Raw genomic sequence first — 72,089 nt, 5'->3', positions numbered from 1 at the left:
GGCTCCACGTGAGTCAGCTGAGCTCATCTCCACGGTGAAGGTCGGACAAATGTGAGACACCATGTATCTAGTCTAAGGTAAACAACTAAGACAGGCTATTCATTCATTCTGGTGGGCACTTGGACAACACAGGAAAGGGGCGCCATGGTGAGGGGAGGGTAAAATACATTTGTACTGACCCCCACATTCAGGGCGTCAATAATACTGCAGTTCCCACACCCAACGTCTCCCCCAGGGGTTTGATCTATGATTTACCTTCCCGGTGCCTCATTATACGAAAAGACATGTGCTACCCTTGCAGAGATATATGGTCATGCAGCTTTGGATCTGTGTTGGGCATCTTAGAGAGGTCAGGGTCAGAGGGTCGGATGCTTATCGAAAAAAGGGTGTTCCATGTCATTTCATCACTAGGCATTTTAACGCCCGCATTTTAAACGTGTATATAAAAACGAAAAAGTTCATCAAATTATTTTCTCTTTTGGGGGGTGGTCCCCCACCAAACCACCTCTCCCCCACCTATTTTTAACTATACCCCACCTCCCACCCCCTTATCTGCCCTTTTCCACCCCCAAAAAATTCAATGAACTTTCTCGTAATAATATACACGTTTAAAATACAGGCGTAGAAATGTCTGTCGATGAAAGGACGTTGTACCAAAAAGGGGACAGGTAGGGGGTCGGGATGCTGATGTGTGGCCGGCTCCAGCCTGACTGGGTGGGGGTAGGTGCACAGTGGCAGTTTACTGGAGATGGATGGATGCCGTGCAGGTGCCTGGTACAGTGTCATGCTCCTGGAAGAGATACTAGATATTTGCAACACTGAAAGGAGAGAAGGAAGATGGACTCCCGTGGGAACAGGGCTCAAGCGGAGCAGGCTTGGTGTGTCGATGTTGGCCTGGGAATGAACTGGGAACACGCACATTTGCTGGCCATCAACAAGTCTGGTCTTGGCCTAACACAAAATGGAGTTGCGGAGCAGGGGCATGGCTAGTGCTATTCGCCTACTTCTATGCGCTTCGGGGCTTTTACATGTGCCCTGCAGGTGGGGGCTACTCCTCCCTTGTAAGTTATATCGCCTTGTGTGGGGTACGCCTAACTTGAAAGCTCCTAGGGGGTTTGGATAGGCTCATTTGCATCCTAACACCACTGACAATTGATATGGGCAGACCTCCATTCCATCAATTTTCAGCCTGCTGCGCCATTAAAGAAAAAGAAACATGCAAATCAGATTTGGTCCCACCCGAAAATGGGCAGTCCATTCTGAACTGCCAACTGTGACAGGATCAGAGGCATGAACCTGATATGAGGAGGTATGGACCCTCTTGACCAGCGACTGGAGGCCTACCACTGTTTTCACCAGAGCCAGCACTGCAACAGAGGTAGGGTGAGTGAGCCCGCGTCCCTGCTCCCTTTACATGCGGCATGCTTGTTGAGAATGGTACCACTGTCTGTCACCAATGCCTACCGAACCATATTCTGGCCACAAATTCTTTGTGGTTTGTTGCAGGACCGCCGGTCTCATAAGGCAAAGAAGCAGCTGCTAGTCACTGCGTGCAGCAGTCCAAAGCCTCCGTCCTTGCAAGAGATTCTAGAAAGTCAGTTTGAATCAAACAGCCTGACCAAGCAACAAACAAAGACACACCGTACCTCAGCGATTGCAGCAAGACAACCAAGCACAACAATGGAGAGACTGATTGTAACTCTATGCCAAGAAAAGGGACCAGGATAAAGGGAGAATTTAACACTAGCTGGTGTTGTGGCTCAACCCCAAGTGGACAAGCAAGACCAGCTTGGCCCAACACATCAGTTGAGCAAGACAACTATGGAGGGGGTGGGGGGTAGAAAGGGAAGTCAGGGGTATGAAAACCCTGCCAACAACAAAATGGGTAATGGCAGTTCAGGTGTGGTCAGGTGGAGTGGAGGTGGGCCGAGAGTCTCGGCAGAGGAAGGCAGTGGAGCAGAGAGTTCCAAAGAATGGGTTGGAGCTTGTTGCACGTGAGGTGTTTGTAGTAAGAGAGGGTGGTACCTGACTAAGAGAAACGCTATGAGTGTTAGGTGGACTGTGAGAAAGGGATAGGAAGAGAGCATTGGGAGTGATTCAGTGAGAGTAAGAAGAGTGATTGAGAGAGTCAAAGAGGTATATGCGAATAGATGGGAGATCAGAGGAGTAGAGAGTACAGTGGAGAGTAGAGAGGGGGGTATAGTAGAGAGGGGAGATGAGAGAGGATATTGGAGAGGAGAGGAGAGTGGATAGAGCAGAGAAGAGTGGAGAGGGCAGAGGAGAGTAGAGTACAGTACAGAGGATAGAGGACAGTAGAGTGGAGAGGGGAAAGGAGAGTAGAAAGGGAGAGGACAGGTGAGTGGAGAGGTGTAGAGAAGAGAAGGGTGCGAGTGTGTAAACATCAGATGCACAAAAGAGAGAGCTGGCAGACTCCAAGCAATACCAGACATGTTTTGGCTGCTTTGGGCATCATCAGTGAGGTGTAGCTTGGTGCTCTAGGCACAAGCTCAGAACCAACATCTGGAAATACTTTCTGCAGTGATTTATGATCTCATACACAAGAGACCAGAATCCAGTATCAGTAGCAAAGTCCACACAATAAGCGTATCTGCTCATTATGATGAGGTCCAGTGTAGCCATCATCAGTGTAATACATCCCTTAGTAAGCTGGTGTGAGGTGCTCTGCTCCACGATTTCTGTGGTAATTTTAAATTTGGGTGCATTGTTGGACTGGGATAGCCCATTATCCTTCCCCCAAGGCAACCCTACTATCCTTTGCAAGTGAAGGAGCCTGGGATAGGCCCAACTCATTATGTAGCCCTCCTCTTCGTCCCTAAGAATAATCAAACAAGGCAATGGGGACCTGTGTGGCAGAGGCATCCAGAGTCCACTAAGAGGATCTAGGCTTCACAATTTTGTATACTGGTGAATGTGTTGAACCTTGTTAGCTGGCCTTCATCACTTAAAGCAATCCCATTATCAGAGGTGTTGCTAGGGGGCGCTAAGGGGGCTATATCCCCATGTCTTTTGGTTGTAGCCCCGGATAACAGCTCAGGTGCTACAACCAAAATGCTAGCTAGCCCCGAGTCCCGCCAGTCCCAACATTAGCTTAGCCCCTGACCTTTTCCAGACCTAGCAACACCCCTGCCCATTATCCTTTGCAACTCCAGCAGCCTGGGATATTCAGGCCTGATCATGGGACCCTCTTCGTCATCTCTGAAGTTAAGCTATCTGGGAAACCTGAACCTGCCCACTTGAGACACATACAGAGCAGAAATAGATGTTCTGCTCCATCAAGTCTTTGGTAATTTTGAATGCACTTGTTGGACTTGGATAGCTGGTCTTCCTTCCCCCAAAACATTTCTGCCATCCATTGCAAGACCAGTGGCATGGGAACAGGTCTGGCCTATCATGACACTCTGCACTCCTTCCCCTAGGAAAATTAACCTGGAAATGTAGGCCCTGCTTACTTGGGGCCTTCCCTCCCCCAAGGTTTTGCCACTAAACTTTGCAAGATCAGCAGCCTGAAAGTCATGTGACCCTCCTCTCATCCTTAACACCAAACTCCCAGGGCAGCCTTGCCCAGGCAGCAGGTTGATGACCAAAGGCAAATGGTGAGTTTCGTTTGCCTGTTCAACTTGGAGGCCAGCCCTGTCCTGCTGCAACTTCTGGCCAAGACCCAGACCTTTCTCCGATCAGGAAAGGGATGATATGCAACTCCAATATGGGACACTCGTTACTGTGCTTATCTTATTGTAATTTAGCTCCCACATGCCCCATTACTTTTGCATTTGTAAAGCGCTCACACAGCCCGGGGGCATTCAGGTGCTGTTACAGGAATATGTCTTAGTTGAGTATTTATAATGGCTTACTACCCAGAGTTATCTAAGCGCGGACCCGGGATTGAACCTGTGTTGCTTCGTGTCGTCTTGTTTCCAAGGCGAGCACGTTGCCGCTGAGCTAATTTGTGCCCACTGTGATTTTGCTCTCGGATACCTCCTTGCAATGTTGATCCTACATGCCCAACTTCTATTTGTGCCCCACTGGGACTGTAATCCATTGCACACTACTGTAATTCTGCTTCCAGGTGCTATGGTGTAGTTCATGCCTACTGTAGGTACTTTCCCTGGTGTCCTTCTACCTTCATTTTGCTTGCAGGTGTCCCATTGTGACTGTGTCCCCAGGTGCCCTGCTGTTATTCATGCCCCTTTGCTATTTATTTTATTCTGCTCCCAGGTGCCCCCACTATAACTTGTGCTGTGCTGTAGCTCTGCTCCCTGAAATCCTGAGTTCTGCTTCCAGGTATTCCCCCCACTGTATTTGACATGAAGAGGTAATTCCGCTACTAGGTGATTCCCTACTGTACTTGGCATCTAGGTGTATTCTGTTTCTGAGCAACCCCCACTATATCACTGCCATCTATTGTGTTTTACTTTCAGCTATTATGCCTCCAGGTAACCCCCACTATATCTGGAATTTTGCTTCTAGGTGATCTCTCAGCAGGCTTGGGCTGGCCTATGGGAAAACAGGGCAATGCCCGAACCAAACACCCAAAATGATAGTGTGGGCCAGTTATTTTGGGTCAAAGGAGGCCACTTTTTTTGCCAATGTTGACCAGTTTGATAAGTTACTTCACCATCGGGCTAGTAGTTTTGACCAGTGTTACTGAATAAATATTCTTTAAAATGCTCAGTTTCCATCACATGTTATCAATAACCGCCCCCTTGGCTATTACTCAAACTGTCTGTCACAAAGGGAATTTATTGCCATTTGCAACTGTGGGCCACTATTTCATTGGTGCCCGAGACAATTGTATGCCCCAGTCCGACCCTGTCCAGCATTGTTATGACCCAACGAGCGATACATGGTTAGAGTGGCCTCCATAGAGAGATTTAACTAAATCACTAGTAGCAGTTGAATGAAACATTGGACCGGATGGTTTAGCAACACAAGACAATATGTGTGGACTGGATTGAGTTAAGAACTTGTCTGAAGTAGGTGATTGGGACTGGTGGCTAAAATCTGCAGTGTAAAGAGCCCAGGAAGGGGAAGCACACATGCAGGTATTGGAGCACAGGCAAAAGACAATGGAACATGGGAAAGACAGAATGATGAAGCGCATGCAGAAAACACCAACATGGAAGAAATAGTGGTGTGTGTTGCATGGCACCCCTCCTGGGAGCATGGTAGCTCCCAGGATCTTGTAATGGGTCACGTGGCAGTAGCCACGTGACCAAGCTAATAAAAGAGGCGAGCCGCTTCCGGCTCGTTAGTCACTCCATCCAGGTCTCCGGTGTGTTTATTGTGCTGCACCAGGCTGGTGCCACACCGCGTGCTGAGGGCCCAAGGACAGGGCCCAGCACGAGGAAGGTGCCCCTGCTGGGCAACACCATCCCTGAAGGTTGCCAACACCATGTGATCATGGCTTCTGGTGCGACCCCGGCCTGGGTGCCCCCAGAGTCGGGGCTTCCGTGTGCTGGGTGCCCCCAACCACGTGAGTCGCTCCGGTGATCCGGAGCGGGTGAGGTGACACCCACCCATGCATCTGCAGCGTGAGCGCCGCACTGAGGGAGGACAAGGTCGGGTGAACCCGACCTGCGTATGGGGCTTGCCCGGTGTCCAGGGCTGGCCCCCAACAATGGCGACAAGGATATCCGGACCCCGAGGGGATGCGAGCTGCTAGAGGCCCATTTTCCAGTGCATTGAGTGCGGCGTTGGCCGCTCTGCAGGTGGCCCAGGGCCCTGTGTCTTTTCGTGGCACGGGCCGCCTAGTGCCGGCAGGTAGTTGTGCGGCAGTGGGGCCACAAGAAGAAGCGGCGGTGGCCGCGAGAAGACCGGGACGGAGGTGAGCTGCGTCTCCTCCACCCACGGCCCGCATACCATGAAGCGGATGGGCCCGCGTGCTGGTCAGTATGGAGTATGGCATCGGAGCGGTGCAGGCCGCGTGGCATTCTGCCCGTCCCCCACTGAGAGGTGAAGAAGCGGGTCGTCGCCCGCGGTGGGGGAGGGGAGGTCCGTGCCCCCCATGAAGAAAATGGAGTGGCATCTGCCGCGTGAGGGTGGAGGTCTGCCCCACGGGGGGGAAGGAACACGCGGGTGGCTATGCTCCAATGAGGAGGCACCCCATTAAGAAGGTGAGCGGCACCTGCCGCAAAAAAAAGGGTGAGCTGCCCCTCCTCCACTTGTGGCAGCCCCGCTGGCCGAGAGGTGTAGGGGCCGCCAAACAGCTGAGGCAGCCCCCACGGCAGGCAAAAAAAAATAAAAAATAAAAATTACCAAGGCAACAGTGCCCTGTGACGGGCCCTGAATCCAGACAAAGGGAAGGGGTGTGGCCCAGGAGACCCGGGCCAAAAGGAAAAATCAGGAAAGCAGCATCAACCGCGTGAGACGATTGTACCCGCCCATGAATAGATGAAGCGGCTGTGGACGCAACAAAGGAGCAAAGGAGGTGGGTGTGGCGCAATCAACCCAGAGCCGCAGTGGTGAGAAAAGCAAAAGGTGGTACACAGTAAACAACAGTGGGAGGCAGCCCCAAGCGATCAAAAAAATAAAAAGGGGCTTGACCAGTACCCTGCCACACAGTAGTACAGCAGTTGCCCGGCCCACATGATCTGGCATCTGTTCCTTCTACCATCATGAGGGAGCGACACCAACATCAAGCACAGGGGGGAGACATCAAAATGAACATGTAGGCAAGAAGGCCCGGAGCACCCTGAAGAGGAATGGCTGATTGCCCTGTGGCCCCCCTAGCAGCAAGGAAGTGAAGGGCCATGTAACAGCAAGGGCCCCAGGCACAACCCGGGCCCGGTGGTGGTGAATTTGGTGCTTCCACAGGGAGGGTTGCAGCTCTCACGAGTGCTTGTGCGCCCTCCTACGCCTGTTGCCCACACGTCCTGCCACCAGTGTCTCCTTGCCAACTGACCGAGGTGGTGGAGGAAGTGTGATGGGTGACCTGTTGGTCAGCACTCTGCCATGTGTGGCGGGTTCCCCCCCCCCCGCCGATATAAGTGTACCTGGCCGATGTGGTCCTGGCCTCTGACACCTGCCAATGAGGGAGAGGGAGTGGAACAGAGGGGTCTGCTGCCAAGGTGCCAGTAACCCATCACAGGTGCCCCTAGACCATGGACTTGGCCGATGTGGCCCCTTGGCCTCCCCAGGTGCGGCTTTGCCAGTTTTGTTGTTGGACTTAGCCGATGTGGGCCCTGGGCCTCCCCAGGTGCGGCTTTGCCGTTTTTTGTTGTGACCTTGCGGTGCCTATCCGAAATGAACATTGGCGAGGGCACAATGGTTTCCAGCAACTCCACGGTGGCGGAAGAGGGACGTCATCATCAACATCCCCATGAAGTCTGGGAGCCTGCAGATACAGACTTGCTTAAAATGGCCCAGCTGGTGGACAATGTGATGTGGTGCACATCCGTACACATGGAATGCCTCATTGGTGCTCGTTTGTGGTAGTAGAAGCATTCACCCAGGTTAATAAAGGGTGCGAAAAACTAGTAGAGTGGTTACAGTAGCATTAGTGTGTGGTTGTGTTGAGGTTTTGGGGTGTTTGTTTTGTTGTTATGAAAAAGGAGGAGTGTTGCATGGCACCCCTCCTGGGAGCATGGTAGCTCCCAGGATGTTGTAATGGGTCACGTGGCAGTAGCCACATGACCAAGCTAATAAAAGAGGCGAACCGCTTCCGGCTCGTTAGTCACTCCATCCAGGGCTCCGGTGTGTTTATTGTGCTGCACCAGGCTGGTGCCACACTGCGTGCTGAGGGCCCAAGGACGGGGCGCAGCACGAGGACGGTGCCCCTGCTGGGCAACACCGTCCCTGAAGGTTGCCAAAGCCATGTGATCATGGCTGCTGGTGCGACCCCGGCCTGAGTGCCCCCAGAGCCGGGGACGCCATGTGCTGGGTGCCCCCAGCCACGTGGGTCGCTCCGGTGATCCGGAGCGGGTGGGGTGACCCCCACCCATGCATCCGCGGCATGAGCGCCGCACTGAGGGAAAATGTCAAGTGAACCCAGCCTGCGTATGGGGCCTGCCCAGTGTCCAGGGCTGGCCCCCAACAGTGTGTTGGCTGTGTGATTGTGACCAACCTTTACGCAGTGACCAAGCATCTCTATGGGGAAAGACAGCTCATGTTGTTTCCATCTACAAAAGGTAATATAAAGCACCAACTCACAGCCTCCATTAGCAAAACATAGGTAGTGCCTTGAAGCAGATACAAATCGCAAGAGCACACTGAATCTACGGATACGTTCAAAAAGATGCTAAAGACTATTGTTTGCTTAGATCTCTTTCATGGATTCTGATCATTGCACCGTTCTTTCCTATAGTCTTCACTGAGTCAGCACTCTTTTTGTGTTTTTGTTGTGAGTTAGTCTGCGCCCTAAAGCCTATGGGTCTATGTCTGCATGTTACAAATTTAATAAAAGAAAAAGAAAAAAAAAGCAAGTGAATACTAATAGAGAATCTAAAAAACGGTACTAAGGAAAAGCTGGACTACATCTTCAAGTCAGTGACTGGGACAATGGGACCTCATTCAGGGGCAGGAAATATAGGACAAAGGGAGGCAACCTCACAACAAGGAAAGAAAATGACAAGCACGTCAGGAAACAAGTTAGCCAGCAGCGCTACCCCTCACTCTGCAACTAACACCAATGAAGCTGGGGCCTTTGGTACTTAAACCGATCCTTGAAATGGCACTAGAAACGGAGAGCAATGTATCATGGAGCAGGGGTATTCATACAAGCAAAAACAGGATGCTGTCCCAATTCCTGGACACTGGAGGTGGGGGTCTTCCTAATAGCATCTGGGATCAGAGAATTCTGCTACACTACCTACAAATTAGAAACATGAAAACGGTGCTGCAAGGAAGACTGGAGAGTACACAGGGATTAGCACCACACAGGTGATTAATCTGGAAGCGAAACAGAGAACCCAGGGTTGGACTGGCCTATAGGGAACTCTGGAGATTTCCCGGCAGGCCTCTGCACCTGGGGCCTCTTTTGTGCGGTAACCTATTTTATTTCCAAATGTTCTCATAGGAAAAGGCTTGGGCTTTCTGGAAATGTGTAATATGGGGCACTTTGAACATTATTTTCAGGGCCTCTTTTGGTTCCCAGTAATTATTTCCAGGGCCGGTTCCCAGCCCACCCCTGATGAGTGTGTAAACAGATTCCATGCTGGAGACTAGAGCTTGAAAGCTACACATCATATTGGAAAACTGGGAGTGACCAATCATACTTCAAGCTGGAAAGAAGTAAAGCGGACACCTATAATCAGGAAACTGGGAAGAATAGGCAAACCAACATCTCGTTCAGAGCAACGCATGTCCAGGAAGAACGGTCGCTGCTGGAACATTGAACTGAGCAATCAGAGGGATTCTGAAGGCATGCTGAAGGAAACTGGCAGCTGACCCAGCTGCATGTATTTAAGACTCCGCCTCCTGATCATGGTCTTTCCAAGGAGTGGAAAGTTAAAGCTGCAAAGGCTGAAGCAGATTATGGACTGCAGTCCTGTAAATCATGCAACTAATTAGGGTCTGTGTACCTGCGCATATTGTGTTAACTCTGCAAGTAATGATTGACAGTGCATGATATTGTATGTTTAGGATGTAAGATGAGATGGTTACCTTCACTTCCATACTGTACCTCAGTCTGTAACCACTCAATCATGAACAAGCTGAATTATATGCCTGTAACGAATCTCGTAAGATTAAGCACCTAGATACTTTTGGGTTTTGTGCGCTATACAAATGTTCAAATAAATAAATAAGTAAGCAAGCTGCTAAGTACCAGGAGACCTGTGTGGCGCCAGAGCACGAAAGAATGAAATGAGAATCAGGCCCTCCCCCAAGTAGATGTTCTAAGATTTTGAAAAGGGGAGGACCACAATGCACCGTTCTGGTTCTGCAGGACACAGAACTAGATTCCGGAATAGAGGGTATTCCAGAATTCATATTGGAAGTTTGTAGATTGGCAGCAGGATACTTGATCACTTAGGTGTATTGAGAGATGATTATTGGACCTCTAAGGCCCATTATGAGCGCCCTCTGCTGGCAAGATGGCAGAATCCTCGCAGAGATCTGCCGAAATGTGCATCGATGTGTTTTTTGCATTTTCTGCTGGTAACATCAACTCTATATAGAACCACTATACCTTTCGTCTAGGTATTTTGCTTCCAAGTCATCATTTAGGACACCTGGCATCCATGTTATATTGCTTCGGAATGATTCCACGCTTTACATGTCACCTATGGCATTTTTCTTCCAGATAGCCACTCCCCCCTGTACCTTGAATTTACAAAATGCACGTGTCTGTGGGTGCATGTGAGGTTGCTTTGGTGTACTACTACACCTTCAAATTGCACGTGTCTGAGGCTGCTTTGGTGTACTACTACACCCGCAAAATGCACATGTGTCTGAGACTCCTTTGGTGTATTACTACACCCGCAAAATGCATATGTGTCTGAGGCTGCATGTGAGGTTGCTTTGGTGTACTACTACACCTTCAAATTGCACGTGTCTGAGGCTGCTTTGGTGTACTACTACACCCGCAAAATGCACATGTGCCTGAGGCTGCTTTGGTGTACTACTACACCCGCAAAATGCACATGTGCCTGAGGCTGCTTTCGTGTACTTCTACACCCGCAAAATGCACGTTTTTCTGAGGTTGCTTTGGTGTACTTCTACACCCGCAAAATGCACGTGTGTCTGAGGCTGCTTTGGTGTACTTCTATGCCTGTAAAATGCACGTGTGTCTGCTTTGGTTTACTTCTACACCCACAAAATGCACGTGTGTCTGAGGCTGCTTTTGTGTACTTCTAAATGCACGTGTGTCTGAGGTTGCTTTGGTGTACTTCTACGCCTGTAAAATGCACGGGTGTTTCTACACCCTCAAAATGCACATGTGCCTGAGGCTGCTTTGATGTACTTCTACACCCTTTGGTGTACTTCTACACCCGCAAAATGAGTATGTGCCTCCAAGACTTCTTGGCCGCGATCCCCACCTACAAAGTTCATCTGAATCTATCGCTGCTTTCAGGCTCTCCGCCCACAGAAATCGTGTGTGGGTCTTCACTGGGTTGGCCTTCTCCTGGTTTGGTGTGCTGCCCCTCCTCCACCTACAAATCCTTCCAACCTAATTCCCAAACGTTTCCTCTGCCCTATTATCAATTTAATAGTAGTGCAGCCTACACTACAACGCATCGTTTCAACCCTGACCCTAGCTACCAAATTCCCTTCCCTCCAAAGGAAGGGCCCCAAAGAGTTGCACCTGCCTCTTCCAATGCCAATCACCGTGTGGCCCGACTGGTTTCACTTTCTATATTTGTTGAAAAAGAGCCAAAAAATGCTGATTTAAAAGAAGCTCAAATCAAGACAACAATGACCTCTCCCTCAGTATCTAGTGCTGGCTGAGTTGCAGGCTTGAATTGCATACGTGCATTTCTTTCAGCTCCTTATTCATGTTTCTCCTAATGTTCATTTTTCAAGTTTGTGTTTTGTAGTTGAATTTTTACATTTTACCATCACACAGTGTTCACTTTCTTTGGTGGCACTTGGGTGCAAGGAGAGGTCCGCTTTTCTAGGTGAATGTTGTGGTTACATTGTGTAAGTGAATGTCCTCTGCTGCCTCCACAGCTTTTTGTAAATGTTTTTCTGCTTGTTCTTTTTTTTAGTTTAGATTTTTTTTAGGTGAATGTGCTCCTCTGTTTTGTTATATTTCTCCTGTTCTTTTGCACTTTTGAACTGTGGAGGTGGATTTTGCAGGTGAATTGTTCAGGCCTCCATTTTTTTAAATAGTGCCCACAGCAAATTGCATGTATCTATTCTCAGTTGACTTTCAAAATGTAAGACCCTCCCTTACAGCTCTTCTCCAACCTGCCCTGAGAGACGATTTTAGCCAACTGGATCCAGTAGCCAAACCTGCAGGACAGAGGATGGCAAATGCCCTCTCTCTGATCAAGACAAAATGTGCGGTCTAAAAAAAACTTCCAATTTTGTTGACCGCCGCCATGGGGAAAATGACCAGGCAGAAGTGCACATGAAGTGATTTCTGGTGGCAGGGTTCAATATCATCAAGATGAGCCACAATCCTCCACAGTAACTTCACCACCAAAAACAGAGAGAACCAATTGTTTTGTGTCCACTATCCGTACACTGGTTCAACCACTTCTTGTTTGCGATGTCTGCCTGTCCTGGCTGGGTTATCCTGCAGATACTCCAGGTCAAGGAGCTCCTCCATGTACTTAATGTTCCTGAGCAATGGCAACGTGGAAGACCCTGAAGACCTTTCAATCTCCAACAAGATATCTCTGTAATCACTCAGGCTCAGGGTGTTCCTCAATTTGACTTCTTAGTGGTGAGATTGTATTCTTGCCTCATACTCAATACTACCCTGAAGCCAAAAGGAATCCATGAGAGACCAACCCTGATGATGATTAGATTAACAAAAACACATATATGGTTGATCGGTGCAAAACTTGGGCCCAATAGGGCAGGCAGTCTTTGGGTTCAAATGAAAGATCTCCTGGTGTAACAAAAAGTCTTTCAATCTCGGGAACCGTCATGGAAATATCTCCGTTACTCACAGTCGGGGTTTCTACCTACTTCTGGAGATTGCTTGCTAAATGGCGGAGAGATTTGTTACGTCGTGCCAGAACGAACTCGGGTAAGGTGATTTGTGGCTTTAGACTTTAGTCTGGGGCTCAGACTGAGGGTGGACAAGCCAAACCTTTTGGCATTGATGCCGTACAGTTCGAAGATGGCAGAGCCGGGGTTGACTTAACGGGTAGCTTATACCACTTGGTAGCTTTTACATCCTTCAGCACTGGGTTTGGTGGCGATAATTGGCCACCCCACATTGGTTCCAATGCTAACACCATCTGCCACAAACCTCAGTGGAATTAATAAGAGACAGAAACAAAAGATAATCAGATTAACAAAAATGCATTAATTGATGATCAATGCAAGGCTCGTGTCACCTAAACAAAGTGCAACATAAACACAGGATGGCTTCTCGTTGACTTCCTGTAGGTTAAACATTCTCTGGGTGAAGGTAAACGTTTTCCTGTTGTAATCATCCCACTCTCTGGTGACTATCCAACTGATATGAACACCCTCAACTTCATCTACTCTATAATTCAATCATGGATGGCAGATAATTGGCTCTGCCTAAATAGTGAGAAAACTGAACTTCTGTTGGTTGGATCCCCCTTTACACTGGGTAAACTTGACAAGAAGTATCACTCATTCACCATTGACAACATTCCTATCACAGTTTCCCAAGTGATCAAGACATTGAGCGTGTACCTTGAACCAAGCCTTACCATGGATAGGTAGGCCAATGCTAACGCCTCCTCTGCAGCATATCATTCAAAATTGATCAATGCTCTTAGGCCATTTTTGTCCCAACAGAACTGTATCACTGTAGCCAGGGCCATCATTGGCTCTAGGTTGGATTATTGCAATGCCCTCTTCACTGGAACTTCCCAAAATAATCTGGCTAAACCCCAGATAGCACAGAATAATGCCTTAAGGGCCGCAACAGGCATCTCACACAGGGAGCACATTTCAGGGGCCAGGAGGCAAGTACACTGGCTACCCATCAAGGAAAGTGTAGTCTTCAAAACAATTGCCCTCACACATAAATGTCTTCATGGTCTGGCACTATGTACCTAGCTAAGAGGATCACCAAACAAACAGCATCCAGACCCTCGAGGTCCGCCTATGCCAACCGTATCACTGTTCCACACACGCGCAGAGTGCGTGCTGGAGGCTCCAGCTTCCCAACCATGGCTGCTACTCTCTGGAACAACCTCCCAGCCCAGATAAGGTCAATCAAATCTCATGCAGCCTTCCGCAAGGCCTTAAAAACTAGGCTGTTTGTCTGAAAGGGGCTTGTCCCAAAGAGCATTGTATTGCATATGCAACATCCCATTACCCATTGACTGTATTATGGATAGGTATGCAACACTATGTTATGCACTCACTGTACTATGTAATGTAATTTATGAGCAACTGTGACCTATCAAACTGTCTTTAAGCACCTATTCATGGGCCGCTTATTGTAACCCTCAAGCAAGCCTTTGTAAATCTCCTTATAGCGCCTCGATGCCTGAGGGCTGTAGAGCGGACTACAAATCCAAAGAATAAAAAATAAAATAATACAAATTCTTTCAATCTGGGACCCCATCCTGGAGGTATCGAGATCAGTCACTTTCTAGAGGTTTTAGTGATTCCACATTTCCCTCTTCTTGTTTCCGGATACCATCAGGAAGGCTCTTAATCTTTCGAAGTCCTGGATTTTCTGGTCCTCAAGAGACCAGTTCTCCAAGCCCGGAAAAGGCTGGCCAGGGTCCAGGCCACTTAGAATGAATTGCGGCCTGTCTCTATTCCCACCACTGCATGCGCCTTCCAGTCCCTCCTCGATGACCTGGTCCAATCGCATTCTTTTGAGAGTCCCCTCTTCCTCTGCTCCTGACTGTTCTCCCACCTCCTAGATGCTCCAGCCCTTGTTTGTTCCTTCTCACCTTGCGTATCTCAGTCTTACAGCGTACCAGTGTTTCCTCCTCACTCGTTTCCAATTTCTCACTCTCCTCCTTCCCCCTAATGTTTCTTAATTCTTTCCTTACCACCTCCACCTTCATTACTGCCTCACCTCTGCCCTTTTCAAACTCCTCTTATTCCTGATCTCTAACCACCTCTCACCAGCGTCCTTTTCTACTCTCCGTCTTCACCTACTCCTCTCTGACGCATTTCTCCAACATTCTTCCCTCTTTTCCAGCTTCACCAACTCTTCTCTATCTTCATCTTTCCAGGGTCCATCTCCCTTCTCCAACTGTGCCTCTTTCGCGCTCTCCACTTGCAGCGCACCTCCTGTGTCTGCAGATGACCACACCTGCTTGCACTGCCTCGCAGCTTGGATAGGGTGCTGGCCCCACCCCTGGGTAAACTGACCTCAGGTGTGTGAAATGCTGCATGCATGAACATGATTGCTTTTATCCTACCTCACTGTTGCCCTATGAGTCATGCTTCCTACTTGCATGGCCTAGAGAACTAGCCTTTATCTCTGCTCACAGCCACTTGGGATCCTAACTCTGCACATGCAGGGAACCAAGACTGCATAGCGGGACTCTGCAGTTCGTGGTATCACCTTCATTTCCTGGCCTGCAGTCTGAAGCTAGTAAATGAAACAGCACATGGGAGCATTTTCTTGTGCAGAGCAGATTGACTCCTCTTTCATTGTTTCTGGGTTTTCTTGATCTCTCCATCTCCGACGTGAATCCCGTAAATAAAGGGATTAGGTGCTACTCTTCTTCCCCATGCCTACCCCACAGACATCCCGGATATAACACGGGATGGAGGAGGACATTGGGAATGTATTATTGCTGTTTAAATCATGGCTTTGGTTTTGCCATATTCAGGGAGGATGATATATTCAGCGGACTCCTTCATATCATGATCATGAAAGGGACAGGACCACAGTTTGGCTCCTTGTGATAAGCCCAGGTCCTGCCACATGACTGTGGTGTGGTGAGTAATCCAGGGGACACTCTCCACACGACCCCTGGACTCTGCATAACTAAGCAGAGCACTGCATCCAGCACCCTTAGCTACCCCTCTTCATCCAAAGAGTCAGGCAGCAGAATTTGTTGCAATACCTCACTGTCCTAGATCAGTTTCTAGTGATATGTTGGGTGTCCCCTGGGGCAAAGTCAAGAGCTGCTTAAAGATGAACGGCTCTCAGTACTATAACCCGGGTGATGTTAGGCTTACCCCACGGTTCCGATCCATACAAGACCATAGACTGAACTTGGGTACAATTGATGTCTAGCACTCGGGAGATTGCTCAGACCCCAAAGCACCTGGAAAACGTGCAATGTTACTCCACCCTGCTTTATAGGTAGACCATTTCTGAGCACCTGTAGGCACCAGGAAACATTGCTGAACCAAACGACAAGATGATCGGAAGGCATCACGCTTTTAGTCTTCGTTACTGGTAGGCAAGTATTGCGGCCAAGGGATTTGTGCGTGTGAGAAGCCATGCATCGGGTCTTTTGGGCAATAATTGTCTGCACTTTCTTGCTGTTTAGTTTACTATACATATTACGCTGCTTTTGCACTCCTGAAAAAGTTTCTGCATTCTGCACTGTGCCGTCAGCAAAAAGATATCGGATACTGAAGGGGGCTTCTCACATCCATCCTGGTACACCCAATATCCTGCACTGTTTTTGTCATGATTCCTGCCCCTCATGTCCCCAGCCCTCCAAGATGTCAGGCTGGAGCCAGGCCACGGTCACCTACATGGCTCTCAAGGGCCTCTCCATCCCTCCAAAGAACCACTTGGAGTCAGACTTGGCGCTTGTGGCACCAGACTCACTCACTCCCATAGGATAACATTGGGGAGTGGACTTGTAGTGCATTGATGGGGACAAGATGGATGCCCCCACATATTTCGGTTCCCAGAACTGCATGTGCAGTCTAGTCTTTTGGGTGTGGTTCAGCCCAGAGACACCTGGGATACCCAGAGACTATTTAAGCCACGCCCAGGCTGAGAAACATGCTTTGTGTTTTCTGCACCTACAGCGTGACACTCACCGTGTTCGGATCGGTCTCCAGTAGGCCTGCATATTTCTTCTGCGCTCAGCTCCTGCAAGAACAAGAACACCGTTAGGAACAGCCTTACCTTGCGGCGCTTCTGCCCATCATTCATCGCTCCTTCTGTTCTGCGGGCATCTTCGGCGGTGTCATTCCCATTCCGGCACACTGCTTCCTAAGGAAAAGGGAAAAGAACAGAAAAAAGGCATTAGTAAGCATTCAGCAAATCTTCGCTTACTGTACGAGCTTCAACCGCTTACCTGAATCCCAGCTGCTCTGGGGGAACTCTGTCTCCGGAACTTCTCATCCATCTGCAAGAGGGAAAAGACACTCCAGGTTAGTGTGGAAACATCTAGAGGTGCCGCATAACCTGCTTACTCACCGCATTTCTTCTTCATAACCGGCATCCACGCTGAAAACGTTGCGGCACCTAAAAGACACAGAAAAAGAACTCAGTTCAATACAAATACAAAAGGGTCTCATCGCGCATTGCGCTCTCACTCACCTTCAGCGCTACTCATCTCAGCAGCACGTCGCCACCCCTGGACGCCGGCCATCATCGAAGGAAGGAAAGGAACGAAGTTAGAGAACGGTTCAAAAGACTCATTATACTAACCTGTTGGACCTTTGCCAGTGAAGCAACTAGGCAGCAACGAGCCTTCATCAACCAACGTGCCCCTGCACTGAAAGCAGGACGGAGAGCACACTTTCCAAGAAAACAAGGCCCAGTCTCCAGTCGAGTAGACTCCAGGGAAGGGTTCGAGGTCGTAAGAGGTCAGAACAGGCTGAGTGACGTCCCTGTGGATACCAGGTGAGCGTTACAGAACACAAAGACTCACATCAAAATCCACCTGGGCGTCATGGAAACGTCAGAAACCGACCAGTTAGCCCACATGTTGGGGCAGCTACGTTCCGAAGTACATGCAGCCAGGCAGGAGACCAACACCCTGAGGAGAGAGCTGATAGTAGCCAAAGAACGCACTGATGATTTAAGCCGGCAACTTCTCCAGTCACAAGCAGGGCATGCACCATTGCCGGGAAGCGTGCCCTCGATGCCAGCACCATCAGTCAATCCCGTTCAGATAACCCTTCCTGGGGCAGTTCCCTCGGCCCCGCCCGAACGATTTTAGGGGGATCCCAAGAGGTTTGCAACGTTCATGAACCAGTGCCGCCTGCACTTCCTTTGTAGACCAGGGGCCTTTCTGAATGACCAATCACGGGTCGCTTTTGTGCTATCCTACCTGAGTGGTAGCGCCGCGGACTGGTCTGTACCCTTTGTGGCCCAAGACGATCCTTTGCTGCATGACTTCAGGGGCTTTCAGCAGGAGATGGAAAATCTGTTCGCCCGTCGTACTCATGGGCAGACATTAGACAACGAACTTCTGTCCCTATGCCAAGGGAATCAAGACCTATTAACATACATAACCACGTTCAACAGACTCGTAGTTGAAGCAGAATGGCCAGTGGAGAAGAGAACCACGTTATTTCATCGGGGATTGCGGGGGAGCTCAAGGATGTTCTCGCACAAGTAGTGAACCCCCCAAAAGACTGCTCAGAATTCATTGAACTTGTTGTTCTACTGGATCATAGGTTGCAGGACCGAAGAGCAGATCGAACCAGACCGTACCCTCGCCCTATGCATGTGTGTTCAAAGGACATTATTGCCCGCACAACGGAAGGTTCAGGAGAAACAATGCAAATCGGGGGGGTCAGATCCCCCCTGACTAAAGAGGAAAGGGATAAAAGGAGACAGCAGCAGTTATGTCTGTACTGTGGAAGCTCAGGTCATTTCCTTAAAGAGTGCCCTGTGAAGCCACCGAGGAGGACGGTAGGGGCCACGGACAAGGAAGATACCATCAAGGAATCGGAAAACTCCCCAACCCGGCAAGTGTAGGGGTACACTTGTCGAGGGAAGAAAGTGAACTACAGACCTCCCATTTTGCACTATTTGTGGTCTTGATCAATCACCAACAACCATCTCGGATGCACGCAGTAAGAGCGTACATTGACAGTGGAGCCGTTGGGAATTACATCGACCAGGATCTTGCGGCAAAGATGGGGCTTCCATTACGCCCTAAATCAACCACCGACACTGTTACCACTGTCGACGGCACGGAAATAGCTTCTTGTCAATATCCCAATGCACTGCAGCTTTAACCCTTCTGTGCCAGGAAGGGCAGCAAGAATCTATCGTTTTCGACCTCATTAAGGCACCACAGTCCCCGTTGATTTTGGGAATGCCATGGTTGGTAGCTCACAATCCTCGAATCAATTGGCGAGCAAAACAATTGGCCTTTCCCGAGACTTGCGCACACAAATGTTGTCGCCAAGAGAAACAACCAATAAACACCAGAACCTCCACGCTTGCGACTGTGGCAATCGGCACCCTACCAAGTGAATACCAGGACTTTCAAGATGTCTTTCAGAAATAACAGGCTAATACCCTGCCACCGCATAGACCATACGATTGCCAAATCGAACTGATACCCGGTGCACAAATCCCTTGTGGGCGAATTTACGCACTCATGGAACCAGAAAACCAGTACCTGAAGGACTATCTTGACCAATACCTGGCCAACGGGTTCATCCGTCCCTCGAAGTCTCCAGCAACCAGTCCTCTATTCTTCGTACCGAAAAAGGAAGGAGACTTGAGAACGTGCATCCACTATCGCGCACTGTACCAGATTGCCGTAAAAAAACGCTACCCCCTGCCACTGATCCCTGAATTGCTTGATCAAGTCAAAGATGCACAAATCTACACAAAACTAGACCTGAGGGGGGCATATCAACTTGTTCGCGTAAAACAGGGGGGCGAATGGAAAACTGCTTTTCGCACCAAATACTGCTTGTACGAATATCAAGTAATGCCCTTTGGCCTTTGCAACGCGCCTGCAGCATTTCAATACTTCATGAACGGTGTCCTACGGGAATTGATTGATGTCTGTGCTCTAGTGTACATCAATGATATTCTAGTATATTCCGCATCAAAGCAGGACCACGTTAAACACGTCTGATCCATATTGGAGAAACTCTGTCAACACCAGCTCTACGCCAAGCTCGAAAAGTGCTCATTCCACGTCTCCGAGGTGGAATTCTTGGGCTTTATTCTCAGCCCGAATGGAATCCGAATGGATGTACACAAGGTAGATGCTATCCTGAATTGGCCATCCCCAAATTCATTCAAGGGGGTTCAAAGTATGCTGGGTTTTGCAAACTTCTACCGCCGGTTCATCCCAAGATTTTCGTAAATCGTGCATCCCATCACGTTATTGCTAAGGAAAAGCAACAAAAATTTCCAGTGGACAACAGAAGCCGAGGAATCTTTCCAGGAACTCAAAGCAAGATTCACATCTGCCCCAATCTTACACCAACCTCGCCCTGATCTCCAATACCTGGTGAAAACGGACGCCTCAAGCATGACTATGGGAGCCGTCCTCTCAAAAAAGGACCCCAAAATGGGCCAGTTACACCCTGTTGCCTTCTGGTCACGTAAATTCACACCCCCTGAACTCAATTACGCTATCACAGACAAAGAACTCCTGGCCATTAAGTCAGCCTTTAAGACATGGCGGCACTACCTCTTGGGCGCCAGACACACAATCACCGTAATAACTGACCACCGGAACCTCCAGTACCTAAAAACGGCAAAGGCCCAATCCTCACGACAACTACGTTGGGCTCTTTTTTTTGCTGAATATGACTATGTGATTACATTTCGACCAGAGGTGAAAAACGGGAAGGCCGATGCCCTTTCCCGTATGGGGGTGGAAGAGCAAGGGTAACAGACCCCTGACCCAATAGCAATCATCCCGAGTGACAAGCTCCTAGGAATCACAGCAACCATAACTCAGAAAGAATTACATGAAGAAATCCAAAACCTGATGAGTCCGGAGTAATTACAAGCGTGGAGTGCACAAGGAGAACATTACATGATAAAAGATCAGTTTCCCTACTTCAGGAATGGTTTATTCTTACCAAACCAAGAACTACGAGAACAAGTCATGTCCGGTTATCATGATTCCTTGATCGAGGGCCACCCCGGAATTGCTAAAACCCTAGCCAAGGTAAAACGAAATTATTGGTGGCCCATGTGGCTTAAAGACATTATCAAATTCATCCTATCTTGTGGAGTGTGTGCTCAAAACAAGTCATCCAAGCAGAAACCGGCTGGGCTATTACAACCATTGGAAATCCCACCAGCACCCTGGCAAACGTTGGCCCTCAATTTTATTACTGATTTACCACCCAGTCAAGGGTTTAACACTATTCTTGTGGTCGTGGACCTATTTTCAAAAATGGCACATTTCATTCCTCTTAAGGGGCTCCCAAATGCTTCCACTCTGGCAAAGGTATTTCTTGAAGGCATCGTACGGCTCCATGGGTTTCCTTCAGTTTTGGTCTCAGACCGAGGTACTCAATTCATATCTAACTTCTGGAGAAAATGCTGCTTTATGGCCCAGACGACATCCGACTATCCACCAGTCACCATTCCCAAACGGATGGTCAAACTGAGAGAACAAATCAGACGCTCGAGCAGTATCTGCGTTGCATGTTACACCAAGCTGAAGGAAGCTGGTTTGACCTATTATGGATAGCTGAATATGTTTATAACAATTCCCTACACACCAGCACTGGGCAGACACCCTTTTATATCATGAATGGCAGGCACCCACGTACTTCTGAGTTGGACGTTCCTACAACCCTGGAAATGCCAGGAGTCAAAATCTTGCACACGAACATTTCTCAAACCTTTAAAAGGGCAGCTGAACACCTACTTCAAGCTAAGAATCTCCAAAAGAAGTTTGCTGATCAACACCGAGCAAAGGCCCCCAACTACCAAGTGGGAGACAAAGTCTGGCTGGCGTCTAAACACGTGTCCATTAAAGGAACTTTCCGTCCAAGATACCCGGGTCCATTCACCGACACCTCCGTGATAAATCCTGTGGCGGTCAGACTAGCTCTGCCGTCAAACATGAGGATTCATCCTGTGTTCCACGTGTCTCTCCTTAAACCTGTTCAACCTGGGACTCGGGTAGCAACTCCACCGCAGCCAGTAGTAGTCACCGGGAAGCCAGAATTGGAAGTCAAGGACATCCTGGATTCAAAGTACGTCAGATCCAAATTATACTACTTAGTAGACTAGAAGTGGTATGGTCCACAAGACAGGACATGGGAGCCTTGTGAGTACATCCATGCACCTCGCTTGCTTAGACGATTTCATCAAAACCATCCAAACAAACCAGGACCAGACAGAAGAGCCACCTTGAGAGGGGCCTTGGGGGGGAGTGCTGTCATGATTCCTGCCCCTCATGTCCCCAGCCCTCTAAGATGTCAGGTTGGAGCCAGGCCACGATCACCTACATGGCCCTCAAGGGCCTCTCCATCCCTTCCAAAGACCCACTTGTAGACAGACTTGGCGCTTGTGGCACCAGACTCATTCACTCCCATAGGATAACATTGGGGAGTGGACTTGTAGTGCATTGATGGGGACAAGATGGATGCCCCCACATATTTCGGTTCCCAGAACTGCATGTGCAGTCTAGTCTTTTGGGTGTGGTTCAGCCCAGAGACACCTGGGATACCCAGAGACTATTTAAGCCATGCCCAGGCTGAGAAACATGCTTTGTGTTTTCTGCACCTGCAGCGTGACACTCACCGTGTTCGGATCAGTCTCCAGTAGGCCTGCATATTTCTTCTGCGCTCAGCTCCTGCAAGAACAAGAACACCGTTAGGAACAGCCTTACCTTGCGGCACTTCTGCCCCTCATTTATCGCTCCTTCTGTTCTTCGGGCATCTTCGGCGGTGTCATTCCCATCCCGGCATGCCGCTTCCTAAGGAAAAGGGAAAACAACAGAAAAAAGGCATTAGTAAGCATTCAGCAAATCTTTGACTTGATCAAAACATTCATATTCCCCGCCTCTATCCGTGACGTGACTGAGCTGCGTAGGCAAACGCGCCCAGGCGTCTTCTACGCGACTCCACACAGAACCAGGAAATCAACACAGATGAGCTCAAACAACACAGCGCGCCACAATTGGGAATATGAAACTGTGCTTTTAAATTAAACCGCAAGATTGTAAATTTGGTAAAGTACATTTATTTGACATCAAATGTTTTGAGAATATTCAGCGATTAGCATTTTTATTTGCTCACGTTCCAAAAAGTTTGTTTCGAGGCACACAATGTTCCTTTGCTGTACACAGGGTCTTAGATCATCTCACAATACAGCGCCACAATTCGGAATATGAAACAGTGGTTTAAAAGCAAACGGCAAGATTGTACATTTGGAAAAGTACATTTATTTGACATCAAATGTTTTGAGAATATTCAGCGATTTGCATTTTTATTTGCTCTCGATCCAAAATAGTTCGTCTTGAGGCAAGCGATGTTCGTGTGCAGTATACAGGGTGTTGGTTTACGATAAAATAAGCTCTTCGGTCGCACTGATAATCGCATGGCTATTCCAACAACGAGGCACTAGGGCACCACAACGGTCTGTATGTTGCATCTAGCCGCTAGTACCGCGTAAGGGCATACTTGTACTTGGCGATCGTCCCACAAAATGGTCAGGGTGCTAACGTTGTTCACGCGGAGAAGCAACTGGCGGTTGAAAAACCCATCCGCCGGTGTCTGGTACTCGTGACACATGCAGTAATGCACGATGTATCTATTTGAAAAACATAAAAAAAGGAAATTAGTCTCACCATCAGATCTTTATTAAAATTATTCATTTTATATATTAGGTCTGGAAATTATTTCATAGCTAGGACAGTGCAACTGGGTTTTATACGTCAAGGGGGGCTGTAGGATACTGAGACAGTCCCCCAGTGCAGGGGTTGACAGGGAGTGCAGGTGGAGAGTGGAAGGGCCCAGGACCGAGGTCGCAGACAGTGGACAAGTTGTAGCAGGGGAGAGGGAGAGAGAAAGCAGAAGCAAAGAGGAAGGTTTGGAGGTGCTTCCGTAAAAGGAGACGGTTCTCCCCAAGATAGTGCGCGGTACAAAACAATATGCCACATAGAATGAACAAGTACAACTTAACCCGTCTTTAAAGCTACTGTATAGTAATTAAATTGCGGTATAAACTCATCTAAAGAGTTACTTACATTATATTTGCATTTTCCATTGTGTCTGTGCGTAGGGCAGCCCCGAAATACCACTCCTTCTATGCCGACGTTTTATTTCTTCTAATGAACGAACATGAAATGGCTTTCGTTTCTGAAATTATATTCATTATCGTTTCTTACGTGGTCCCGGCCTGTCAAGGTCAAATAACAATAGAACCTTATACTGAGTCGTGGGCCTTTCTGGCACTCGAGAAAAAATCAAAGCCGCTGACCTTCACTTTGAACGAACACACATTCCTAGTTAGCTAAATTCAGTGTAAGGCCGTCTTACAGGACTTGAAATTTACACTCCATCTTTGCATTTTGTCTGCGTGCTTTGCTGCCCCACAGAACCATAAATACGGAGACATTCTATATTTTTGTAAAAATAATTTATATTACTGTTTGGTTTAATTTAATGCGCAAATGAACAAGGTTGGATATATAAACATATTCAATGGGCCTGCGACATGAGGAGACTCGAGAGAACAGACAATCAAATTACAATCATTTAAACCGTGATGTGTATTTCTCAATGAGCTCTTCTTTAGGTGGACATGGAACAGAGGCAATGTTGGGTGGCAATGCAGTTGTCACCTGCACAGGTTCGTTCACAACTCCATTTATGTGCCTATCTAGGACGTCAACAATAAGTCTCTCAATAAACTCATATTGCATATCCTCAAACACTGGTTTGATCACCCATTGTTTACTTCTTTTAGTGAAGGCCTTATTGTAGCGAAGCGTCCCTAAAGTTCCGGTCGTCCTACTTTGTTGACGTCCAACGTTATGGTTATGTGCCAAGACCGCTAGAAGAGTCCGATTTATCATGCCCTCCATGCCAAAATGCAATCGTTTTGGCCTGTACTTTAGGCACATATTGTGGAACACCTCCAAATCTCCTGTGTGGCAGAATTCCGTGAGTCCCCTCAAATCTCTTGTTATAGTTTTATCAAATACAATCTTTTCAATGGCTTTGTGAGTGGGTGATGAAGGAATCAACCACTTCTTCTTCCGTGCCTCCTCTGTGGACAAATGGCCATGTTCACAATTGTGGAAATGTCGGTTTGTGTTCCAACGATGAACGTTTGTGCAGTGTGGCATTACTGACCGCCATTTTTCCAGTAGAATTTCCAACGACCCTCCACATGTTTTTGAGCTCCACCAAAGATGGTTGCTGATTGACTTGGACCACTGTGAAATACCTTGCATTTCCTTTTTTTTACCTGCAGCAGACATTTTTTTATTGATTGTTTTTGCAAGAAGCCAAACGTCAAATTGGTGATTTATATTTTTGTACTCTTCTCTCATTGTCTTGGCAATTGAAACGTGTCTGTCCGTGGCTATCAGGTCGATCACCATTCCCCGCGATTGTAGTTCTTGCAATGATGCTACAAAGCCAACTTTCTCCATGGCCACTGAGGATGTACTTTGTGACACCTGCACAACCACCGAACTCACAATTTTCTTACTTTCCATGTCCTGAAAGTGGTAGGTGCAGTACTTGGCTGAAAATCCTGGGCTGTCGCACTGTCCATCACCGGCTAGCCTGAACCGTTTGCCCGCGAATGTACTATCAATAGACATTTTTTCCATTCTCCAAGCTTCGCTAATGGCTGGAAATAGATAATCGGTTTGGTATTTGTAGAACTGAGTTTTCGCAATGAAATGGATTCCCACAAACTGAAAGAAATACTGTAACTTTTTAAAACTTGAACCACTAAAAAGTGCAGCCGCTGCACAAAGTAGATTGCCTGCTGGCAGTTGTCCCAGCATGGGTTGTGCAGACCATGAGAAAGGATGATATTTTGTACAGGTGGCATGTATTTTAAGGTTAGTGCCTCGAATTGCACGAGTCACATTAATCAATGGCTCCCCACATACTTCCCCACCTACCGAATGCCCACATTTCAACCGAATAATTATATCAATCAAACAACTATCGAATACAATGAATTTGGCCTCTTTCCTTATAGTGTCACTCTGCATCCCAGCTGGTTCGGCCTGTAACGTTGAGGACATGTCACTCACATGAAAGGTAGAATCTCTGATATTGTCTTCCGCTATGTTCAGTGATATTGAAGGTGTTTCATTGTAGTCCACTTCATTCTCTTCCATTGCAACATCTGTTCCTTCTCCGGCAATGGGTGAATAGGACAATTTCTTCAACTTTCTCGCGGTCTTAGTTTTTGCGGGTGTGGATTCTGTGAATTTATCTCCAACTGCATCCGAACTACCAGGAGGACATTCACTATCAATGGCTGGTGGTGGTATAGCTCCGTTGTCAATCACTTCATATTCTTCCCATTGGCACGATGCATCTCCAGTCTCAAGTCCCTGCCAAAAGGTTTGACAAGCAACATCTCTCGTTCGCTTCACTGTCTGTGTAGATCTAGTTCGTACACCCACTCGCAACTAGAGGACAGATTGGAAAAGGGATGTTCAGTTTAAACACAACTTACAGTATTGAACTATTAACAGTGACAAACAACATAATATAGTGACCAGGACACTAACCTTCTTTTGCTTTCTTTTCTTTGAAACTTTCTTGCCTCGAACTTCAACATCAGGACGCTGTTGCTCCGACTCGTGTGTGCATGTCTCCACTTCCTCTTGCGCTGCAACGACTACATTTTTATGATAAGCACATCCATCACGCACTGACGCTCCATCGACTCCCTGAAACATAGAACTTTCATTAGTATGTATAATAATGTTGAAAACACAAAATGTACTTGGGGGCCAATACCCACGTACATCTCAATAGCAAAACACGAATGAACGCTTTGTGTAGAACATTCAAACGACAATTATTCACGCATTGTTGATCTAGTTAGATGGAACTGGCAAGATCCATACCTCGGGCTCCTCATAGACTTCCATTGATGATATTATTGAAGATGATGCTTCAGTGACTCCCTGAAACACAGTAATTGCATTAGTATGGTTTTCTATTTTGATAAAAAGAACAGAAAGTTTGTGCAGGCGTGAACGGCTCATCTAAATAGACCTGCACAAATGATCAGTTGTCTAAAATAAATAATGGATATGTAAATATGATTCGATTTGCTTGATCGTTGGAAGTGTCACCACCCAGAGATCTGCATCAACTACTAGGGGTGATGTTCTTGTAGAAGAAGCTCCGTCATCTCCCTGAAACATAGTACTAGCGTTAATAAAGAAGGAAGTATAGCGGATGTATTCACGTCATATGATTTCGCTTGATCGAACTGTCAGTATCCATACCTCGAAATGCATAAGAACATCAAGGGACGATGTAACTGCGGTGCACACTTCTGCAAGCTGTTGCGCCGACCCGTAACTGCATGCTCCCCCTTCTTCTTGGACTAATGCTCCATCGACTCCCTGAAACATAGGACTTTCATCAGTAATGAACACAAAATTGAAAAAAGAAGACACATAGGAGGGCGACGGAACTGTCCTGAAACGTACCTCGAGCATCTGAGTGACATCAACGGTAGTCGTCAATACGTTGGACTCCTCAGCATCTCCCTGAAAGACAGTACTTGCGTTATTTTGGATAACAATAATTATAACTGAAAACAAAGACTAGAGGACGAGTACAAGGGTGTACCATTAGGTAACATAATTACACGATAAATTAAAACTATTGATTTACATGCCTAAAACAAGTCAGTGGCAGAATAGCCAAGTAAGATTACCCGATAGGCGCTTGAAGTGGCTGATGACTGCAATAATGACACGGATGGAGAATCTTCCGCCTTCATATTGAGTGGATACATAAATGGGGAAATTATTGTTAGCTAATGCTACACACTACCGCAAGGCCAAGAGATAAATACGTAAACTTGACTCACCAGTGGAGGGATGTGGACGAATAGAGTGGGAATAGCGGTTGAGAGCAATTTTCGCCTCGCTCGCGGTGTGTTCTTCTTTATTAGCAATGATGTGGAGTACATGTCAGAGGTAAAGTGCCTGCTGCAGATGCGGTATCGATCACCCCTCTTGTCCGCAAAGACCTCTAGGACTCTACTTTCAAGCTCAGACGGTGGATATCCGCAATATCGGACCCATTCTCTTATCTGATCTATTGTCTTAGGGAAAACATGCATTATAGTACCTTCTGATTTATTATGGGTCTTCGAAGGACAACCGCCAATGGAACAGGCAGGCATTGTGGAAAGTTCTGAAAAGAAAAGATCAACAATTCTCTATGAATACCAATGTAAACTCAGAACATGTGACTAGTTCCTTGCATGTACTGTCTTGAACGAAAAGAAATTGGACGCAAAATGATTATGGTACATGGCCTTACCTTGACGAACAAACAGTTAGATGCAGGGATCAGAGTAGTTTCTTGTCGTAGAACAGGGAGCAGTTCACAGGTTGCAATCTGACGAGTTTCCTCGAAGTGGTCACGGAAGTTCACAGAGACGAAGAGCAGATAACCAGCACCTTCACGGGTTGACTAGCAAAGCGCAAAGAAGTGCTCATTAGAAATATGAAGTGGGTTATAAAGAATTCGAAACAGGGGTGTGTTTGTGAATGAATGACGTGTATATGTCGTGGCATTATGTGGATTGCAGGGGGCCGTCCAGCGTGAGGGGGGATGCTTGGCAGGAGACACGGGGTCTGGAGGTAGACATGGGAACAACAACCCATGCTCTATAGACCACTTTGAAGTCTACATGGTCTTTGGCACCTCTTGGCCTTTATCGCTCCCTGACTGCTCCAGTTGCCAGCACAAGTACCCCGGTGCGAACTGCCTTTGATAGGGCGGGGGGTGGATTGGGGCGGTGGTCGTGCAGACAAGACACAGGAAGACTCGTGAATGGAGACACACTTATGTGGATTGCAGGGGGCCGTCCAGCGTGAGGGGGGATGCTTGGCAGGAGACACGGGGTCTGGAGGTAGACATGGGAACAACAACCCATGCTCTATAGACCACTTTGAAGTGTACATGGTCTTTGGCACCTCTTGGCCTTTATCGCTCCCTGACTGCTCCAGTTGCCAGCACAAGTACCCCGGTGCGAACTGCCTTTGATAGGGCGGGGGGTGGATTGGGGCGGTGGTCGTGCAGACAAGACTCGTTTGCCGCAGGGCCTCACCAAGGAGAGGCCATCTAACTGCATGTAAGAGGCTGGCTGCAGGATCTAGTACATGGAAGGCAGGGGGGTGAGTTTATAAATACCTCACCCTCCCAGGAGAATATATGGGTGCAGTTCACCCTGGAGACCCTGGATGCCTAGGCAGTTAGTCAGCAGCAGGCTGGCCTGTGGTGGCAAGGCGGCACGGGCCAGAGGGGGTCATCTCTGTACCCGGTGACCAAAAGGATGATTTATTATGATCAACCATATTTACCTATAACCATGTTTTGTATCAATAAAATACAACGGCCTTCCTTTTATTGCCAACGCTTGGACAAATCAAAACAACCATTTTTAAAATATATATTGGGTTTTATTTTGGATCTTAATTTCAATTGAACATAAATAATAAACATTACACATTGTAAATTTGCGGTTGCAGCACATCCAGGGAAAATCCGCGGTATTGTCCACTGTCGCTGGGGAAATGTTGTCTAATGGCAAGTACCGCACAGGCAGGTATTACTCTCCGAACGCGGTGTCCGAGCCTCCCGTGAAGCCACCAAGTGAAGCAACGATAGGCCACCAGCCTGTACCACCTGTGAAAATGAAAGATGCAAACTGTATTAAAATGACAAAACTTTATCACTATCGATTCAGGTAAAAAATGTCATTCTGCTTTGAAAAAAATTCTATCTAGAAAATGCACAATATGGAACCAATTTACATGCATTCGAATGATATGTAGATGTAATTTTATATGTGGGAGACGACCATGACATAGTAGTGGCATCACTGACATCACAACCAGAGTATACTTACTCGTTACTCGGATTACGCGGACGAACAGTGCCGCGAAGTTCGTGCATAAGCACCATCATCATCCTCAACACGGTCCGTGAGAGGCAGGCTTCCCTGAACTCTGGCAGCTCGGTGATGCATTGCGGACTTTGCTCGCCTTCCTGCAGACTTTGCTCGCCTTCCGAAATGTAGGCCAGGCATCCCGAGTTTTCTCGGCAGCAGCAGTTCTCCTCCTCAGTTGGCATTAGCTCGCACCGATTGCACGTGCACCAGGTGGAGACGCCGTCCATGCGACATGGTCCAGGCTCTTCATCCGTTGACTGGTCCTCCCAACTGCCGTCCGAATCCCCATCGTTTTCGCGTGCTTGCCTTTCCAGTAGTTCTTCCTCGGTGTACTCGGGCTCGAACATATACGGCATTATTGTAGCCATTATGTGGTAAAGAAAGTAAAATAATTTATAGCGGTGGTACTGGTATCTGTTCACACGGGCTACAATCAACGAAGGTAGCTGACCAGAGCACAGAAACGAGTCACAGAATACTCAAAGTAACACAGAGAGAGGAATGGATTCGAAAATCTGCTGCTGTGTGTTGTGAAACGGTCTGTTTATACTTATTGAGGAAAGAGGCGTCCTGCCATTTCCATGGCGACACTCCATTAGCTGAGGCGCAGCGATTGTTGACACGAAACGGGAAATGGGCGGTACGCGTCTGCTGATGTCAGGCTCAGGGGCGGGGGATTTGATTTAGTGCCGCAAAAGCAGGTGAGCCAGGGCGATGCGGCAAGTGAGAGGATTATCATAAAATGGCGGATGTTTTCGAGTGCGTTAATGGACGAAAAGTCGGGTAAGGTCCATAGGAAAGTTTTCTACGATCTACCGATTTATGCTTAAAAACACATGGCCGAACCATAGGAACAATAAAAAAAAGTCCCGGAACTATCCTTTAAAGACTGTACGAGCTTCAAACGCTTATCTGAATCCCAGCCGCTCTGGGGAACTCTGTCTCCGGATCTTCTCATCCATCTGCAAGAGGGAAAAGACACTCCAGATTAGCGTGGAAACATCTAGAGGCGCCGCATACCGCGCTTACTCACCGCATTTCTTCTTCATAACCGGCATCCACGCTGAAAACTTTGTGGCACCTAAAAGTCACAGAAAAATAACTCAGTTCAATACAAATACGAAAGGGCTGCATCACGCATCGCGCTCTCACTCACCTTCAGAGCTACTCATCTCAGCAGCACGTCGCCATCCCCGGACGCCAGCCATCATCTAAGGAAGGAAAGGAACGTAGTTAGAGAACTGTTCAAAAGACTCATTATGCTTACCTGTCAGATCTTTGCCAGTGAAGTAACTAGGCAGCAAAGAGCCTGTATCAATCAACGCGCCCCTGCGCTGAAAGCAGGACGGAGAGCACACTTTCCAAGAAAACAAGGCCCAGTCTCCAGTCGAGTAGACTCCAGGGAAGGGTTCTCGGTCATAAGAGGTCAGAACAGGCTGAGTGACCTCCCCGTGGATACAGGTGAGCATTACAGTTTTAGGATGAAAGTGTAACAATATATAGCTCCCCCCTGTGTGTGTGTGTTTGTTGCTCTCGGTAGGACTGGTTGTAGTCTCCACATTGCTTAAACCTTTACTCAAATGTAAAAAGACTAGGCAAGAGTCACAGCCCAACACTTTTCTTCCAGAAAAAAAGAGAACAAAAGTGAGGAACATCTTGAAGAAGCCCAGGGTGTGTACTGGGTCAGTGGGAGCAGCAGCCAAAGGTTCTGGTGACTAAAGTGCCAGAATCCATTAGTGGCCCAGGCAGGCTAAACCGGATAGGGGCACAAAGTCATTTAAAACTGGCAGAGAATTGGGGAGCACCAGGGCAACATTGTAGGCTGCAGTAATGTAGCAGTGTGGGCAAAGAAGGCTGAATCTTTACCCTCCTCCCTTAAGCACTCCCTTGTGCGCTCCCGCCTGAGAAAACATTCAGCAGACCCCACATGTCCTGCCAACTACTTCCCTATCTCCATCACCACCTTCCTGGGGAAACTGCTGGAGAAGCTGGTCCTGCCTCAACTCAACTCTTACACTGAACTTGTAGGTGGTCTACAAAACCATCAATGTGGATTCCGAGCATTCAGAGGCACGGAAACTGCTCTTCTGAACATCTGTGAAGAACTGATCACATCTCTAGACTCCAACTCCCCAGCTGTCCTCATCCTACTCAATCTCTCCTCTGCTTTTGACACAATCAACCATTCCATCCCCGTACAAAGACTCCAAGATATCGTGGGTATCTCGGATCGGGCACTGGACTGGATGACATCCTTCCTAACTGACCGCTCCTCCCAAGTCATCCTCGGCAGCTTTTCCTCTCCTCCTTCCTTCTCCATCTATGGTGTCCGCCAAGGGGAGAGGATAGAACCTTTAACATCTACCTTGCTCCGTTGGCATGCGTCATTTCTTCCTTTTCCCCCAACTTCCAGTGTTGTGCAGACAACACACAACTCTTTCTCAAACTTCCCTCTGACTCCCTTGCACATTCCATCATCCCTGACTGCCTATCTGCCATCCAGTCATGGTGCACCTCCATCGATCTCTGCCTCAACACCTGTAAAACTGAGATCCTTCCCAACAGGACCCCTGCACCCGCTTTCTTCCCTTCACTATGACCTTCTTCCATAGGCTCTCCCCCTGCTCCTTCTTCTGAAGCCAGAAACCCTGGAGTCATCTTCGACTCCTCTCTCTCCTTCCTCCCTCACACTCAGGACATTGCCAAGAAGTCTCACTTTCATCTATTCCTTCTCAAAGGAATTCTCCCTTTTCTCACTTTCCCCCACAGGCTCAATGTTACCCGAGCCCTGGTTCTCTATAGGCTGGACTATTGCAATAGCCTCCTCCTGAATCTACCTTCTTCCACTCTGCGACCTCTGCAGCTAATCCACAATAGAGCAGCAAAACGTATCCTTGTCCTTGAGCCCTGGGATCGCAACTCTCCTGCCCTAAAATGTCTTCACTGGCTCACGGTTGCTGCATGGATTAAATTAAAGTCCCTCTTCATCATCCACAAAGTTGTCTGGGCCTGGGGACCTTATTATCTTCAACTTTATCTCACTAAATACTCCCCCTCCCGACCTCTATATTCCTCTGGTACCAACTGTTTGTGTGTAAATCGCTTTGCTGAACAGAGGGCAGGAGGCTGATCAGTTTTCTCAGCTGGCTCCCTACTATGGAACAGCCTCCCCATCCCTCTACGCCTTGAGCAGGACTTCCTTAAATTCTGGAAGCTCCTCAAGACCTTCCTCTTCACCTCCTCCTTCCCATCTCCTCTCCTCTGCTAATCTCACGGTTGCTATGATTGGTATCCTGGGCCCTTAAGCATCCTTGGGGCCCCTGACCTACCACACCCAATCTCCCCAGCTTCTGTCTACTCTCAGAACTTGCTTTTGCACTCCCTCCGCCTTGGAGGCTGGCTCGCACTTACACCCAACACGGCTCCTGGCGTGTAGCATTTACCTCGCCATGCACTTGATCTGTTGCTCACTCATGAGCAGACACTCCAGCATCTACCACCCTCAGCCCTTTTCCTTGCAGCACTTGCATGTTCTGAATTACTCACAGGGCATAGTAGGTTTGTCCTTTATCCTTTCCCCTCCTCTTTTGTGTAGAAATATGTGTTATCATCGCACAACGGTTCTTAGGGAGAGAAGTCGTTCAAAACTACAGTGCACTTATTAATCATACATTAACACACAGTCTAAAAAGGAGACAATCCTGCTGTAAGCTGACCCTGGGGAAGAACATCCTATCCCCATTGGGGCTGTTTTGCCCTAGGTGGCGTGGTATCCACATTCACTTGTGTCCACATACCCTCCTGGATTATTACCTTTTCAGCGCTGCACTTTAGGCTTCAGCCTACAGGTCATAGGACACTTTCCTGGAGGGGCAAGGTAGGGATAATTGATGCTGTAAATTTGCCTATGCATGCCTCATGCCTCATCGTGGTCACTAGTAAATTCAACATTTACTAGTCCAATGGCAGCAGCTGGAAGTGGGTCAACCTACCCTTGTATCAGCGACCAGTGTCTGCAATAGGGCAATGACCTTTGTCATAGTCTGTTTCCGCTTTACCAGGAGTCTTTAATCACAATGTTGGAACCCTAACACACCTCAACTGTCACTGGCCCACCCACTAAATGTGTGGTCTGGGTCATATCTGCAAGTACTAATTCACACAATAACCTCCTCTGGGTGCTTTTGTACCCCATGCACGGTTTATGCAATGCACCCCTAATGCAAAGTAGAAAAGCACACATTGGGCCTCATTACAAGGTTGCCAGTCCGGTAACAACGGTGCTGGTACCGTTGTTACCGCACCAGCAAACTCTGAGTTGTGCCGCGGGTGCCTTCCATTCCGCCAGGTCTGTCCTGGCGGAATGAAAGACACCCGCGAGCACAGCATGCCTGTAGCACCGGCACCATTATGAACTGAAATTGGAATGGGGATCTACCGGCACCCGTGCAAGGGCAATTTCCAGGTCCGTCAGGGTCGGAATACCCCAGTAATTTCCCATTCGCGTGTGCCGGACTTTCATGCCGGTATGGAGGTAGCCTTGCCGCTCTTACCGGCAAGGCTACCTCCAACCTCGTAATGATTGTCTGATTAGGGACATCGAAAATTATCAAAAAAATCAGTGTATCCATACTATACAGTCAAAGAAGTGTGACAAAAATGCAACCAAAGTACAGAGGCCCTTGAATTCTGAGTTAAATTTGAATAGCTAACTGTGTAACTCATGTGAGGTTCAGGAAATCTAAGATGGAGAAAAATAGGTTTTGCTGTTTATCGATCGGGGTATGAGTATAAAGTAATGGCACATGCCCTCAGAATGAGGTGAAGTGAGTGAGGGGTAAGTGAGTGCGGATTCAGCTCTGAGCCAAATACAGGAGGAAGAAGGCAGGAAGGAGCAGAGAGGATGGGAGCCTACGCTGGAAGATCTGTGCTTCAAAGTCAAGGACAAGATTCTGGAGCCTTGACAACGGAAATTCAACACACACTGACGCCATGCAGCAACATTGTAAACAGTGTCAATGTTTGGGTCATCCACCTCGCATCCACAGAAAACATTCTCTGGTGCAACGCAGCTTCCATTCAATGCCTTATTTTAAACCTTCACTATCTATATTGTATCATGGACTGCAAAGTTATCACACAGCAACCATCTCAGTTTCCAAAACAAGATGGCTAATGTCTTCGAGTACTGTCTACATTTTGGGCCTCCAATGTTCTCTCAAATATATACAAATGCCTTTTATAGAGGCAAACATATAGGTTTCAAACCATTCATTTATTTTTAAACCTGCCATACTTTCTCCTCATTTTCAAGAGTATAACTAATCATTTACGTTTTACATTCAGAATTGTTGTCATAAGATATCATCGTTTAAACTGTGTACAACGGAAGCAAAACTATAGTCGGGGTAATTCATGGAATGATTGTGTGCCGAAATGTGTGGGGCAAGCATGAAAAAGCCAACGCATGCGTGCAATTCGCACGCAAGTGATTCATGGAAGGCTCTGCGCGTGGCATTCCCGGGAGCTGCGCCAAATCCGTGCTAACCTTGCACGTCACTGCGACTTTCCAAACGCTGTGCGTGACACGCACAGCGAAAGCGCACAACTTCTAGCGCACACACCTAAAAAGGGAGTGGAACACGCAGAATGGGGAACAACGTGGGAAAATGTGGGTGTAACGGGGGAAGTACCACTGGGAAACACACGCAACGACCACACGCTCGCAAACAACACGTATTCATGGAATCGAATAGGGAAAACCTGCGCACGCCAAAAGACACGCACACGCACAAATACGTCCGCCACTGTCAGGCACCGGAAAAAAAATCATAACTCCGGTGGCAAACTGCCGTTTTTACCGGCACTGCTACCTCTGAAGTTATAATGAGGCCCAATGCATTTTTTCCAGCCTGTTGATAATTTTTGAAGAAATACCTCACAATCACAAAATAAGCAAAGACAAAAAGAATCTTTGACCTTGTTTATTCAAGAATTCTTCAAGCAAACCCCACATCATCACATGAGCAAGGGGATTCCTCGTCATCACAAGCAATCTCAGTTAACCACGTAGATTCAGGAAAATGCTGGTACTGCTTAAAAATAGGGCCTCATTACGATTGTGCCAGTCCGGTACCAATGGTGCCGGTAAGGCTACCGGCACCGTTATTACCGGCCTGGCACAGTACGAATCTCAGGGTCAGGCCTGGTGGGCGCAATGGCACCCGCTCGCAGTGTTTCACGGAAGCACAGGCACCGATATTAACAGTGCCGGTGGTTCCGTGGTCCCCATTTCTATTGAGTCCTATCAGACTCAAATGGGAATGGGGATTTACAATTTACCGGCGCCTGAGATCCCATAATCCCGGGGTTGTAATCCCCCGGTGTTACCGGCAAGCCAGGCACCGGTAAATATAGCAAGTCCGGTGTCAACCCGCCAGTAGCACCAGCAGGGTTACCGCCAGACTTGTAATGAACACTCACACCACCTTCTACTCCCAGGCACTCATGGCATCACATCCATACTCAGCAGAGTAGATGGGATAAGGTCAATCACAGAACATCTCCCCCTTATGTGAAATAGGAATAGCCCACTCAAAAAGACATGCACATCCTTCACTCATATGTACTGGGCCTGTCCTGTGGTGGCAAGAGTCTGGAGGGCGGTGGCAGCCATCATTGAGGAGAGAAAACAGATATTCCAGCTGCTAATACCCCGCAGAAATATTTGTTTGGAGACATTGGAAAAGTGGCAGAAACCACTAGAAGACTTTTTAAGGTTTCTTGTGTAATAGCCAAAAAATGTATATTGCAAAGCTGGAAAAGCCCCTCGGCACCAGAAGAAGAACATTTCCTCCGGGAATTGACATTCGTTAATGAATGCAAGGAACAATATGTGATGACACTGCCTAAAGCTTGTCGCCCCAAGGGTGTTTGGGCCCCATTTAGGATGTACCTATGTGATATGATATCAGATGATGAACCTTCTCCTAGGCCTACACCGTAAGTATGCGAAACCTGACTATGTGACATTGTTGAAAATGCATCTTGTATTGTGTTGCAATGGAATGTGCTTTATGTGTCTGTCATGACCATCAATAAATAAAGGTTTTTTTTAAAAATGTACATCCTTCACAACTTCCATTCCAATTCCACAACATGAATAAAACTCCCCAACAAGACCAACTCTAACACAATCCTAAATTCCACCTCTCTAAGTGTTTACTGTCAAGTAACCACTCTGAGACAGCAACCCCCGTGCACAGCCGAAACACATGAGTCTGCTGCACATACCTCACTTAAATATTTCCTTCAGCACCAGCAGCACGGACGCCAACATACTTTCATGCAAACGACACCACACACATCCACTGTGTGGCGTAGCCTTCAATGTGACACCAATCACATGGTGCACTCCCTCAGCTGTGGCAAACTATAAATGGAGCCCAACACCCAAAAACGCAGATGTCCAGCTCCTTAAACAAAACTGAAACTGTCACACACCTCCAGGCTCCTACTCTTACAGAGAATTGGGGACAACTGGCACACCCCTGCAGACTCACATAGATGTCCAGAAATGTGAAAAACCGTTACACACCTCCAGACTCCACAAAGTTGTCCAACACCTCTAGGTGTCCAACACCGATAGGTGTCCAACAACACTTCTGCAAAATGCTCATACACCACTTAGGTGTCCAACACCTCTTCTGCCAGTGCTGATAGATGTACAACACCTATTCTGCAAAATGCTGCATGCACCACTTAGGTGTCCAACACCTCTTCTGCCAGTGGTGACAGGTGTACAACACCTATTCTGCAAAATGCTACATGCACCACTTTAGGTATTCAACACCTCTTCTGCCAGTGGTGACAGGTGTACAACACCTATTCTGCAAAATGCTGCATGCACCACTTAGGTGTCCAACAGCTCTTCTGCCAGTGGTGACAGGTGTACAAAACCTATTCTGCCTAATGCTACATGCACCACTTTAGGTATTCAACAGCTCTTCTGCCAGTGGTGACAGGTGTACAACACCTATTCTGCAAAATGCTACATGCACCACTTTAGGTATTCAACACCTCTTCTGCCAGTGGTGACAGGTGTACAACACCTATTCTGCAAAATGCTGCATGCACCACTTAGGTGTCCAACAGCTCTTCTGCCAGTGGTGACAGGTGTACAACACCTATTCTGCAAAATGCTACATGCACCACTTAGGTATTCAACACCTCGTCTGCCAAACCATTTTACCTTTCACAAGCATTCCATTTGTTTACACAGCACATATTATCATCTCCACCAACTCAACATGCAAAAAGTAGACATTAAACACGCCAAATGTAGGCATTTAAAACGAGCACTTAACAAGTCCATGCCCTATCCCTAACATTTGAAATAGTTGAGTGTTCCGATGGAAAAAAACATTGTTACACATGACAAATGTTGTATGCAAAACCAATATAATTCGGCATGTTTAAATATTATTTCTGTTACTTCAGTTATCCCACACAGAGGCCATGACATGCATCCAATGGACATCATACATCCCCATTCCATCTGGCCTCACAACACCTCAAAACACCCTGCGCCTTATTACAATACAAAAAGACAACACTGCATCTGGAGCAGCTCTAGGGCTATTAAAATTACTCAACATTGTCATTTTGTACTCCAATCCCCACGGTTAAAAGATCACACCCTGTGGAGATCAGTTGGCCCCCCACAGTATTCTATGAAACTCTTCTTCCTTCAAAGTACCTTACTGAAGAACTGCACATGCGACCATGGATGAATGCAATTCCTAAATGTCATCTTCCTTGGTCCAACCCAAAATACCAATTCTTGCTGCATGGACTTCCCTTATGCGGAAGCATCTGAACACGGAGCTCTTTACCTGTAGGCTACGTGCACCCCCCAACTGACAACCCTTACATCATGAACCGTGTTAAGCTTCACACGGGAGACATGACACACAGCTCCCTTTGCAGTGCCTCCTTTATCTCTACACACCTCTGACACTGCACTTCCATTGAAGAAAGGACCCGACAACGTGGCCACGCGCCAGTCCCTTTTTGCCCATTGTCTTGGAATGCACAGGCTTGCGACGTTCTCACACATCACCATTTACACTTCAAGAGCCCAACAGGACAGAGCTCGGCTAATGCGCCCACGACCCTGATTAGGGCACGCTTTCAGCATGATGTCGCTGCCTAACTAGCACCCCCACTCCTCCTGCCAGCTCTCAGCTCTGATGAGCAATGATTTTCACCATTTTGTGAGGGCACACTTACACCATGATGTTACTGCCCAGCTCGCTCCTTCCAGCCAGCACTTTGCAGCCAATATCACTAACTACCTATGCCGCAGGCACATTATTCTGCCAGGGCCACAGCTGAAACACAGGACCCCGGTACATTCCAAGGGAGAGCTCTAATCTAAGATAACCTCCCGTAGTGCTCCCGAAGTGCTCACACCACATTGTACTGAGCTCTAGCACCTTGAAGCTTCTTCGGTGGGCTAGATGGAATTACCAATAATCATCACAGACCAAATAATTGGACAGACCAAAGAAAGATGGTAAAATACTGCTTTAATCTCAATGAAAGAAAGCAGGGAGAAAGACAGCTATCAAATTAGAGGCTCAGTGTTCACAACTAACTTTGATTGCACAGTGTTTATATACTTTTACATATGTCATTCATAACATCATCCTACGTGGCATTTCACAAAAACCTAACACCAGGACGTATTGGATTAGGGGAACATATCGACTTTTAGAATTAAACATGTGTTAATATCTCATTGACTGCCCCTTGTCTGTAGGACACGTCGTGAGCTACTTCTATGTACGTCACATACTGATTACAGCAGAGAATATGGCAGCGGGCTAATAACTGCAATATTGTATATAAAAGTGACAGGCAGGCCTTGTGATTGGTTGGCAACCCTATCCAACCTTGGACTTCCGGCTCATCTAGCAGCACATGGAAAGAACAAATCTTAGGTTTTCAAGCTGCATCAACTTGTTCTCGGTTTTCCCAATTAGTCCATCGTGTGTCATCGACCTGATCCTTAGCCAAGGTCTATCATTTGTAGTTGACCTTGTAGTCTGCTCCCTATTCTGGGACATTTGAGGTAGCGTGAGAACACCACTATCTTAACTTTAAGCTCTAATGAATAGCCTTTGTTTTGAGTTCTTTGTCACATGTCGGGAGACCACGATTTTGTCCGTTTTAGCCTCTCAATTAGTGCTATTTGATTTAATTAAACAGGGTGCGCTTACCCCCTCTGGCTTTTAGAGACTTGCTCACTCCACCTCATATAGGCTTTTGCCTTCGTGGTTGTCCAATACTTGGCATCCTCAAATGTCTTTGCCCTCCTAATCTTAGCAGAAATATGTCTCATGCACTTGGACTATTCATTCGCCCCCTCTCTGTGCCTGGCTACCATCTCTCAAAATAGCCTCCTTGACTTCAGGCCGATGTACTCCCTTATTCTGCATATGAAAACAGATTCTTCGTCAATTCTTCAATTAACAATGCTAGGCCTTGTTTTGAGGCAGCTGTGTTATTTTTTTAACACAGGCCTTCGTCCATTGTATTCCAATAATCTTCGAAAATCGTTATATATTTATACACCTCTTTTTAGCAAGCTTCTGCATGTTTTTTCTACCTTATGTTACAGGGCATTTACAGTTATTGGTTGACAAGTTACTTCATCTTCTTATTTTCACGATAACATCATCTTTTGATACATGTTTCTCTTAATACTTCTGTTACAGCATCAGTCTTAAGTATTTTCGACAAGGTCAACCACACCATCCTGCTCAAATGTCTCCATGACAACCTAGGTATCACCAATCAGGCTCTGGCCTGGCTGACCTCTTTCCTCTCCAATCAACCCTCCTAGGTCCAACTTGGATCCTTCCTTTCATCTCTCTCACTTTCTACCTGTGGTGTTCCCCAGGGGTCTAACCTCTCGCCCTGGCTTTTCAACCAATACCTGGCAAATCTCGCACACTGTATTGCCTTTTTTTGCTCCAATTTCCAGTGCTATTCCGATGACACTCAACTCATTTTCAGGCTTCCCTCGGCCACCGCCTCTTCTTCTCTCATCTCTGATTGCCTAACTGCCATTCAGGGTTGGTGTGCCGCCAACGATCTCTGCCTGAATGCCAGCAAGATGGAGATCCTCCTCATTGGCACACCCTCACCCTCTTTTCCCCTCACTCTCTGGCTGGCCCTCCTCCTATCCCCACCTGCAAGGTTAAGAACCTCGGGGTCATCTTTGATTCCACGCTTTCCTTCTCTGCCCACATCTCTGAAGTTTCTAAAAAGTCAAACTTCCTACTACACCTCCTCAGAGGTACTCTGCCTTTCGTCTCCTTCCCCCAGAAGCTCACAGTCTCCCGAGTCCTGGTTCTCTCTAGTTGGACTATTGTAACAGCCTCTTTCTAAATCTACCTGCTCGACTCTCCGCCCCCTGCGCAACTCATCCAGAACAGGACAGCAAAACTCGGCTTCAAGCCCTGGGGTAGTATCTCTCCAGCCCTGAAATCTCTCCACTGGCTCCCAGTGGATGAAAGGATTTAATTCAGAACCCTCTGCATTGTCCACAAAGCTTTCTGGGGCCTGGGTCCAAAATACCTTCAGCTGCATCTCTGTAAATACCTCCCCTCTCCAGCTCTTTGCTCCTCTTCCTCTAACTCCCTCAGGGCCAGTCGTTATTCAAAGAAATGAGCTGGTGGTAGATCTCTGTCATCGGCTGGGGCCTCCCTCTGGAACAGTCTCCCCGCCACTCTGAAACTTGAGGAGAACCATCTCTGGTTCCAGAAGCACCTCAAGACCTTCCTCTTTGTTCCTACTTTCGTCCCTCCACTGCTCTGCTGATCTTCTCTCTCTCGACCCTGTGCACCTGGCCTGCCCTCTGTCTTCCTGGCCAGGTACCTGCTCACCCTGCCACCCACCTGTACTGCCTCCGGGCAATCCCTTGCACTGGGGTCTGTATCTGTAACCATACAGTCCCCCCATTTTCTTTCCTGCACTTATCACACATACCCTGTCTCCTGCCTTAAACCCAGTACTTGCCACTTGCTGGCTGCACTACCACTGTTTGTTGGCTTTTATTATTTATTTATTTTAAATATTTATCTGTTGTCCTTTGCTCTGCACTCTCTACTTCTCCCCCTTCCTTGCACTTTTCCCCTTTCCCTGTCCCATGCACTTGCACGTTCGCAATGTCACTGGGTCTGGTGAGATCATTGTTCTCCCTTGTTCCCTTCCATTGCCTGGTCGTGCTCTGAAACACTTGTGTTCGAGCGCAATACAAATAAAATATAAATATCAATAGATAGTGGTGAAAGGGCGGGACTAGACAAGAGTAGTCCACCTGCGCCTCCACTGACACCGCGTACACAAATTCTGTCAAACTAACTCCTTACTCCGGTCACCACAGAGGCCCCTGTGTTACACTTGTTATAAATTTCACAATACTGGCAATACCATGGTCCTTCTTGTTCTTTCCTGGAGGCTGGCTACTTAATCCTTCTACTGAGAGTTGGTAACTTCTCTTCCAGGGTTTGGGGGGTAGTGGATGTCTCCTCGTGCAGTTCCCGCCAGCACTTAGCAAAACGTAGGTTCAGCTCGTTGCCATTATAGAAAAGTGGCTTGGGCCCCAGATCACACATAGCCCCATAGTAGAAAAGGAATCTTCTTCATTCACTTACAGTGCAGATAGGACAGGGACACAGGCTACAAGTCACAGGCACATTGGGGAAAATCCACTAGCCATCGTCTCTCTCAGCCAGTTTCTCGCCAACTGGCATCCAGAGAACAAACAGCAGAGACCACTCACACAACATTCCACTTCCAGGCACTCATGGCCTCCTAAACATCTGAGCTGGGTAGATAGGAAGAAGGTAAGTCAGAACACCCCGCACTCAAGAGATCTTGAGATCTTCTGATTCTCTGCTAGATATAACGGGGTAGACACATGAATGGCTTTGCAGGTAACAGATGTATATTTAACCCTTTATCTGCCATGGGTCCCCCCCCACACAGTGCCAAGGCCTTTTTTGGTGATTTTTGTATTTCGCCATTCAATGCCTTCTAACTTTTTCTGTTTCATTAACCCCTTAAGTGCCAAGGACGAGGTATCTCGTCCTTGGCAACAGGGAGATATTCCCAAGGACGAGATACCTTGCTCTTGGCACTTAAGGGAAGAGATTCTTGCTTCTAATGGCATCAATGGTAGACTTTTCAAAATAGGAGTAATTCTGTCAAACTTCATTACATCAAAGGTTAGTCTGGCAGTAGAATAAAACATAGATTCCAAAGGTGTAAATGAAGATTGGTAAAGCCCCACCAATAAACAAATTACCAAAGTAAAGACGGGACAAAACTTAAGATTGAACCAATAAACAAAAATGTGTGTTAGAAATAAAAAGTTTCATTGCTATCAAGGAAAATAAATGAAAATTAGTGGATATATCTAGAGAATTGATATGGGGAATTTTAGACAAATGGGAATCGGAAAGGAGGCCTCAAGATTTAGCATGGGTGCAAAGCATGCTGTTCTCCTTTAATATTGGCTGAAGCCAATCACGTGTCAATAAGAGAAGATGAAGTTGAATAGGAAAAGATTATAAACTCTGTCTTTGAATGATTCGGTTTTAAAAAATGGGAAGCCCTCCAATCTCCAAGATCAAGTAAGCAATTGCAGAGGGGATACATGACTCCCCCCAACGACATCCTACTATAAATCTAAGTCTCATCAGCACATATTCACAAAATGTTTCAGAGCCAATTTACCTAGAGGCTCAATGTATAAATTAAAGAGTATAAGTGACAAGATTGACCCCTGGCTAACTCCAACCAGAACATGAAAAAGGTCAGAGTGGGTCCGCCTAAGGTTCAACAATTGCAACATGTTTGGAAAAAAGGTGCAAACCATTGAAAAATATGACCCTTTATAACCATCCACTAGGAAAGAGTCTCCAGGAGAGCATCATGATCAATGGTGGCAAACGTAGTAGATAGGCCGAGAAGGACCAATAGACAAGAGCCCCCATCATCCAGTATCCAGTTTGCATCATCCAAAATATGAATGGTGGCAGTTTCATTGCTGCAATACTGTCGAAAGCCTGATTGAAAATTGTACACAAGCTATTTCTCAGTAAACCAATGGTTCAGGTGGACAGAAACCACTCTTTCAAGAAACCTGCCATGAAATGGCGGCAATGTTAGGGCTGAAAATTAGAAGGACAATAAACAACAAGATTAGGCTGTTTTTAGCGGGGGGGGTTAGATGGCCTATTTTTAAGAAATCAGGAAACAACCTTTACTAAGAGAGAGGTTCACAAAAGGAGTGACAGAGGAAACAAAAAGTGAAAAACATTCTTTAAACTTAGAAGCAGGACAAGGATCATCCACGTAGAAAGTTGGTTTTGTTTTATGCATAAGGGATATAAGGTTGTTCATATCAGGGAAGTACATTTTTCCCAGACAGCCGCAGTTTGGGCAGGTGTCAAGTATCACATCAATTAGTGTCTGTCTCTTAAAGCAAGTGGATGAGGCGTTTGTCATCAGGTGACACTTGGGAGGAGCCTGAAAATCTAGAGGGCAGCTTGTGGAAGACTCACACTCTCCTGATGTTTCTGGGAAGGAGCCATAGACACTCACGAAGGTGGCAAGTGACCGACCAGTCAGTGTCCATTTCTTGAAGCGAGTGGAGACCTGTGGCATTGGGTGTCACCTGGGAGGAGGAGTGGGACGAGCTTGGAATCCGAGAGGGTAGCTTGTGGGGGAGACACCCTTGCCTAATGTTGTCGCAAGGGAGCAGCAGAGATTACAGAGGCCAGGTGAAACACATTTGGACACAATTGGAATAACATGTCAGCACCAAAATTAGTCTGAGGCAGGGGGCAAATGTGCTGCTTGTGGTCTTTTAACTCCAACAGATGCACTTGCTTGAGAGGGCAAGTGAAGGTATTATCCACCTCAAGTTACACATCCCTTGTCACAACTCATTCTGGGGTACATGAAAATGCATGGGTATTACACCACGACAATGGATATCCACAGAGAGGGACAGAGGAGGTTGCACTTTCCATTCCACCCAATAACCCAGGGGAAGTAGGGGGCATGTGCAGATCCTGTCTAGCAAAGCTCAGGTGAGGTCAACAGAAGGAGTACTTGAACAGTGGGAGGAGAATGAAAATCCCAGATCTGTACCTCCATCGCCCCATTCCACTGGGTCAGACAGTAATGATGGTGACATGGATGATGATCATGGCAAAGATTATGCTTCATCAGATGCCAGGCAGCAAGCATTGCTGTTGGAAAGAAGCAATACAGAGGAAGAGGTAAATGGCACCAGAGATGCAGCAGCTGCAGTATTAATAGAAGTGCACCCCTCACCTTGCTAAAAACCACCTTCCGATTGCAGATCAGAGGTGCCCTCACATCATCATGTGACACCCAGAAAACGGCCAGCACCATCACACCCACATGATTCCAGCATGAATGCTGGCACATTACATAAGTGAAAGGTGTAGCATTTATTCCCATACAATAAACAGCAAATAAATCTGATCAATTGCACAGTCTTCCAGAAAACAGTGTGCCTAGGGATGGGATGGACAAACCTGGGTACCACATCTCTGCAGTTCCATATGCAGGGGCACATGCACCGGCATGGGAAGAAGTCAAGTGATCTCATGTGCATCCCACCCATACCATCAACAAGCAGCTTATGTTCACCAGTCTACACAACTACCCCTGAAAATACTTCAGCTGCACCAGTGCTTGGGAGTAGAACAACAGCTCTGCTACCCAAGGTGCTTAAAAGTGAACCCCCATTGCATCAGGTCAGTTTCACCCTGGCAAAGAATATCACGATCCCATGACAGGCAGCACCTGCCCGGTGCTTACCTGCCTATAATGTTGGCAACAGATCTCTTGCCCTACTCATTTGTGGAAAACCCTGGTTTCGTCACTTTATGGGAACAGTTGATCACTGCTTGGGAGGTTCCTGTCAATGTTTATTCTCTTACAAAGGAATACCAGATTTGTACAACAAGGGCATCACTACAATGGGTTGGTACCACAGGAATCATTGGGTGAAAAAGGTTACATCACCCTGGGCATGTGTACCAATGGTCAGAGTCTGTCACAGCACATAAGGAGGCCTTTTCTTTCTCCAGCATAAAGTATATTTGGTTATTTATGACGCACGTAATAAGGAAGAGGTTTCTAAGCGCAAACCCAGGATTCGAACCTGTGTTTCTTCAAAGACGAGCACGTTGGCACTGAGCTATACTACCTGTGCTAAACATCCAAAAGGATTCCAGGAATTCCAGGGGTAAATCGGTGTGCTCAATTCTCCAGGCAGACTTGTGCATGCAAGAGTTTCAGGGCCAAAGCCCTGACAACTGGGAGAAAGTGGAGGAAAAAGCACAGTGGCTGAGGCCTTGTAGTTTGCATTTCGGCTTTGTTTCGGGAGACTATGGATCACATGTACTTACTGCTCTGTGAAATAGCAAGACAATGTACATCCCCTGCTTTGTGCATGCCTTTTATCTTGTGGTAATTTGCTTTATCAGCAATTCTGAGCCTGTGAAACAAATTGTCGCTGTGGCCGAGAAGGTACATTTCCAATTCAGCTGGGTTTACCATGCCAAAAAAGCATTGCGCCAACTGCAAGTGTGCCACAATCTGCCACTGCACAATCTAAACACTTGAGTGGCCATCCATTGTATCTCAAATTAGCACATGCTGGATAGGCTACATGGGCAGTGCAATACCCATCATACATGAATGCGGTACTCACAGCAGAGCTCTAGATGGGGCATTGTTTAGCACAATGTCAGGTCATATGCTGTCAAATGTCTGTTCTGTGCTTCTACCTTTCAAGGAGGCAATAAAGTGTGTTAACCATCACAAGGTATCCTGGAGTAAGGTTCTCCCTATAGTCTACCTGAGAGAGGTTAACATGACCAACATGGCAAAGGCCTGTGCCTTTCCACGCGATGTGGATGTGAAAAGGCTATTGAGGGGCCTGCTTCCACCTTGCATGGTGATCCGTGGGTAGTTGGATTTAAAGGTAACATTGAGTACCTGCTGTACCGGTTGACTTACTTTATGGACCCAAAAGTAAAAGTGGTGCTTTTCGAGGTGGCGTGGCTTGGCAGCCGAGCTGCATGGATGTTAGTTCGATAAGCTCCCTGCAAGCCTGTTGATCCTGTGCTTTGATCCGATGCTGTTGACTTAATTATTGTATTTTTTCTGTTTGGGAGGTTGTGTGAATCACAGGAGGACCATTGGGTGAGGGTAGGGGACATCCAGACCGTTACGGGAGGGAGTATGACTGGTGGAAGTGGCGGCCTCCATCCTTCACCAGCAGACAGCATATTGGGATCCAAGATGGCCACCACACAGCATAATAACTGAGCCTGTGGTGACAGCCTCCTGGATCGTGGGGATATATTAGCATGTGCCACTGGAGCTACTGAAGCCAATATTTGCCCTTGAAGAGGAAAATGCGTAGTAGGTGGATTTGTTTGTGAAGTAAGAGGAGCCCATGACCCTGCCGCACGGTGCGATGGTACCTGGAGTCCCATCACTGCAGATAAGAGTTGCATAGATAGGGTGATTCTGCTGGGGTGTACACATACATCTGGCTGGTATGGACTTTACAAGGATGACCCACCAGGTGATGCAGGAGGGGGCTGTATGTGCTCTTGACGGGGGTGGATACATTCTGAAGGTAACGGGAACTGCCTAGCAAGTATGATACCAGTTCATTTGGGGCAGTGGATGGCTAGTGCACATGCTGTGAGGTGCATTGACGTGCAGGCTCCTGACTCTGGTGGAGGAACCAGCCATGCCTAGTGCAAAAATGGGATCGCAACACAGACAGGCTAAGATGGACGAATTCACAGAGAAGGCCCAATATAGAAGGCCCCCACCTCGACTGCATTGTCAGGCTTGTTGGAGACAACCCCTAAACACCTGACCCGACAGGAGGGCAAGGATGTGGTGATATTGGAAGCGATTGCAGCACTGTGTACGTCACTAGAGACCAAGATGGGTGAGGTGTGGGCTGATGTTTCTCTCTTACGAAAATACCTGCATGCTCTCTCGAATAAGGTGAATGACCAGTGCAGGGGCATTCTGGAAGCATCAGAAGCAACGGTGACTCTGCAGAGACAAGTGAACGCGCTACAGGATCACACCAGACTCTTGGAATGCAAGTTTGAGGATGCAGAGGGCAGGACGAGCAAGAATAATGCCCACAAACATCTCTGTGATGGCGATTCAAGCCTGACATCCTTCTGGGCAAGAAATGTACACTGAGCCTGGTGCTCATTTCATTTGCAACAACGCTCAGCCTAACAGTAAAACATCTGCAAACCTCTGCCCACATATACTCATATAGACAGCCTCAGCTCTCAGATGAGAGGCTTGGGCCATCCTTCTTAAACAGAGGAAGACTTCTCAGTTCCCTAAATGTATTCCTTTCACAGCTTGCAAATTGATTGCTTGTCGCTGCAAATCTGAAAGAGATCAAATCTCCTTAAGCAGGCTTTCCGGTGCCTGAGTGTGCACTGGAGAAAACGCCTCCGTTGCTCACTATCAAACAACCTCAAACTCAACCCAGGCAAAACAGAAATGATGATCCTATCCAAAAGCAGAGAAAATAATCACTACATCCCATGGCCGACGCAACTTGGTACAGCGCCAGCTCCATCAACGATAGTAAGGAATCTGGGAGTTTTGATGGACAACAAACTAACGCTAGAGCCACAAGTAAATGCTATAATCCAGAAATGCTTCTTCATCCTACATGAGGTAAAAAGGATCCTACCATTGCTCTCTTTCACTCACTAAAAGCTCACCATCATCGCTCTCATCATGTCCAGAGTTGACTATGCCAACAGCCTCTACCTAAGAATGCCAGAACAACTCTTACAAAAGCTCCAGCGCAGCCAAAACGCAGTGGTCAGACTCCTGCTCAAACTACTATGAAGAGAACACACTACACCAGCACTGACAATGCTACATTGGCTAACAATAAAACAGCGAAAGAAGTTCAAATCAATGTGCATTACGCACAAAGCAATCCACGGACAAGGTGCAGAGTTCCTAAAAGAGAAAATAAACATGTTCTGCCCAACAAGACCAAACAGATCAAGCAATGACATCCGCATAGAACCAAAACCATACAACAAAAGAACATTTGGAGGATCATCTTTCTCTCACCTGGCACCAGTAAACCTGGTATGAGCTACCTAAAAACATACGTAACACAAGAGATCCTCTTCAATTCAGAGAACTGCTCAAGGCTTGTCTCTTTGCCGCAGTACCAGAAGGCAACAACTAAGAAGCATATACGCAGCGGTAAAGAAGAATCCCAGAGAGGGAACCCTTCTCACCCATAACCTCTGAAATATTATCCCTAACCAGAGGGCGAGGGTGGATGCCATTACTGCATACCGCCATACCACAGAGGAAACGTAGGTAGGTTAGGATGCCACTTGGGAATGGTCAAGGACCAGAAGAGGTGAAGGATGATGCCATGCCCACATACCGCTATTCTACATACGAAACACAGGCAGATAAGGATCACGAAAACAGAAATGGGCAGGAAGGGAGCTGAATCCTGTAAACTATACATCGCCAACACTAGGGTGGGAGAACACGTCTGCTTCAAAAAGGTACAAAAACCACTAGAGTAGTACAGAGGAAAATTGCCACCCCATCGTGCATGACAACTAGACGGACAAACTACAATACCGAACTTGCAGGATATCCTGAGTTGTGGAACTGAGAAATGCAAAGGCTAAGAGGTACGGAAAGACCCCAAAAAATCCACTAACTACAACTAGAAAACCTCAAATTTCTCCACACACTTCTCACCCAAAAACTCATACAACCACCTCTCTGCACAGCAACCCGCATGTACTTCACCACACCGCAAAAACAGGCAAACAACACATAACCTACATCATCGGCACATGGGAACTCTCACTGATCCGATTACCGCACTCAAGTGCAGGTCACAGTGAAAACCGAACTGTAGCTGCCAACAGGACATCACAGCTCTCACTCTCCTACTCCCACTAGACCCCACTAATCCCCCTCCCCTCCAATTTCAGATCCACCTGGGGACCACCTCCGTGTGGTGACGTAGTGCGGTGCAAATACCTTTAACATTATCATTAACTATTTGGGGACATATGGCATCCTGGCTTTGGAGTAGTGTTTGAAGACTGCCAATGTGCCCACCCTACTGAAAGTCCTGAACGCTAGGAAGTAGGGGCTTGCTAAATAATGCTGCACCCACAGCCTTCTGAGTCAACCAGGAGGAAGAGGACTTGCCAGCAGCTTTGGTTATACATCTGGACACCAACTGATCAATTTAGATGACAGAAGAGCTGCATTTGTTTACAGGGTTCAAAGGCATGTCATGCCCATGACAACTTTGACCAGCACCTCCATAGCCAGTGACCAAGATTGTGAAAAGAACCTGTTGTCAGGGGCAGCTCGCCCATAATGGATAACAGAGCACTGACCTGCCACCGATTATGGTGGAGTCAGAAGCAAGCCCAGTGGAAACCTGAACGTGCCCTCGGGTGCAGCTGAGGGAGCGCTCGGGGAATGGCTTCACTGTCACTAAACTACAGTATCCCCAGCATACATGCACAATGGGCCATTCAAGGCGGGGTGTTTTGCCTCTGAAGCCTTGAATGGCCCATGGGATTTGCAGACTCCATGCAGTTGTGCGGCCTGTGAAATAGTGGTGCTTCAGCTCCAGCGCACATTTCCGGAACAAGGAAGCTCTACCTGCTTGCTGTATCTTCCGGACGTACTGGAGCTGGAGGCCATTGTCGCAGCATGTGAATTTTGGCTATATGCATGTATTTCGGTATGTGTGCATGTATGGTTCCGTGCCATTTTAAGTGTGCGTGTGAATGGGATCAGTGCAGTATGTATATTGTAGTGTGTGATTGCACCGTGAAATGTGTGTGCGAATGAGAGAGCAGTGTGGATTTTGGGTGCACCTCTAAATGATTGAGAAAGCAAGCTGACCTGCATCTGCGTGTTAGCATGTACGCAGGAATGTGTCTGAATGAGTGTGTGTGTCTGTAGATGCAGGCCGTGTAAAAACGCCTGATGTTGTGCTTGGGGGCGAGGTACATTGATGCACTGGCAAAGTATTTTTACTGCCATTCTGGGCAAAACAAACATGATTAGAGTTCCTACATCGTGGGGGAAGAGGGTACGTGCTCTTGTCTATTTCAACTGAAAAGATGAAAGTCCCTGACAAATGACACAGCTGACTTCGTCTTCGTACACATCTTGTGGGGAGCAGAAATACATCTCAGAGTTAGCGGTGAAGGGGAATGAGGACTCAAGTGTGAGGCGGACGCTTAGGCAGAGGAATAGTCTGCAGCACAGAGCAGCTTGAGGTGAAAAGCCTATCGCCAAAGCACGTGTCGGGCACTCACCTCCTCACTTGGCCAGGCCTTATCAATATTTATTTCACTGACAGCAAACTCCGTAAGTGGGAGAAAGGAGAAGTGCTGCAGTGTTTCTCAGGTATGTGCTCACCCTGGAGCTCCATAATGAAGGTACAGCAAGTTCTCCGGATGGGGCCACTGTGGTCCTCAAGATGGACCTATTCAAAGCATTTGGAAAACAGATGCAGTAGCACACCCCACTGAATGATCAAATGAGCAGTAGGGTGGATTGTGATGTCAGTATTCTGCAGCAGCACAGGCTCAAGCACCATGGAATCTGCATTGAAATCATCCATAGTCCTATAAGGGCTGGTTCCGATGTCCACATTGCCCAGATTACACCTCCCCGTTTTTCTGTATATACATGTCGCATGTTACCGGTCAACATAGTGCCTCATCGTCCTTATTTCCAGTGTATCCAATGCCACCGCTTTTCAACATTACACCAATAATGGCCTTGAATTCATAACTAGATCTTCTGCCTTAACTGCTGCTTTCTCAGTTATACTCATTAATATGTATTTTATTTATTTATTGTGCATTTGTAAGTTACAAATAAATTGTGTTTCAAAGCGCCCACAGGGCAACAGGGAGGGAACATGGGAATGAAAAATAAAGATAACAAAGATACAGGTTGAACACAACTAGATCATTCCATGTCCCTGCAGTTTACAAGTAAGAACATTCTGAAGCTCACTGAATGTTGTCAAGTTTCCAAACAAATGCCTATTTTTTTAACCTAATGCCACTTAAATTTCCCAAAAATGTAAAAACGGGGCTCTTAAGTAATGTACTACAAGTGTGTTATTTTTAGCTCATGTCATTTTGCATTCTCAGGTCAAAACGAACATGAAGGGAGCTCCCACATTTTCTGTGTGGGGGGTATGGCCTAAGAGGTTGATGCAGCCACTATGGACATGTACAGTAGCAAAGCATGTTTACTAGCATTAGGGGCAAACAAATATCCTAAGTGTTATTGTGTCGTGGTGGCAACGGACTGCATTGGTGAAGCCTGTATAGACATACACCTTTTCACTGGCAGTATGCAAAGCCAACATGATGAGTGTTCTTACATGTTGCCCTAAATTGGTGCAGCCAGTGTGGACATGTTTTCTTACAGTGGCATGGCAGTTTGTCTAGTATTCTATTGGCAATGTCAACATGAGTGTTGCTTGTGTGGCCATACTGACCTACATTGGTTCAGCTGATAAGAACATGTTTTCTTACAATGGCATAGCATTTTATACAGGCAATTTGTGCAAAGCCAACAGGAGTATGTTTTTACATGGAATACTGCCAGGCAAATATTGGCAGAGACAGCAAGGACATGTTTACTTAAAGTAGCATTACTGTAATTATGAGAAAAGCAAACATGGGTATGTTCTTACATGAAAATGCTGGCATATATTGGTGCAGCCAGCGTCGACATTTTAGGCCACATCCAACATGAAAGGGTTCATGAAAATGTGTTGGAAAATGTTCCTTAGCAAGGTTGATGACTTGGCATGTATTGTTTTTCTCATGTGCTACCATACAAAACCGTTTTGTAAACTGTGTAGCTTTTAACCCAATGTTTCACAAAAAGTGTTTTGTAACCTGCAGAATTATATCCTATTTAAAAATGTTTTTGGGGGAGAATACACTCCCATTTTGTCTTTTTGGGCTCCCTCACTATGCTCGGTCGCTCGTGCACCTTCATAGGCAATGATTAACGGCAATTAAAAAGATTCACCAGCCGGAACTGCCTAGTGTCATGGTTTGTTATTAGCTCTTTCTCTAGTCACAACTTAGGTTTTCATGTCGCTGGGATATTGGTTTGATTAACACCCCTGTGTTATCAAAGACTCTGACCTGCTTTCCTCCTCTCCACGCCATTCTGCGCCATCTGCGAGGATAGTTTACACATAGCTTATTTATTTTCAGTGAATCTCCAACACATCCTGAATTGTTCAGCAGTCATAGACACAACATGGAAGGGCCTTTCCTCAAGGTCAAGCAGCAGATTTCCTTCCTTCCTATCTAGAATCCGGAAACTTGGCCTAATTAGCCAGGCCTTGATCCCGGCTGTTGAACTTTAGATGAACAGAATTGCTCGTCACACATTCCATCTACTCCTGTTTCCTACACCTGCATTATTTTAAACTTCAAACCCCAGTAAAACTTTGCATATTTCTTGCAAATATTTTATTATATAGGACATTGAATTAAAAAGAATGTGCTGGATGTGACAATATAGAGAGAGAAGTGACCAGGCCAATACAATGGTGAGTTGAAGCGATATGTTTAAATGTGCATGTGTTATATCTGGACTAGCAGTTAAGAATCAATGAGCCACATTCCGAGTTTGGAGGTAATCATGGCGCTATTAGAGCTATGACTACCTTCAATACTGGTACCGTGTCTGCCCTCGTTCATTGGGGACTTACTGGTCTAGTCTGACCTTTGCGGGACCGGTAAATCCCCATTGAAAAAGCCATTCCCCATTCCCATTTCAACCCCCATAGGGCTCAATGGGAAGGCGCTAATAACGGTACCGCAAATTGCGATACCGTTATTAGCTCTGAAGTCCCTTAACGGGCCACGTCCATAACGCCTGGTAAAACCAGGCGTTAAGGTCGGGAACCGCTAAGGGACCTCGGAATAGGGCGCAAAAGGATTACCGGCACCGGTGTGCTTAACGGTGCCCGGTATCCCTTTGCGCCCACCTCGGAATGAGGCCCAATGACAAACAGAAAACAAAATCAAATGCTGGCAACAGGCTCAGTGAGCTGATCTACTTCAGGGCTGGTCAAGGACTTTTACCACACTAGGCGAAAGATAATATGGCTAACCCACCACAAACCGCATATTCCACGGCTGAAAACAGCATACCCTGGCCACCCCAACGCTCCATGGCCACTTCACACACATATCATGCCCACCCTCTTCACAAAATCCCCTTTCGGCTTCATGTTTTAAACCTTTTCAAAACAAGTTACAAAATGTTTGGCAGTATTAGACGTACAAATATCAGGCAAGAGTAGAACAAAACACCATATTAGGCATGATTACAAATAATGATCATCAGATACAACCTCTCCTATCACAGACACAATTTGGACAGAATCAAAACAAGCTTGTACCACACAAAGAGCATGGACAGCAGAGGGAGCAGAATTAAAAGCTTCATTCACACACACTGGACAGGTACATCAATTAGCATGCTATCCTCTTTTACAAACACACATAATAGTTAAGAAATAGACAGCAGCACCCACACACTCATGCACACTCTGAGACACACACACACTCATTCAGAAACATACATGCACACACAGACTGAACCGGTATAGTGTTCCTCACCGAGCCGGAAGGTGTGCGTGACCCCAACCTGGATTGAGATGTAGGATGAGCCGTAGATGTCTCAGAAAACCCAGTTCCCCTGATTTCAAGAATTAGGCTTCCTCTTCGAGAGGGGCTCTTTTTCACGATGTATCACTCTGCTATTTATGTAAGAACAGACAGAGTAGTCTATAATGCAAAAGAGCGGGATTGAGCGCACCGCCAAACCAATGCTGCAAGAGATACAGAAAGGTTTTGAGTATTATGCCTATCTTGTTTCTTTTTAATTAATTCTATTAAACACAATAGAACTGCCGGTACCTGAGATAGTGTATGTGAGTAGACCTGAGAGGAAATCCTGGACCAGTTTCAATAAGGAATACAAAATCCAAATGGTTGATGAAAACGACAGGAAAAAATAATAAAATAGGAAAGTTAGTATAGGGATGACAACCCAAACGGCACGAGGGACGCACTAGGGCCAGGTTGGTGCATGTCCTGGAAAGCTTTCGTAAATGCACTTCAGTAGAAAAAACAAACAGTCTCTCAGTATGCGAACACAGTTAATCAGATAGTTGGAGCAAAGGCAGTCCTTGTAAGCAGCACTGGTAGGAATGGTCTTACATTCCAAATAGATGATTCAGATAGAACAGGAAGAAAAGGACCAAGCAGTGTAGCGCTGAAGCGGATCTCAGCAGATCTTGATCGTAGAGCCGGAACTCAGATGGAAAGCAAAAGCGCCCGTGCAAGCGTAAGATGAATGAGAACTGGAGTTCAGTTTTGAGCAGAAGTGAAGAGCTGAAGAGCCCGTAGAACTGAAGGTTTAGCGGGGAGGCTCCTGCGGTTTAACGGCAGTAAAGGAAATCTACCGTCGCAACAAGTCCTTAGGGTAATCCAGATGAGCAGAAACAGAGTACAAAGCCGAGGTCTGGTAACGAGAGTTCAGAGTCAAAGGTTCACGGAGGGTAATCCGAGGAAGGCAAACAGTGCCGTAGGCGGGCTACGAAAAGGCACGTAGTAACGTACAATTAGCAGCAACGAAGTTCCCGCGGCTGAAGGCTTTAAGGAACAAGGGGGTGTGGCTTCCGTGTAAGTGAAGCACATCCGATCAGCTGACTAGCACGTTTACGTGACCTGAACATTTTCCAAGGCAACTTGTAACGATGCCAAAGCGGATTCCATGGTCGGGAAGTTCTTTGTAAGAAAGCTCTTTGCTGCCGTAGTGTAACATACAACATGGGCAGAACTATTGCAAGATGTCCAAACAAACCAAACATGTACAGCATGAGCAAGTACCATGGAAGCTTCCCGTGACAGGTAGAGCATGGACAGGGCCAGCATAGGTTTCCCTCACTCATGGGAACTGGTAATGCATGGGCACGTCATTGCAAGCTTCCCATCATAAATGTCCATTGGCACATCATACGGTGGACCAGTGCAAGCTGCCCAAACAAGTTGTTACAGATAGAGTATCGTTGGGCCTTTGCAAGCTTCTCTCACAAATGGGTACAGGATGGGCAGGGCCAAAGCATGATTCCCTCACAGAGACACAGGGCACAACATGGGCAGGGCCAGTGTATGTTTCCTTTCCAAAGAACAGAATGGGTACTGGCTCCCACGCAGCCTGACAATTCCCACATATGCTAAGCACCCTGCCTTCACATGGCCCCCTCTTCGTACAAGCTCTTATCTGTGGCCCATCTGTCGGCTGGGGACAGGGGTGTGTAGGGGTGACACATGTGCAGTAAAGCTGCTTCCTGCACTCACTCTTGGCAATCCCTCTCAATAAGTAGCCTCTTTTGTGGTGGGGCTGTTGCAGTAGTTGGGATTGGGCAGTCCACACAGTTATTGGTAGACCTATATTTACAGCCATTGCCCGATACCCTTTCTACCGCAAAGTCTGGTCAATCTGCCTGCCCGCTAGCTAATATCTGGCTCTCTGAGGTGGGATATGAGGGTGGACCATACAATGTAAGGCGGATTTGCTCATATGGAGTGAAAGTGGTCCTTAGGGGCACGAGATAACCTACGGCAAAGCACCTTCAGTACCTCCATCATTTAATGTCACCCCTTAGCTAATTGGTTGCTTAAGCACTGCTTTTATATGACACTATTTTAATAATCAAATTACTTATTTCATTCAGCGACCCTCTGAATGTTCATTTAATGTATGACCTGCATTTTACATTAGCGGACACAGGTTGAGCGCTGTACATTTACCATCAACATGGACATATCACCCAGCATGTGTATGTTGGCTGGTAACCTACGATGAATAAACATAAACCGGCAAACCCTGAGCAGCATTGTTCAGCCTTCCTTGGAGGGCTATGACAGAAAAGCTGCACAGTTGTTTTACATTTACCCACTTCATGCAGATTTCAAATCAATTGAGCAGCTTTTCAGCACTAACTTTCAATAAATGATACGCCATACTTAGTCACATGAACGTACCCAGACTTTTAATTTAAGGTACTGCAGCATTAAAGTACCTGGTGGGCCTACTCCCAATTCTACTTATTGATGCACTTTTAAAATTACGTGAATAAATATTTGGATGTTGGTTGGAGAGAAAGTGTTGCAAGACATCAATAGAGGGGTCCAGTATTGCTTGTTTTGCTTGATAAGTTATTATGTGCATCGAATACACTTTTTAATTACAATGAATATTTTAAAACCATATGTGCTGCAATCGCGGCTCTCTCCATCCCTTTCCAATGAAATGAAGCCGAAGGCGTTTGCTCCCCTCTTGCTGCACCTGCATGAGACACCTACTCTCCTTCGCCTCCACTTCTCAGTCCCCTGCCCTTATTTGTGAGGTGTCTGCTTTGGCCTTGCTAGCCCATGATTTGACTCCAAGGTTTCTACGTTCAAGAAGTTACTGGGCTACCTGGGGTGAGTGACCTAATCCTGACCTTGCAGCTTCATCAATATTTTAGCCTGTCAGACCTCCATGTTTTCACCAGACCGTGTGGTGCTACAGTCCAAAAAAATGTCTACAGGAAGTAACACTGATACTACTGTTGAGTGAAGAGGGAAAGAGCGACTTCTGCACTCTGGTTTGCAGGGGGGCACCTTGTTTATAAGGAATGGCTTCTTGCAGCCACTGGATCCCTGATTTGCTTACATCCTTCTTATAGTTTCATGACAACATAGAGAAAGCAAACATGTTGTGCCCTTTTCAGACTGGATCCCTGGGCAGCAGCCTAGTTGCTATTTTGCTTACTCCAGCTGTAGATTACTCATTGCCACGCTCATAGATGTTTGTTTTGGCCTCCGTATGCTGATTTCAACTGGGAAAGGTGCACATCTACATCCACTTTGAAAAGTATCTTTAGTAGGTTCCAATGTATGTATATTGTGCTGTGTATTTGATTTAGTTTTCATGAAGTTTACCATTAATGATATTTGCATATGCTAACATAATTGGGCAGAAGGACATTTTGTATTGGAAATCAACTTAACATTATGTTGACTATGTTGAGAATGCCTGTTTAGACTTGTATGCTCTTTCCCTGGCTTCAATATTTTAGGTGTTGCTAGAGAGAGCTTTAACCAGGGAGAAAAGGTAAATTGCTGATCTAAAGCTCAGGAAAGCACTATATATTTGTTTTTTAATCAGGCTTAGTGAGTAAAGGAAATGTTAACACATATGGATGTTACTTACATAAATGCAGTTTAAATGAGCTCTGCATCTACATGCAATTGATAAAAAAGTGACAAAAATGTTATAATGATGAATGTCGGATAAATGAAACTGTATAAGTTACAGTACTCTCAATAAGCAATATTGAAAACTTCCATTTAACATACTGGAAGGGTTAGAGAATTAGAAAAGTAGTTAATGCGGCCCCCTTTCCACATAAAGTAAACTTTGACACTTGGACACACACCTTGCTTCTGGCCGTAGGTCCGCCTTCCTTTTGATACAGTTTTGAAATCAATTTAATATACATTTCATCTAAAAAAGATATCAACATTATTTTATATCGATTTTATATATAATGTATATTTGATATCAAGTGGGTATAATTGATATCAGTTTTGATATAAAGTGAACATAAATGTTATATAAAAATGATGTAAACACGGGAGCAGCGTGGTACGGTGCCGCTTGCCCGACAATGGAGGGCGAAGCTAGCTCTGAAGACAGGGACTGTGAACTTAGGGTTTTGCAGCGGGACACAGCGATGACGCAGGAGCGGGTTTGGCCTTTAATGTATAGGAAGCAGCTAAAAATTGTATAGTGAGTATAGATGAATTCATGATGTTATAACGTGAAGGCCACAGTTAGTAACATTAAACTTGTATATAGATTTGATATAAAATGATTCAGCTAAAAACGGGTCTGGGCTGATTCTAGGGCTATGGTGAGACTGGGGGAGGGGTTTACAACCTGGATATATAGTTTTTGTGGTAAGGATGGAAAACACGAGTGCTCTTTCAGCTTTTTAACGGCTATTGGGTGTGATATTCAGGAAACTGCAATTATGAACAGCTACAGTTACGAGGAGGGGAAAACACCCCCAGAAAGGCCTGGGGATTCCGGTTATAGTTACACCGCTTATTGTCTTATTGAGAATGATGAGCTGGAGGCCGGTCAGGACTTGATGGCAGATCGTGAGGCCGGTGAGCTTTGAGAGAACATCGCTACACACTCTGTCGACAACGAGACGTCACTTACTGTTATGGTTATGGGGAAGGCTGACAGAGATTGCAATCAAAACATTAAGGAGCATGTGCCCATAACAACAGCTAATTTTGGGAATGGCTACCTGGGATGGTGACAACATGGTGTCTGGGCGACCATTTGCGGCTGATGCATGCTCTAAAGACAGTGTATATGAATTTATGAATCTGCAGGCGGATGCTGGAGAGTAACCCCATTTCACAGGGGCCACTGGCTAAACGCAGATTCAAGTGATTCGGGTACCAGACGGTTTGTTATCTGGTGGGTATATTTTAAAGCAAGCACTTGTATTTTGTCAGGCGTAAGAACTAACCGTAGTTAAAACTATGCATCTTTGTTTTGTTTTGTTTACAGCCTGTAATCGATAAAGTGGATGGTGGTGAAGAGAATTAAGCTGTATCAGAGTCTATCAATATTTACTGTGTTTGCTGTTCAAACAAAATAGAAAATCCGGGAGATTGCGATAATAGCCTTTGTAAGGCCTATGTTTCGCTAATGGAGACAGATAGCATTAAAGATGACATAGTCACATCTTCTGTGACATGGATTGATATTATGGCCATTCAAGGTTTTATCACCATTGTAGTGAAAACATGTTTAAAACAATACTTTCACAGATGGTGCTCAGGATGCAGAATTGATGATCTCTGGCAGGATGCTCATGAAGGTTTGGAAATATCTTACACAGATAATTCACTATGTAAAATATGTCAAATCTAGAGCCCTAAACACCCTGTAGAAATGATGCAAGTGATACAGTCACTAACACAGCTAAAGGTTGGCATAGGGACTGAATGATGCGTGTCTAAAACATTGGGGGCTATACAATCGGTAAATAATCCCCTTCTGAAAATGAAGCAGTTTAGACTGGGTTGTCTGATGTGTGTTGTAAATATCGTTGAGAAAACAGTTTGCACGTGGGGGATAAAGTATGTCAAAAACAGTATGGTAGAACAACATCCATGGGGCCCCGAAAACTGACCTATGAGGATTCAGACTGTAGATGTGTATATATGTTTTGTGCTTATTTACAGGAAATAAAAAATTAACATCTGCTGGAAAACGATCAATTTAATGTGAAACCTGCCATTGGATGTGTGTAATGATTATTGCTGGATTTACTTAAAAAACATTTGAGTACTGTTGAGACAATGACCAGACCAGGTAAGCTTGAAAAGCAGTTTAATGCTTATCTTGAAGATACATGGCAGAGACCCCCAACCAGCCCTACAGCACAACATCAGCTGCTAATTCTCAAGCAATAACATTCCATGTGGATTCTAACTCTGGAACCACATGACCTTACCACTCAGCAAAGATGAAACGTCATTTAATAAACATCAGCATAATAAATGCAAGGCATCTACATAACACCCCCCCTCCCTTATCTGAAACAGAGAATGAATATATACAGTGAAAACACAGCATGTGAAAAGAATGTGAAGAGAAAGGAAAAAAAAGATCAAAGGATAATAATAATATGTGTGCTGCCAGCAGACGAGGTGCAACAGAACCTGGAAGTGAGGTCTCACTTCATTTCCTCACCTTAGCAACTCTTGATAAATTCCATATTTGACCGCTTTCTAATCTCACAGCACCCTCAAATACTTGAGCAACCCTGACTGGATCCAAATACAGAGAATCACCCTTCTTGGAAATAACAGCTCTCCTTATTCTAATAAAATCACACACCTCAACAGCCGTTCTCTTCCTGGGGAACTTCTCATTAATCTTTTCAACCCATTTTTCCTTTCGCTCTTCCATCCTCTTCTTCACCTCATCCACTACCTTATCTGTTTCTTTTGCTCGACCCAGCCACGTCAGAGACAACAACGTGTTCCCCTTTCGACCTCTCATTAACTCAAAGGGACTGACCCCCGTTTCAACATTGGGAGCCATACGCAAAGCATACAGACGTTCTTTAACTGCGACCTTCCTATCCACACCACATGCACTCGCCCCTCTGATTCCTTCCATTATACATCTGTTTACCCTCTCAATCATACCATTTCCCTTGGGATAATAGAAAAATAATCTCCCAGTAAACTGTGGACCATTATCTGTGAGCACGCTCCTAGGCAGCCCTTCCCTCTCAAAGACCTCCTCTAGAAATCCCACAATACTTTGGCATGTTACCTCCCTTATCACTTTGAACTCCGTCCACCGCGAGAACATGTCTACCAGGGCTAGAACAAATCTTCCTCGCCCCTTACCCATGTCTATCGGGCCCTGGACATCTATTGCAAGGTCTTGCCAGACTCCTTTTGGTGCTTCCACTTTTCTTGCTGGCTGCACCCCAGCTGACACATTTTTTCCTGATTTGATACAGTCAACACACTCTCCAACCACTCTTTCAACCTCACGATCAAGGCTCGGCCACCAATAATCAGCTTTTATAATTTCTTTAGTTTTAAAAACTCCAATGTGACCTTGATGAGCAATTCTAATCAACCTCCTCCTCAAACACCAGGGAACAACCAATTTGTCCCAACGGTATACCAGCCCATCCTTCACTGACAACTCCAACCTCACCTCCCATAGTGATCTCTCTTCACCAGACAGCAGCCTCTTCTCTGGCGACTCCTCACTGACAAAGCTAACTATGCGTTTCCACCTTTCATCAGATTCCAATGCTTCGATCCATTCCTCTTTCCGTATGACACTTTCTACGGTGGCAAACACCAGATTCCCTACTTCCACATACTTGTCACTAACATCATCCTCGACATCATCCATTCTTAGTCTAGATGGATGATCTGCCTGCACATTATCCTTTCCCGATACTACCTTGATGTCGAAGTTGGGACATTGTAGCCTGGTTACCCAGCAAGCAACCCTCCTCGAGACTTTATCAAGACCTTTATTTTCAAATATCGACTTTAAAAGTCAGTTCTCAGGACAAATATTTGACCCCATACAAAATGTTTTAGTTTCTCTATGCCCCAACGACATGCCAAGGCTTCCTTCTCCAAAACAGAATAAATAAGTTAAGCACCTTTTAACATGCATGACCCTGCTTCAGTGCCATCCGCCCCTACTTGGGACATCACAACTCCTATACCCTGTAAGTGACTTCAATTCAGCACTCCAACTAAGTCAATGCCTAGTATGCGATGCCCAATGAAAGCCCTTATTTATATATTTTTATGACAAGTTCATAAATCTGGATGATGAACCCTTATATAACGCCCCTCTCTTTGAATCCCCCTGACCACACTGAGCCAAGAAGTAGGTTTGTTTTGCAAATTAAAAGATTTATTTGAAAAATTAAACAATATATATATATATATATATATATATATATATATATATATGGTGAGAAAAAAAGGAGGAGAGGGGCGCACTCCAGTTCCCTGCACAGTACACCTTCTCAGCCACAGGTGTTCTCCTCCGACCGGTTTCTGTGCCAATACACGTCATCAGGGAGGCTGTCTTAACTTGCAGCTCACAGCAAGTGCAGGTGTTAACACTTAGTGAGGATTGTGCTGCAAGGACTTCTGGTAGCTGTAGTCATCAGGTTTGCAGGGAACAGACTCACACCCAATCCCACAGTGGGGAAAGGGGGGGAGTAGCCTACAGTGAGGCACTCCAAAGTAGGGCATAAATTACCCCGGTGCAGCACCCAACAAGATTTCTGAAGATTCCACCCTTCAGAAAACTTGGAAATATGGTGAGAAAAAAAGGAGGAGAGGGGCGCACTCCAGTTCCCTGCACAGTACACCTTCTCAGCCACAGGTGTTCTCCTCCGACCGGTTTCTGTGCCAATACACGTCATCAGGGAGGCTGTCTTAACTTGCAGCTCACAGCAAGTGCAGGTGTTAACACTTAGTGAGGATTGTGCTGCAAGGACTTCTGGTAGCTGTAGTCATCAGGTTTGCAGGGAACAGACTCACACCCAATCCCACAGTGGGGAAAGGGGGGGAGTAGCCTACAGTGAGGCACTCCAAAGTAGGGCATAAATTACCCCGGTGCAGCACCCAACAAGATTTCTGAAGATTCCACCCTTCAGAAAACTTGGAAATATGGTGAGAAAAAAAGGAGGAGAGGGGCGCACTCCAGTTCCCTGCACAGTACACCTTCTCAGCCACAGGTGTTCTCCTCCGACCGGTTTCTGTGCCAATACACGTCATCAGGGAGGCTGTCTTAACTTGCAGCTCACAGCAAGTGCAGGTGTTAACACTTAGTGAGGATTGTGCTGCAAGGACTTCTGGTAGCTGTAGTCATCAGGTTTGCAGGGAACAGACTCACACCCAATCCCACAGTGGGGAAAGGGGGGGAGTAGCCTACAGTGAGGCACTCCAAAGTAGGGCATAAATTACCCCGGTGCAGCACCCAACAAGATTTCTGAAGATTCCACCCTTCAGAAAACTTGGAAATATGGTGAGAAAAAAAGGAGGAGAGGGGCGCACTCCAGTTCCCTGCACAGTACACCTTCTCAGCCACAGGTGTTCTCCTCCGACCGGTTTCTGTGCCAATACACGTCATCAGGGAGGCTGTCTTAACTTGCAGCTCACAGCAAGTGCAGGTGTTAACACTTAGTGAGGATTGTGCTGCAAGGACTTCTGGTAGCTGTAGTCATCAGGTTTGCAGGGAACAGACTCACACCCAATCCCACAGTGGGGAAAGGGGGGGAGTAGCCTACAGTGAGGCACTCCAAAGTAGGGCATAAATTACCCCGGTGCAGCACCCAACAAGATTTCTGAAGATTCCACCCTTCAGAAAACTTGGAAATATGGTGAGAAAAAAAGGAGGAGAGGGGCGCACTCCAGTTCCCTGCACAGTACACCTTCTCAGCCACAGGTGTTCTCCTCCGACCGGTTTCTGTGCCAATACACGTCATCAGGGAGGCTGTCTTAACTTGCAGCTCACAGCAAGTGCAGGTGTTAACACTTAGTGAGGATTGTGCTGCAAGGACTTCTGGTAGCTGTAGTCATCAGGTTTGCAGGGAACAGACTCACACCCAATCCCACAGTGGGGAAAGGGGGGGAGTAGCCTACAGTGAGGCACTCCAAAGTAGGGCATAAATTACCCCGGTGCAGCACCCAACAAGATTTCTGAAGATTCCACCCTTCAGAAAACTTGGAAATATGGTGAGAAAAAAAAAGGAGGAGAGGGGCGCACTCCAGTTCCCTGCACAGTACACCTTCTCAGCCACAGGTGTTCTCCTCCGACCGGTTTCTGTGCCAATACACGTCATCAGGGAGGCTGTCTTAACTTGCAGCTCACAGCAAGTGCAGGTGTTAACACTTAGTGAGGATTGTGCTGCAAGGACTTCTGGTAGCTGTAGTCATCAGGTTTGCAGGGAACAGACTCACACCCAATCCCACAGTGGGGAAAGGGGGGGAGTAGCCTACAGTGAGGCACTCCAAAGTAGGGCATAAATTACCCCGGTGCAGCACCCAACAAGATTTCTGAAGATTCCACCCTTCAGAAAACTTGGAAATATGGTGAGAAAAAAAGGAGGAGAGGGGCGCACTCCAGTTCCCTGCACAGTACACCTTCTCAGCCACAGGTGTTCTCCTCCGACCGGTTTCTGTGCCAATACACGTCATCAGGGAGGCTGTCTTAACTTGCAGCTCACAGCAAGTGCAGGTGTTAACACTTAGTGAGGATTGTGCTGCAAGGACTTCTGGTAGCTGTAGTCATCAGGTTTGCAGGGAACAGACTCACACCCAATCCCACAGTGGGGAAAGGGGGGGAGTAGCCTACAGTGAGGCACTCCAAAGTAGGGCATAAATTACCCCGGTGCAGCACCCAACAAGATTTCTGAAGATTCCACCCTTCAGAAAACTTGGAAATATGGTGAGAAAAAAAGGAGGAGAGGGGCGCACTCCAGTTCCCTGCACAGTACACCTTCTCAGCCACAGGTGTTCTCCTCCGACCGGTTTCTGTGCCAATACACGTCATCAGGGAGGCTGTCTTAACTTGCAGCTCACAGCAAGTGCAGGTGTTAACACTTAGTGAGGATTGTGCTGCAAGGACTTCTGGTAGCTGTAGTCATCAGGTTTGCAGGGAACAGACTCACACCCAATCCCACAGTGGGGAAAGGGGGGGAGTAGCCTACAGTGAGGCACTCCAAAGTAGGGCATAAATTACCCCGGTGCAGCACCCAACAAGATTTCTGAAGATTCCACCCTTCAGAAAACTTGGAAATATGGTGAGAAAAAAAGGAGGAGAGGGGCGCACTCCAGTTCCCTGCACAGTACACCTTCTCAGCCACAGGTGTTCTCCTCCGACCGGTTTCTGTGCCAATACACGTCATCAGGGAGGCTGTCTTAACTTGCAGCTCACAGCAAGTGCAGGTGTTAACACTTAGTGAGGATTGTGCTGCAAGGACTTCTGGTAGCTGTAGTCATCAGGTTTGCAGGGAACAGACTCACACCCAATCCCACAGTGGGGAAAGGGGGGGAGTAGCCTACAGTGAGGCACTCCAAAGTAGGGCATAAATTACCCCGGTGCAGCACCCAACAAGATTTCTGAAGATTCCACCCTTCAGAAAACTTGGAAATATGGTGAGAAAAAAAGGAGGAGAATCTTGTTGGGTGCTGCACCGGGGTAATTTATGCCCTACTTTGGAGTGCCTCACTGTAGGCTACTCCCCCCCTTTCCCCACTGTGGGATTGGGTGTGAGTCTGTTCCCTGCAGAAGTCCTTGCAGCACAATCCTCACTAAGTGTTAACACCTGCACTTGCTGTGAGCTGCAAGTTAAGACAGCCTCCCTGATGACGTGTATTGGCACAGAAACCGGTCGGAGGAGAACACCTGTGGCTGAGAAGGTGTACTGTGCAGGGAACTGGAGTGCGCCCCTCTCCTCCTTTTTTTCTCACCATATTTCCAAGTTTTCTGAAGGGTGGAATCTTCAGAAATCTTGTTGGGTGCTGCACCGGGGTAATTTATGCCCTACTTTGGAGTGCCTCACTGTAGGCTACTCCCCCCCTTTCCCCACTGTGGGATTGGGTGTGAGTCTGTTCCCTGCAAACCTGATGACTACAGCTACCAGAAGTCCTTGCAGCACAATCCTCACTAAGTGTTAACACCTGCACTTGCTGTGAGCTGCAAGTTAAGACAGCCTCCCTGATGACGTGTATTGGCACAGAAACCGGTCGGAGGAGAACACCTGTGGCTGAGAAGGTGTACTGTGCAGGGAACTGGAGTGCGCCCCTCTCCTCCTTTTTTTCTCACCATATTTCCAAGTTTTCTGAAGGGTGGAATCTTCAGAAATCTTGTTGGGTGCTGCACCGGGGTAATTTATGCCCTACTTTGGAGTGCCTCACTGTAGGCTACTCCCCCCCTTTCCCCACTGTGGGATTGGGTGTGAGTCTGTTCCCTGCAAACCTGATGACTACAGCTACCAGAAGTCCTTGCAGCACAATCCTCACTAAGTGTTAACACCTGCACTTGCTGTGAGCTGCAAGTTAAGACAGCCTCCCTGATGACGTGTATTGGCACAGAAACCGGTCGGAGGAGAACACCTGTGGCTGAGAAGGTGTACTGTGCAGGGAACTGGAGTGCGCCCCTCTCCTCCTTTTTTTCTCACCATATTTCCAAGTTTTCTGAAGGGTGGAATCTTCAGAAATCTTGTTGGGTGCTGCACCGGGGTAATTTATGCCCTACTTTGGAGTGCCTCACTGTAGGCTACTCCCCCCCTTTCCCCACTGTGGGATTGGGTGTGAGTCTGTTCCCTGCAAACCTGATGACTACAGCTACCAGAAGTCCTTGCAGCACAATCCTCACTAAGTGTTAACACCTGCACTTGCTGTGAGCTGCAAGTTAAGACAGCCTCCCTGATGACGTGTATTGGCACAGAAACCGGTCGGAGGAGAACACCTGTGGCTGAGAAGGTGTACTGTGCAGGGAACTGGAGTGCGCCCCTCTCCTCCTTTTTTTCTCACCATATTTCCAAGTTTTCTGAAGGGTGGAATCTTCAGAAATCTTGTTGGGTGCTGCACCGGGGTAATTTATGCCCTACTTTGGAGTGCCTCACTGTAGGCTACTCCCCCCCTTTCCCCACTGTGGGATTGGGTGTGAGTCTGTTCCCTGCAAACCTGATGACTACAGCTACCAGAAGTCCTTGCAGCACAATCCTCACTAAGTGTTAACACCTGCACTTGCTGTGAGCTGCAAGTTAAGACAGCCTCCCTGATGACGTGTATTGGCACAGAAACCGGTCGGAGGAGAACACCTGTGGCTGAGAAGGTGTACTGTGCAGGGAACTGGAGTGCGCCCCTCTCCTCCTTTTTTTCTCACCATATTTCCAAGTTTTCTGAAGGGTGGAATCTTCAGAAATCTTGTTGGGTGCTGCACCGGGGTAATTTATGCCCTACTTTGGAGTGCCTCACTGTAGGCTACTCCCCCCCTTTCCCCACTGTGGGATTGGGTGTGAGTCTGTTCCCTGCAAACCTGATGACTACAGCTACCAGAAGTCCTTGCAGCACAATCCTCACTAAGTGTTAACACCTGCACTTGCTGTGAGCTGCAAGTTAAGACAGCCTCCCTGATGACGTGTATTGGCACAGAAACCGGTCGGAGGAGAACACCTGTGGCTGAGAAGGTGTACTGTGCAGGGAACTGGAGTGCGCCCCTCTCCTCCTTTTTTTCTCACCATATTTCCAAGTTTTCTGAAGGGTGGAATCTTCAGAAATCTTGTTGGGTGCTGCACCGGGGTAATTTATGCCCTACTTTGGAGTGCCTCACTGTAGGCTACTCCCCCCCTTTCCCCACTGTGGGATTGGGTGTGAGTCTGTTCCCTGCAAACCTGATGACTACAGCTACCAGAAGTCCTTGCAGCACAATCCTCACTAAGTGTTAACACCTGCACTTGCTGTGAGCTGCAAGTTAAGACAGCCTCCCTGATGACGTGTATTGGCACAGAAACCGGTCGGAGGAGAACACCTGTGGCTGAGAAGGTGTACTGTGCAGGGAACTGGAGTGCGCCCCTCTCCTCCTTTTTTTCTCACCATATTTCCAAGTTTTCTGAAGGGTGGAATCTTCAGAAATCTTGTTGGGTGCTGCACCGGGGTAATTTATGCCCTACTTTGGAGTGCCTCACTGTAGGCTACTCCCCCCCTTTCCCCACTGTGGGATTGGGTGTGAGTCTGTTCCCTGCAAACCTGATGACTACAGCTACCAGAAGTCCTTGCAGCACAATCCTCACTAAGTGTTAACACCTGCACTTGCTGTGAGCTGCAAGTTAAGACAGCCTCCCTGATGACGTGTATTGGCACAGAAACCGGTCGGAGGAGAACACCTGTGGCTGAGAAGGTGTACTGTGCAGGGAACTGGAGTGCGCCCCTCTCCTCCTTTTTTTCTCACCATATTTCCAAGTTTTCTGAAGGGTGGAATCTTCAGAAATCTTGTTGGGTGCTGCACCGGGGTAATTTATGCCCTACTTTGGAGTGCCTCACTGTAGGCTACTCCCCCCCTTTCCCCACTGTGGGATTGGGTGTGAGTCTGTTCCCTGCAAACCTGATGACTACAGCTACCAGAAGTCCTTGCAGCACAATCCTCACTAAGTGTTAACACCTGCACTTGCTGTGAGCTGCAAGTTAAGACAGCCTCCCTGATGACGTGTATTGGCACAGAAACCGGTCGGAGGAGAACACCTGTGGCTGAGAAGGTGTACTGTGCAGGGAACTGGAGTGCGCCCCTCTCCTCCTTTTTTTCTCACCATATATATATATATATATATATATATATATCACACTTTTATGAATAAATTAATATTTGATAGCACACTTATGAATATGACAGTGATCAACAATGGATAATATTACACTAGCACACTTCTTTAATTACTTAGGAGTTGGTATAGAAAGGATAAGGAAGCAGAGAATACTTTATATGATTTCAAGGAAAAGAAATGATGGGAAAGAATGCGGCACAGAAATAAACTGATATGGTTTCAACAAGAGATAACATGATCATTTTTCCCCTTGTGGCAATTCACTGCCCCCCTTATGCAATATAAGAGATGGAAAGAAGAGCACACAGTTCTCAGGAATACAATCAAAATGCAATTCAAATTCCAGTTCCCCCCTAGCAAGCCTAGAGCAACCGGTATGCTTTTAAACAGGCAAAAATACTTTTGAATGTGATTTGCAATGAAGTGAAAAATATGCTAAAAATTATTTTCATTCCCTATAGGAGATTCAGGGTAGGTGACTGCTACTTTGAATTAGTTCAGGTCAACACTAGCAATGATTCAGGAATGATTATCAGATTGAAAACAAATTTCAGCAGTGCAAAGCAAGAAGCAGCTATTTTTTTACAAGTGGTGAAATTGAGCTATTTTTCAATTCGCAGCACGAGTGCGTCGATGGCGATTACGGATAAACTATAATGGAATGTCATTCTGGTTCTAGGTTTGTTGGAATGCTTAGATTCTTAGCTTTAAGATGACAGTTAAATTTTGCTTCTAGGACGTGCGGTTCAAAAGATGCGGACGTTTTTGTGGAGGTAGATTTTCAGAAATGAAGTAAAGATTCAGAATGACAAATGACACTTTCACAGCTTTGAAATCACAGAATGGACACACGATTTCTATGCAGTTCTAAATAGGTTGAAATGGATGGGATCAGATTATTTTAGACTAAGAGATGACTATGCACAGTTCTGGCTGGATACTCACTCCTAATTTTGGACCGGAATGGGCCTTGGACTGCACTCTCGCCACGGGACGGTCTCTGCCACTGGTTCTGCTCACAGCGTGGCCTTTGGTCTGGGTCTGGCACTGCCCACGGGTCTGGTCTGCTATCGGCACTGCACAGCGGTCTGGTCTGGTCTGCTATCGGCGCTGCACAGCGGTCTGGTCTGGGTCGGACGGGTTCTGGATACAGCTCTGCTTTCTGGGTCTGGTTCTGGCACAGAGTTCTAGCCAGAAGCAGAAACAGCACAGTTCGGCTGTTTTATTCTGATGTGCCCCTTGGAAGTCTGGGGTAAAATCAGTTTGCAAGATTGGAAGGCCAGCTGAGAAGAGTTCAGCTTGCAGTAGGCCCTTTCAAAGTTCTGAAATCTGGAGTCTGGTTTTCTTGTGCAGAGCGTCCCGCCAATGTTCAGGTGATGAGTGAATCTGGAAGTCCCCCACTAAGGCTTGCCATCCTTACTTATAGCAGAAATTGCATCACCACAATGGGTCTGTGCGTGGGCATAACTAAGCCTGCCCCTCACAACTTATCATTGGCCAAATTCTCCTCTCTCCCTTGATTGGGGGAAGGAAATGGAGTGTCATCGTGGTGAGGTATGTTTATTGGTCAGAGAATCCTCTCCTTGTCACTTTGCACACAAATCTATTTTTGATTCAAATACATATTTATCTATGTACAATTTTTCTAATATTATATGTCCAGTTAACATATTTTCTGTAGTGCCAAACCATCCGATCCCTGTCTTTGTAAGATGTTGTGTCCACTTCTGACAGAATTCTGCCCTTTTCATCCAGAACACAATATCTAAATTTTTCCAGAATTTACACAAATGTGCGCAAGGAATATGGGCATCAGATGATGAAGTGTCAGATTTTTAACATACAGACATTTGGAGTAATACCCTATTTTCCGCTGCTACCCCCAGAACACACCACAGAGTCCTAACACCTCTTAAAATGTGCACAGAAAAATCACAGGAATAATGATATTATTTATATAATTTTGATAATTGTGTACTATGAATTATCCATCTTTTTAAAATGATGCTCTGGCCTAGATGGGTGTGGTTAAGTCCCAAAGCACACGGGGGAATTTCTTGTTTGTCCCCGCCTCCAAGCTCAGCTGGCTCACAGAGGCAGTGCCCCTCCCAGTTCCTTCCAAGAGGAAGCCATTTACGACCTCCTGATTTAGCAATTGCTTTGAGCCAAGGGAAGTTCATTGTTCTGTTTCCTTGCAGTCCCAGGTACCCCTCCCCTGATTCAATCAGAGAGGTGTAATCTCCTTTTGCCGGGGCAGCAGAAGGCAGGCCAGGCCTGTGAATGCAGTTGCTGGGCAAGTTTCAACTCCTGTCGGGTGTAGTTGCCATGCAAAATTCAATCACTTTAAGCCAGGCTTCAGCCAAATGTCACTTTTGTTCCAATTTTTCTTCACTCAAATCAAACTTACAATTTTTACACATGCAGCTAGAACGCTGATTCTAAGTTCAAAACTATGACATTTAAACAGTTGCAACCTATGTGACACTCAAAAGTAGGTCACTACATTTCGATTTAGTGGCTTTAAATCCAATTTCACTAAGCTGCTGACATCCACAGCTCAGCCAGTTTTGTTATGAACATTATTTTAGGCTCTTCATCTTTCCAGATTTTGTATGCACATAAGACTTCATTCTACCAGACGTCTGCTGGTGTTCAGTAAGATTTTTGAATATCTTGCAATGTTTGAAATAGGCATTTTGAGCTTGCATTCAGAGAAACAAAGGTGATTTCAAAGCGCTTTTTGAGCTAACAGGCACTGCTGTTTTTCCTTTGGCACCACGTTTCACTCATGGCGCTTCTGGCCCATCACGCTCTCACTGGTGGGTGGCAGGTCAGACGACCATTTTGGTGTGTGCAAAAACTGCACAGTTTTCCTGGATTCTGGCGCAAATGTGGGCTTTTCGGCCATCTTGGATTTTCTAAGCCGACAGCACCAAATGTTGCAGCATAATAACTCGAACATGGGTCAATACACCTGGCAACCCATTTCACTGGCATCTACAGAGAGTATAGTCCTTTTTCTGGCGTCATACATAGCTAAAGGTTTCCCCATGTCAATTTTCATTTTAATTTCATTGAACTCCCTTTCACATTCCTTGTCCCACTCAAACTCTACTCCCTTTCTCAACAATGCCCTTAACCTCGTTACACTGTTGGCATAATTTTCCACGAAACGATGATACAATTCTATTGTTCACAGAAACAATCTCAGTTCTGCCTTATTTCTCAGCGATTGCATCCTTTTAATTCCAT

Source organism: Ambystoma mexicanum, chromosome 5q, assembly GCF_040938575.1.
Source record: "Ambystoma mexicanum isolate Mex_15411 chromosome 5q, UKY_AmexF1_1, whole genome shotgun sequence".
NCBI lineage: Eukaryota > Metazoa > Chordata > Amphibia > Caudata > Ambystomatidae > Ambystoma > Ambystoma mexicanum.
Note: the sequence above shows the minus strand (reverse complement) of the source record.